Source organism: Nicotiana sylvestris, chromosome 7 (assembly GCF_000393655.2).
Source record: "Nicotiana sylvestris chromosome 7, ASM39365v2, whole genome shotgun sequence".
NCBI classification, from domain to species: domain Eukaryota; kingdom Viridiplantae; phylum Streptophyta; class Magnoliopsida; order Solanales; family Solanaceae; genus Nicotiana; species Nicotiana sylvestris.
In genome coordinates this window covers 168,164,038-168,236,126 of record NC_091063.1, presented here as the reverse complement: position 1 = coordinate 168,236,126, position 72,089 = coordinate 168,164,038, and the positions used below count along the sequence as shown (strand labels likewise).

Genomic DNA, 72,089 nt, shown 5'->3' with positions numbered 1-72,089 from the left:
GAACTAAACGAAAATGACTAGAAATCACAGAAAACAGAAAATGGCATTAGACAGATGGTGAAAGGGTTTAGACAACAAAACAAACAAACTAAACTGGGGTTACAAACCTAGACAACACTAAACGGGCTATTATGACTAAACAAACTACGCAAAATAAAAGGATAGAAGGGTTTGAGTCACAAGACAATATCCGGATTACGACCCTAAAATAACCCGGATAGAAGAAATGACAACAAAATAAACCACCAAACTCCTCCCTGGCTAACCAAGAAAGGAGCGTCTTTCCAATCATCAAAACTCAACATCTTAGCCACTGACTTCTGCATCAACGATACTAGGACCTTCACAAGTCTCCACCACATTGTTCTTAACAGATTGCCTTTGGGTTCCCTTTGCCTGCTCGTTCTTAGGATCAACCTACGATAGCACTGAAAGCTTCATAGCACGTGGACCTCCTAGGATCCCAGAAGAATTCTCACATTCCTTTTCAAAATAAATCATCCCCACCATATGCGTCTCATTATGCATAGGTGACAGGTTTTGGCTAGTGTCTGCTGCGTCTGAATTTTGCACGACAATGTCGCCTACATCAATAAGCTTCTGAATCGCGTTCTTCATATTCCAACACTTCTCTATGTCATGCCCCGAGGCATCTGAATAATATGCGCACCTTTGAGAAAAATCAAACTTCTTTGGAAGAGGGTTTGGCATTTTTATCTGGATCGGCTTCAACATGTCCAATTTCCTTAGCCTCTGGAATAGACTGGCATATGACTCTCCCAATGGAGTGAAGGTTTTCTTCTTCCGCAACCTCTCGTTCTTAAATGCTTGATTGGGCTGGAAACCTGATCCAGGGGGTTTCGGTAGACTCGTAGGGGTAGATAGGCATTTTGTGGAGCTGGGTACTGGGAGAGTGACGTATGACTTTGGGGGTTCTATGAAGAGAAGTAGCATTGGGAAGGGTCGTCTAATGCACAAGGATATCCATGGGGACGATGTCGAGGCTGGAAGTGTTGATCAGGAAAGTCCATCGGATCATCTTTTCTGTTTCTCTTTCTTCTACCCAAGCTTACTGGGATGTTCTGAATGTCTTTCGAACAACTCATGATTTTGCGTGACTTGATTCCCTCTTCTACTAGCTCCCCCATTTTTAACACATCATTGAAAGGTTTCCCCAGGGTCGGGATCAAATGACTAAAGTAGATGGGTCCCTGGGATTGTATGAAAATCTCAACCATTTCTTCTTTACCAATCGGGGTATTGACTCGAGCAGCCTGCTTCCTCCATCTGAACCCAAACTCTCTAAAGCTTTCCTCCGGCTTCTTTCCCATTCTAGATATGGAGGAGCAGTCTGGGGTAATGCCTGATTTGTATTGAAAGTATTGAACAAAATCTTGATCCATGTCACCCAATGTAGGCCACTTACTAACATCTTGACGAGCATGCGAGTCCAAAGCTGCCCCCAGTCAGGCTCTCACTGAAATATGCCATCATTAAGTCATCTTTCTCTCCAACACCTCTTATTTCACTGCAATAAACCTTCAGGTGGGCTACCGGATCCCCACACCCATCATACAAGTTAAATTTTGGCACTTTAAACCCCGTGGGCAGGCGAACGTCAGGGGACACAGACAGTTCCTTGTAAGCCATGCTTCCCTGATCTCCCGTTCCTTGCTTGTTCTTTAAGGATTGTTCTATGCCTTTCAGTCTCCTGGGTGCCCCATCTTTCCCTTTTCTTCTGTAAACCTTTCATTTTCAACATGAGGCTCATCCCTGGGGCCCTGTTTGTATGAGTAGGGAACCTTGTGGGCAATCTCTGAGGGGTAATATTGGGCATCATGAGCTTGGAGATAAGCGGGTGGATCTGGAGGGTATGGAGGATCATCTGGCATTATGTCCAGAGTTTGGGTAAGTGCAGCATCTAGGGAGCTAGGTGGTGGCAGGGGTGGCTCCTTCCTAGTCATCCAAGCCTGATGCATGTCATCATGTGTTGTTTTAACATCTTTACCTCTTCAATCAACCTATTGTCCTGTTCCACCTTTCGAGCGCCGGTGTCAACCAACTCAATTCTGTTGTTGCCTACCATTGCCTTTTGACTTTATGTTGTAGGAAAGAGTTACCACTTTAAAACCATAAACCAACCACTCTTCTGCTATGAATATAACAAAATGAAGCCATCACGTTAGCGTTAGGGAATTTAACATAAGATAATCTCACTTTATGTGCGATGCACCTAGCCACAGTTATCGGTTCTAAAATGACTTCGAGGGTACAAAGGTCAGTTGACATCATCCCAATTTGTTCATTTTAACCTCTCTTTTCTTTGCTTTTCTAGCACTTGCTGGCTTGCCCATTTTCCTTCATTTCTCTTTTTTTAATCATCACTCTTTCTTTCTCTCATATCTCACATCCCACAATTTCACCTTTTTTCTTCTTTTTTTTCTTTTAATAATAAAAAAATAATTCGATCGAACCCTATGTAGGTTGTCTACGTATCATGACGCCGCATGAATTAGATCTTTGCGTAGTTCTGGAAGATCGAGAGTAAAGCACATAAACTAACATTTCCTTTTTCCTTTTCTTCTTTTTTTCTCTTTTTATCTTAGTGACTATTCCGAAGAGAAAAGGGAAATAAAAGAAGCAAATCTCTTTTTGAATTTTCTAGACTCAATGTTCTATAACCTATTTTAAACTCATTCTTAACGTTCATATATATTTTTTCAAGACAAATACTCCGTGGGAAATTATTAAAGAAAACCCTAGAAGAGAAAAATTATATTTTTTGATTCGTTTTTTAAGGAGGAAATCTAAACAATAAACCACAGAAACATATTTTGAATTTTTCATTTGATATCCTGACGCGATTTTTTGAAACGAGCAATGAAAAAGATATAACAAAATGCTTTTGGATTTCAATTTTGATTACCTACAAAAATTCTAATTATAAACAAAAGCTAAAATATTTTTTCTATGTACAATATCCTAATGTTCTAATGAAAATAAAAGAATTGTTTTCTCATTTTTCACTAATTTCCCAGAGAGACACCTCAAACGAATTTTTTTTTGGATTTTGGAATTAACACCCTAAAGAAAGCTTTTAAAGAAGTATTAAAAGAAAATTCTCTTTTTTTGAATTTTGGTCCTAATATACTAAAGGAAACATAAAAACAATTCATTTTAAGTCCTAGATATTAATTGCCTAAAGGAAAAACAACCTCAAAATTTTCTCATTTCTAGAATTAGTATTCTAAAGAAAAATTATAACGAAATATAAAATGCAATATCTCTTTTTTTGGATTTTTGAGTTACAACATATTTTCCAAATATAAAGCAGAAAATACAATAACAAAAGGCTTGACATTACTGTACAAAACTAGAAAGTAAAAGACGGCATAAAATGAAGAACAGACTCAAAACTTAAAAGTAAAACAAATCTCCTCAAGCAACTCCTGACTGAGCGATCCTGACCGGATGGTCACGGGATGTCTGTCATGCTCAAACTTCGGTAAATAAATCTACACCTGTGTGAGAAAACTTTAAATCAACACTATGTGAGACAATAACACTCCCTACTAGACACATGGAAGACATGGTTGAGGTAGAAGTGCAAAATTTGGCTATGACCCCGCAAAGCCAAGAACCTATGATTTACTAGGAAGACCGGACCCTATGTGGGTTGCTTACGTATCACGCCTCGAAAGACGAGAATCAGGTATGCGTAGTTCGGGCATATTGGATACGGGCGAGAATAATAAAAAAACAACAGACATATAGAAAACACATTTTTTTTCTTTTTTTTTTCGAAAAATGACGAAACATATAAAATCTTTTTGGTTTTTCTTTTTTTTTTCGATTTTTTTTTATTTTTGAAAAATGATAAAAAGTGCAAAATCTTTTTGAAGTTTCCATGCTCTTTTTGTTTCTTAATTAAATGTAACAAAAATATAAATGGGCCCTACTCGCTTCATCCTCACACTTCAGCCTCTCTTTTTTCTCTTTTTTTTCATTCGCCCTCAATTATCATTGGTCCGCCAAATGACTCTTTTACCCTTGAAAAAATATAACATGTAGCACATAGGATGCATCAAGATGGTCGATTATTTTGGGTACACCTGTCCTAGATGGACCCAACCCCTGTGTTGAGTCCCCAAAGTCAAATGTACGTGATGCAAGCAAACGTTCCTACTAGGGATCCGGCATGAGGTCTTGTTATACTAGGTTTAAAACATAGGTTTATGGTTCTAGACCTGGCTTACCCGAGCGGACACCTCGAGCCGAGGGGGGCAGCGTACCGGGAATATAGAAGCTTCACCGGCTTTGCGACTTGTCCGAACCTCGTTCTAAATTTGGGATATGACTCTAACTGAAAAGAAGTCACACGAAGTGCACACTTCTTCATGATTTAGAAGACTCAGAGAGAAGAGGGATTTTCCAACAGTTTATATACAATTCACGGAATATCAAAGCGATAAAAGCAATCAATTAGCACATTAGGCCCAAATCATGTAACAAATTCAGATAATGGATAAAGCCAACTATAGCAATTATTCTAAGCTCGAATTCTTGAACCCTGAACCAGAGATTCTGGGTTCGATCCCCAGCAGAGTCGCCAGAGTTGTCACACCTCCTTTTTACCTACACCCCGGAGGGGAGTAGATGAGGGAGTTTTTTCAATTAAAGGACAATCGAAACGGGATTTATTTATTTATAAATTCAGAGTCGCCACTTGGGAGATTTATGGTGTCCCAAGTCACCGGTTGAATTCCGAATCGAGGAAAAAGCTTGACTCTGTTTAACAGTCCGTAAACACAGAAATTCGGGTAAGGAATTTTGTTAACCCAGGAGAAGGTGTTAGGCACTCCCGAGTTCCGTGGTTCTAGCACGGTCGCTCAAACTGTTATATTCGGCTTAACTCTCTGATTCTAGAAACACATTTTAACCTATGATGCCATTTTAAACTTTTGACCGCTTTTAATTAATATTTTGAAGAAGATTGAGCGTCATTTAAAATGCGCCTTTGGATCGCGCCACATGAAATGCACCCGCAATCCTAAACACATTTTAGTCAACGTTTTAAGATTTTGATTTGGGTCACATGAAATGCACACCCGAGTTTAGGAAGGTAATATTATTAAGTTACGCGCCTAAAGCAACCACACGTATTGGCGGACTATTTAATCTCTTGCAAATCCGATTTATCAAATACCAAAACCATTATTAGGAGGCCAATTACTGAAATGGACGGCTGAACAAATTCATATCGATACTTTAGTAATTAAAACCAAAAATAACGTGCCAATGTAAGAACCCATATTCAATTTGGATTTTGAGGAAATTTACGAAGCCTGCAATGGGAATACTAGGCAGTGTTACATTGTTTAACTAAAATCTATTAAGCAAAGCCATTTTGTCTAAAATATAAACCTATCCTTAAAACCTTTTTCCTCTTCTCATTCAATTTAATTTCTAATGGGAAAAATACAGCTAATATAGGCACATAACACGTCTGAAACTAAAATTTTGTAATTAAAAAAATGCCAAGAATTTTGGAATCAAGAACAGACAACCAATAAGAAATTACGCTTTGAAAATTTTCTAACTAACTAATATCAACTAAAAACATAAAACAAATCATATGACAAAATGCCTCCCTCATACATATTTCACAAAAAAAAACAAAAACATGTGTTTAATAACATAGTAACAAAATAAAATACAATGAACGGAACAAATCGGAAACTAAACCTTCATAGAAAACGGAACGAGCTACTACTGACCTTTATGCTAATGATTCGACGTCAAATAATGATGAACTTCCGATGAAACACGGCTTCATTCACAACACTGTTTCTACGCTCGACTAATAGACACGGACTCGACGGAGAATGTAGCAGCACCGGAACCTCGAACAACCATTCAGATCACACCCATATCAGTTTCTGCTCAAAGTTTCTACCGAGTTTGATGTGTAGAAGAAGGTGAAAATGGCTGTGTGTATCTAAGTTCAAAAAGAAGGAAAGGCTGAAAGGTTGTTGGCCAACAAGGTGGATAAGCAGCCGCTGGTGGTCCTTTTCAGCTCGTTTTTCGGCGGGTTCGCTGATGAGGGAGCGGCTGGTGTCGGGGTTTGTGCTCGTTGGGTCGCTGGTTTGATGAGAGACGGAGTTGAAGGGTGGTCTGGTTCGTCGGTTGTTGAAGAGAGCAGGCGTCGATGGAGGTTTCGAAACTGAATAAGAAGGGTGGGGGGATAGGCGCTGCTACATGAAGAAGACGACCTGGGGGAATTTCAGATCTTGTCTCTCATCTTCAGTCCAAACGGCGCTCTTCAGTGTATCCCCCTTCAGATTTTTTTAGGCCTTACCTATATGTAAAGTCTAGGTTTAGGTGTATTTTTTGTATATTTGGCCAATTAGTCCCTAGGTCTTTTTGTGTTAAGTTCTTAAGGTTTTCTTTATTTGTTTTTGTTCCAAAGAAGAGTCTAGAAGGGTCCATAGGCTTAATGGACTAATCCAAATTGGGCCAAGAATTGGGCTCTAAAACTCTTAAAATTGTGATCCAACACCTTAATTGACTCCTTTTAAAATAAGATAAAAATACTGCACAATCCAAAGCTAATCCTAATTAATTAAACTAAACATGAAACTATTTTTGTGTATTATAAAGATAAAAATAAGGTATCATTTTTATATATATTTTTGCAAAATACATAAAATAAAATATATATTTTTTATTTTTATTTTTCTTGTAATAAAATAAAGTAAAGAGTCAAAATGAGTTGAAATAGCTATATTAGGCCTAAACTAAATATTTACATGCTAAAATATAAAAAATCTTGGGGAGGATCGAAAATCACATGTCTACACATGGCAGAGGCTAAGGCAGCAGAGTATGGAGGAAAATGGTGTAATCAAAATGGAGACACTAATTTCTCTCTCGAATTGGATTCAAAGGTCATTGTAGATATGCTGGCGGAAGGAGATACAAACAATGTGAAGATAAAAAAGGTGATAGACAGAACTTCCTTCATAGTTAAATAGACTAGAGCTACTGTCAGACTTTGCTTCAGAGAAGGTAACCAAGTAGCGAATTGTCTTGCTAATTGGCTATCACCACAAATCATAGAAGGATATTTCATTCATTCCAACAATTACCCAACAATGTAAAAGGACCTTTCCTACTTGATAAATGACAACTTCCTAGTATAAGAACAAAGTATGAAAAGTCGAATTTCTTTGTTAGTTATTTTGTTTTTAGTTTCAGGAAGGAGGGTGTGTATATATATGAACCTCCTGGCATTCTCTTGGGGTGATTGCATCACCATTGTTGTATTTTCTGAGGTAAGGTCTAGCCCTCCTCTTGCACATTTTTGAATACAATACAACCTAGACAGCTGTCTGGGCAACTTTATAAAAAAAAGCTCTTTCCGTGTTTATGAGATGGAAGAACTAACAAGCTTGTTATCATATTTCCTTTTATTGAACAATTTATAATGTAACTTAAACTTCTCGTATTATACTTGATGACAATCGTTTATAACAAAAAAATATTACGATTTTACATTCCACTTTCAAGTCTTTTTGTTATAAAATGTAGCAAAATACGACTAAATATATTTGAAAGAATTACAAAAAAATACACATGACTTCACACCAAAACAAAAAAATGGCTCATGTTTTTAAGTTTGATCACACCCAACTATGCCTTATAAAAGGACAATGCGGACGTTGCAAATATAACCTAAGTATTTATGTCCAGAGTCGAATCCACAGAGAATTAACCAATCAATTACATTCGTTGGACTTACTAAATTCTTTAGAATCAATTTCCCCAAACGTTGTGAATAACAGTTGATGGTATATTTAATAACTAAGATTGAAATTCAATAAACAGTTGTAAACTAAATATGCTTAAGTTGTGACCAATAATGAGAAGGTTCTAAGGTTGTGATTTCTCCTATTGATGGAATCCCTTCTGCTCATGTTTCATATAGATTTACCAACACATCTCTATCAATCATGAACACTCTTTTTACCGTGAATATCTCCCGAGTAATTACGATAATTTACTAGACGCACTCTCCTGAGATACGCTAGCTGGCTTTGTTTATTACAGTTCACTTTAGATTGCAACCAAGACTTCATTATCCCTAATCCCACATTTAAACCCGCAGTTATAGATACCTCTTATACTTTGGGAGTGGTGTTGTTCAACAATCACCTAAATATGCACTCTGTCCCGAGTTATGCACACTAATTAGGCACAACTAATTGAGGATCCTGTCAATTAACTACAACAAACACGTAGTTGAACAAATAGAGATTAAACTGGCAAACTATATTAACATAATCAAGAAGTTCATCCTTCGATAGGTTCCATCAAAACCTTAGACAAAGGATTTTGCTACTCATGACAATGGGTAAATAAACTATGAAAATATTCATGATTAAAATTGCAAAAAAAGTAAAGAGAAGAAGAAAATATGATGTTTTAGGTGATCTCTCACACTTTTTTTTCTTGCCAAAGTACTCTCTAAAACATTACATTCCTCCCTTGGGCGAGTTCTATTGTTTAATATAGGGTTTTGGGCTAAATATCCTGTGTTTTTGCACTTCAGTCCCTCAATTTTCTGCTTCCTATCGCGGTCCTACCGCGGTTACGCCAGGACCGCGGTTAACTAGCCTCTCAATATCCGCAACAGCCTTCTGCCGCGGTCCGACCGCGGTTACGCCGGGACTGCGGCAGTCCATCTCCAGTTCTGGTTTTGCTGCCTTCGCGTGGTGCACTTAGCGGATATTGTACGATTGGCCTCTTTTTCTCTGTAATTGATCCCAAAAGTACTTCACAGACTTCTTTTATTGTATATAGCCTGCAACGCATGAAAAACACTAATAAGAGCATTTTGTTATCACTTTTTACCATAAAAACTATACAAGAAGGTGGTTCTTTAGGGCCTAATTATAATCCAATTCACCTATTATCAACACCCCATACTTAAATCTTTGCTCGTCCTCGAGCAAGTTGAACCACACTTCTAGGCCTAATCGTTCGATGCATTACCCAGTTTATGTCACACCCGCCATTATGAAAGAACAATCTAAGCAGTGCAACAACCACACCTCAGATGAAGACTCTAATGCCATGCCACACTCGTGCTTACTCTAGTTACTCTAAACAGAGGTGAAAACTTGCTTTTTCTTCCTGAGTCACATGCCCTCACATCACATTTCTGAGAGAAGTTCCACACACATAAAATCAAGCAACAAGGAACTATAGATAGAACGAAACCACTCACTCTCAGCAAAGAACATTCACATGCCACACAGATACACCATAAGCTTGCCCTTAGTGTAATACTCTACTAATCGAGTTGTTCAGTCCAAGATCAAGAGGTCTTTATTTGGTTATAATGTAGGCTAAGGGATGGGTGGGATATATTTGGATATAGTGACTAACCTCCCTAAGCACTTTTAATACAATCGTTCCCTTTATTCCAATTTCCATGTTCAACCCAATCATTCTTCCACACTTGTTTCACAGGCTACCCCCACTTTTCTTTAGGTGCAACTGGCCTCTTTTTTATTTTTTATTTTTTTTATTTTTATTTTTTTCTTTTAACAGCCATTGCACCATTCAAGTATTTTCCTGATTTTTCTTTTCCCACTCCATTACTACCCCACACTTTGACTTTTATATGCTCTTTAACGATTCAAGTGCTTCTAGGAGATACATGTTCAAACAGTCAAACTATTCAAACACAAGGATGTAGGTTATTGTAAGGTTATCAAAGAACAGACTTCAGGCTCGAAGGGGTTAATTATAGCAATATGTACGAGTGGATTCATAATTATACAGGCTACATAAGGAAATGTCTCAATCATCTCTAAGGCCAAACAACTTCTATTTCGCTTTGCAAACACACAGGGCAAGTTCTAGGTATCGCATGCAAGCACAGAATACAAGTATTATCTCACACATACTTGGCATGTAACTCATTCCGAATTAGTTTGTCAACACACTCACGTGAGCGTTCAAGAAAGACAAGGTGTGCAGAATTAAGGCATAAAATTACGAGTCTACAAACGAGCCTAGACGTCGCACCCTTAAGTTCGTTTTAGTTATTTGCAGGTGTGTACATTACGAGTTGCATTCTTGACCTCACCCATCTTAGTCCAATAGAGTCCTAAGGGTCCTAAAAATATTAAAGAAAAATCTACCTAACCCGGTTCAAGAAAAACCCTTAGAAAAGAACCGTGGTCAAAAGAAAAACCAAGGAGGAATTACTACACTACCTAAAAAGAAAAATAAAATAAAAAAATCTAAATGGACTACTTCCCTCAAGAGTACTGTCCAAGTGGTCCGTTCTCAGGAAGAGTCTCCTATATTTATTTATTTATTTTAAACCCGACTTTGACCCTCAAGAGACCCGTCGACAATTGTCCATCGTTGGTCCAAGTCAGTTACTTCTAAGGTGAGTACAACCAATTATACACAACAACAAAGATACAGAACTACAACATATTCAATGTATATGTACACTAACAATACACCACTAAAGCAAGTCTCCCACCCCGCATAAAAAGAATATGGCATGTCCCTATGTCATAACACAAATAAAGTGCAGAAGGGTAAGAAGACTTCCCTAAGCATCACTCAGAGTCGGAGACGGTGCTGGGATCCACATGACAAGCCCTCCCCAAAGCACGGAACCAAGCTATCATCCAGCTCTCAGACCTGGCCTGCCGCTGAGACATGGCATCCATACGCACATGTAGGCTATCCACCGAGGAGCGAAGATCTGCCACCTCTTCCTCCAAAGAATACAACATGGGTCGACTGGACTGTGATCTAGAGAACCCTACCCCAGTATGGGGTCACCGAGAGGATCCGGCTCCATCATAGGATCTCTTGGATGGTGCCATGGGTACTGGGGCGTCATTCTCATCATCAAGATCAATGGTTGTGGGTGCATCTCTACCCACTGTGATCTTTGAAGCTCTGAATGCCGCTTTTACGGGCAAAGCTCCATCTGTAGGATAGGTGGGGACACAATCCAGTAGACACAACCTCATCACAAGTGAGGGGAAGTAAAACCCCTTAGATAGCAGAGGTGACCGAAGGATCATTTCATCTCCAATAATTCTCGCCACATCAAAGTCTTTCTTGGTGATGATGCACCATACGAATAGAGCCCGTAGGTGGTTCACATCTATCGTGTTGCCCGTGGGCAATAACCGGCTGCAAATAATGGTGAACCAGCACTTAGCCTCATGTGTGAATGACTTGGAGTGAAGGGTAATGTTTTTATGTAGCCAGATTGGTCGACCCCCTGTGCAGATTGTCTCAATCATAGTGTCCCAAGTGACGCCTTGGTCGTCGTGGTAATGATCAATGTCACCAGTGAACTGGGGCAGCTGCAAGACCTGGAGAATCTTCAGAATTGAGGCATCTACCACCCTTCCCCGCACAATCACAGACCGACACAAATGTTCCGGGCAGTTCGCGTAGAACTCCCGGACTAATATTGGGTTTGCCGTCTCAGGTTCATCAAACAAGAGCTCCATCTCCCTCCATCTGATTTCCTCATACATTTCTGCTTTTTCCATATGGAGGGCAGCCCTGTCAACATGAATCTCAGGGACAAAGCTTTTGGTGGCCTTTGCATGAAATGCATCCTCTGCCTCCTGTGACGGGAACCTGGTGGCATCATATATTGGCATTTGGGAAGTGCTTGCCGAGATCTATATTTCGCCTTTTTCGGGCAATATTACCTGCAAACAATTCAGGGTAACAATCAGATGCATTCTATCATGTGCCAGTCTGATGGGTACTCAGACTTTGCCACCCGATGGCACCAAACTGTTTCCTTTTGTCAATCAATGCCAGTATACCCAATTAGTAAGGTGCCCAAAGTTGACAACCTCCACTATTTCCCTCACACCACTATTAATTCTACAATTCCTCCATATAATACCCCACACAATCTCCCACAAGCGAATCATGTCAAATGCGACCACCACCACAAACTAAGAAGGGCACAAAGTGCTCCAAAATTTGACAACACACCCCAATTTTCGGCCATTTAGACCCCTCCACCAAGCTTCACCCTAAAAAATTTGTTTAGGCCTCCAAACATTATAAAAATCGCCCCCAAGTTAAGCACAATGAAAACCCAACCATTTAAACATCAATCATGGCCAAAAGAAGCAAATAATGGAGAAAAGGAAAGAAAAGAAAGAAAAATAAAAAAATTACACTAAAACACTACCTAGGGTTTAATTGAAACTAATTTAGACTACTCATTACACTAAGTTATGTAATAGAAAGAGAAAAGAATAGAGAAGCTTACCTTGAGGATGAATGGAAGGGACAGGTTGTGGAGAGAGATGGAGAAGAAAGGGGGGGCAACAATGGGGGTTTGAGGGATAGGAGATGGTGTGAAAGAGAGAAGAGAAGAAAGAAGGGGATGGGGGAATAGTGGGGGGTAAGGTTTATTAAAAATAAGGAGGGAAGGAAGAAAAAAAAATCTGCAACTTACCTGGCCCGAGCTGGTCTACCGCAGTCCTACCGCGGTTACGCTGGGACCGCGGTAGACCTCTTTCAAAGGGGGTATTTGACCGCGGTCCTACCGCGGTTACGCTGGGACCATGGTAGACTTCTTTCAGAGGAGATCTTTGACCACGGTCCGACCGCAGTTACGCTGGGACCGCGGTCTGGGCGTGTTTCTGCTACTTCTTTTTTTCGTGAAGTTATGCATTACACTTACAACACATTCGTGGGTTGCCTCCCATACAGCGCCTGATTTAACGTCGCAGCACGACGCAGATGAGCGCATTTAAGGCTCGCTCGACCTTTGTGGTTCAGTCAACTGTAGCTCAGACACTTCCTTTGGTTCCCTCATGCCCACATATAGTTTCAATCTCTGCCCATTGACTCTTAATGTACGAGTGTCTTTCTCTGTGGCAATCGCGATAGCACCTGAAGGGAAAACTTTGACCACTTTAAATGGTCCAGATCATCGTGACCTGAGTTTACCCGAAAATAGCCTTAATCGTGAGTTATAAAGCAACAACATATCTCCAAGATTGAAATTTCTCTCCACAATGTTTTTGTCGTGCAACTTCTTCATTCTTTCCTTATACAACCTTGTGCTCTCAAAAGCAAGATGTCTGAACTCGTCGAGCTCATGCAATTCTGTGATTCTCGTTGTGCCCGTAGCCTCGATGTCTAGATTCAGCTGTTTTAGTGCCCACCACGCTTTATGTTCAAGTTCCACTGGCAAATGACAGGCCTTCCCGAACACCAGCTTATATGGTGACATACCAATCGTTGTTTTAAAAGCAGTTATATAGGCCCAGAGTGCATCATCTAACTTTTTCGCCCAATCAGTTCTTGTGGCGTTCCGTCTTGGTTAGCACGCTCTTTATCTCTCTGTTGGACACTTCAACCTGCCCACTAGTTTGCGGGTGATAAAGGGTAGCCACCTTGTGGCGTACATCATACTTTGCAAGCAACTTCTCGAAAGCTCTATTACAGAAGTGAGTACCTCCATCACTGATAATCGCTCTTGGTGTCCCAAATCTGGTGAATATGTTCTTCTTCAAAAACCTCACCACCACTCTTGCATCATTAGTGGGCAACACTGCAGCTTCTACCTATTTGGACACATAATCCACAGTAACAAGTATGTACTTATTGCCATAGAAGCTGACGAAGGGACCCATGAAGTCAATCCCCCAGACATCAAACACTTCCACCTCTTGATTTGGGTTCATGGGCATATCATGGCGACGGGAAATGTTCCCGGTCCGCTGACATTCATTGCAGCCCTTCACCCATTAGTGCACATCTTTAAACACTATTGGCCAAAAGATCCGGCCTCAAGCACTTTCGCAGCTGTCCCCACCCCTCCAAAATGTCCTCCATAAGCCGATGTGTGACAAGCCTACAAAACAGAAGATTGTTCTATCTCGGGGACACACCTCCGGATAATATTGTCAACACAAATTCTAAACAGGTAAGGCTCATCCCAATAATGCGACAGTCATGATAAAATGTTTTCTTTTGTACAAATGAAAGGTCATAGGGAACTATACCGCAGGCCAGGTAATTTGCAAAGTCTGCATACCATGGCTCTTCCTCAAGATTAGTAGTGAGCAGCTGCTCGTCTGGAAAGGTTTCCAGAATATCTTCAACCTCAACTGCATTTTCAGCTCCCTCAAGTCGTGATAGATGATCAGCGACTTGGTTCTCTATGCCCTTACGGTTACGAATTTCAAGGTCGAATTCTTGTAGCAGCAACACCCAAAAAATCAGGCGCGACTTAGACTCCTTCTTCTCAATCAAGTACCTGAGAGCTGCATGATCAGTGCATACAATTACCTTAGAACCAATCAGATATGATCTGAACTTGTCGAAAGCAAACACCACAGCCAACATCTCCTTATCAGTCACAGTATAGTTCAGCTGGCTACACTCAGTGTTCTACTAGCATAGTAGATTGGAGGCATCAACTTGTCCTTCTACTATCCCAGCATGCTCCCACTGCGTAGTCACTGGCATCACACATGAGTTCGAATAGTTGCTCCCAGTTGGGGGCAACAATGATAGGTGTTGTGACCAGTCTCTTTTTCAGCTCCTCGAATGCTACCCTACAATCATTAGAAAACAAGAAACGGTAATCTTTTTCTAACAAATTACAGAGAGGGTTGGTAATTTTTGAGAAGTCTTTTATGAATCTCCGGTAGAAACCGGCATGCCCAAGGAAGCTTCTGATTGCATTGACTGAAGTTGGAGGAGGTACCTTTGCTATTACATCCGCTTTAGCACGATCCACCTCAATTACTTTGCTTGACACCCGGTGCCCCAAGACTATGCCTTCTTGTATCATGAAGTGGCACTTCTCCCAGTTCAGAACCAAGTTAGTCTCGATACACCGTTTCAGCACACACGTAAGATTTATCAGGCACTCATCAAATGAATTCCCCGCCACTGAGAAGTCATCCATGAACACCTCCATTATGTCCTCTACCATTTCAGTGAATATGGCCATCATGCACCGTTGGAATGTGGCGGGTGTGTTGCATAGGCCAAAAATCATCCTCCGAAAGGCATAAATGCCATAAGGGTAAGTGAAAGAGGTCTTCTCTCTGTCCTCCAGTGCAATGGAGATCTGGTTGTATCCTGAGTACCCATCCATAAAACAGAAGTGTGACTTCCCTGCCAGTCTGTCTAACATCTGATCAATGAAGGGAAGTGGGAAGTGGTCTTTCCGGGTGGCTAGATTTAGCTTTCTATAATCCATGCAAATTCTCTAGCCCGTGACTATTCTTGTAGAGATCAATTCATTGTTATCATTCTTAACTACCGTTATGCCACCATTTTTAGGTACACATTGAACTGGGCTAACCCAGCTGTTGTCAGAGATTGGGAAGATAATTCCCGCGTCTAACCACTTTATTACTTCCTTCTTCACCACTTCCTTCATGTTAGGGTTCAGCCTTCTTTGGTGTTCCCTGGAAGGTTTGTGTCCCTCTTCCAGTAGAATTTTGTGCATACAGTAGGCGGGGCTGATCCACTTTATGTCTACCATGGTCCACCCAATGGCATTCTTGCACTCCTTAAGTACCTGTAAGAGTTGTTGCGCCTGCACATCTAACAAACTAGATGAGATAATAACAGGTAATGTGGAGTTAGGTCCAAGGAATTCATACCTGAGATGGTTGGGCAATGGCTTTAACTCCAGCTTTGGTGGTTCTTCGATAGATGGCTTGGCTGGAGGAGTCTCTCGATTTTCCAAGTGCAAGGGCTCAAATTCTAGAGTTCTATCCCAGAACCCTCTACCCTCTAATGCCAACACCCATTCCGCCAGTTCCTCTCCATTCACCTCATCCAAATTCATTAAACATGCAGCAAGGGGGTCCTCAATGGTTAGCACCTCATCATCAGTCTCTACAATTACATCCACGACATCAATAAGAGAACAATTGGTGAATTTACTTGGTCGCCTCATATATTTTTGTACGTTGAATGTTATCTCCTCATCGTTCAATCTCATCTTGAGCTCCCCGGTTTCACAATCAATGAGAGCTCTCCCTGTGGCCAATAATGGTCTTCCCAAAATTATGGGAATCTCTTCATCCACTCTGCAGTCTAAGATCACAAAATCTGCAGGGAACACAAATTTCCCTACCTGAATTAGCACATCATCCAGTATTCCAGAGGGTCGTTTCACTGTCCTGTCAGCTAGCTGCAATAACATAGAGGTGGGTCTAGCTCTTCCAATGCCTAGACTCTTGTAAATCGCCAGGGGCATAAGATTGATGCTGACCCCTAGATCACACAGTGCTTTAGCAAAAGCAAAATTAGCAATAGTGCATGGAATTGTAAAGCTCCCTGGGTCAGACAGCTTTTCTACAATTGGTCTAGTCACCGCTGCACTACATGTCTGAGTAAGAGTAACTGTGGCCAAGTCCTGGAAATCAAACTTTCGGGACATCAAGTCCTTCATCATTTTTGCATACCCATGCATCTCCTTCAAAGCTTCAATCAATGGTATGTTTACCTGGATTTGTTTCAGCATTCGAAGAACTTCTTGTATTGTTCCTCCTTTTGGTACTTAGCCAGCCTCTAAGGGAAAGGTGCAGGAGGTCTCTTCTTCCCAATCAACTGCTACATCAACTACTGGTTCCTGGATTGTCTCAGCTTCTTTCTCGATTGCATTCTGAATGCTATTTTCTTCCTGGGCAGGCTGGACCGGCACCTCCGTCAGTTTCGTTGACTTATCCAACAAAATCGACACTGGTATAAGTGTCTCAACTTGTCTAGTTTCTCGAGCCCTCTCTTTATCTACATCCAGATCTCTGTCATTATGTAGACTTACCGCCGTCAACTACTTTGGGCCTTGATCTTTTGGATTTATCTGGGTGTCTGCAGGTAGTGTCCTATGAGGATGATTGTTCAGAGACATAGAAATTTGGCCCACCTGCACTTTAATATTCTTGATTGCTGCATCATGTGCATCCACTCTCTCATTAATCTTTGCATTAGACCCAATAACCTGCTGCATCATTGCCTCAAGTCTAGCAAACCCATCTTCCTGCCTTCCACCATGCTGCTACTGAGGAGGGTGATACCCCTGCTGCTGATTCTGATTATTATATCCCTGTGGCCTGGGGTAAGGTGCCATATTGTTAGGGGGTCTCATACCTCCCATGTTTCCATTGTTTAACTATGGATGGACTGGCCTATATTGCTGATTTTGCTGGCCCTAATTCTGACCACCCTGTCTCTGGACTCCATAATTAGACACATAATTCATGTCTTCAAGGTAGTGGTAATGATCATGTTCTGCATTCCATTGGTTACCGATTGGCTGACTAATGCAAGATGCGCACAAGCCCCCATTGGTAGTATCTACGATGTGTACCTACTGCTTCTGCCCTAACTCTTCCACCTTTTTGGTGAGTATACTCATCTGTGTCAATAAGGTGGCCATATTTTCAGCCATAGAGTTGGATGGATCTAAGGGCACTAAGTGAACCACTGGAGTGATAGGTGCATTCCTGATTGTCCATCCCGAATTTTGTGCCATCTTGTCAAGCAGACTCTGGCCTTCTCTCCATGTTTTGCTCAAAAATGCTCCACCAGCTGAAGCATCAACAATCCCATTTAAAACCACTACCCCAACATCAGATCTGGAATACCATGGTGCGGGCATATAACCAGCATCCCTTTAAAGTGCTCCCATGTTTCATGCAGTGTCTCCATTGGTCTCTGTTTAAAACTCAAAATTTCATCAATTTGTTGAGCAGTCTTATTGGGTGGGTGGAACTTATTATGGAATTGCCTGACTAACTCATCCCAAGTTGTTATAGAATTTACGGAAAGTGAGTTTAGCCAAGTCTGGGCAGCTCCTGTCACTGAGAATGGAAACAATAACAACTTGATTGCTTCAGGAGTTACGTTGGGCTACCTTTGGGTTTTGCAGATAGAGAGGAAGTTCTTCAAGTGCTGTTGAGGATCTTCGACTTGCGACCCCGAAAATAGTCCCTTGTTGTGCAACAAGTGCAACATATTATTCGTAATTTGGAATGACTCACCCTGTATCTGCGAAACTACAATGGTTGTGGACAGATTTTCAGTTGTGGGTTGTGCCCAGTCATAGAGAGCAGCCTCTAGCACTATTGGTACCGCTGGGTTTTCCTCGTGATCCCCCATGACTGTTTCAAATTGTGTAGTTGTTGGTTGTTGTTTGTTTTTCCGATTTGCCCGATTCAAGGCCTTGAAAATTTTCTCGGGATCTGATAATGCTTCAAATACTTCACCAGATCTCGATGAGTTTCTAGGCATGCACATGTGCAACCAAGTCAACAAACGTTAAAATTTCAATGTAAAAATTGGGTATAGAGAAAAAATGACTACAATAAGAATTTTTGTACTTCTTTCAATTGTAATTGATAACACCATTAATTCCCCGGCAACGGCGCTAAAATTTGATCACGCCCAACTATGCCTTATAAAAGGATAATGCGGACGTTGCAAATATAACCTGAGTATTTATGCCTAGAGTCGAATCCACAGAGAATTAACCTATCAATTACTTTCGTTGGACTTACTAAATTCTTTAGAATCAACTTCCCCAAACGTTGTGAATAACAGTTGATGGTATATTTAATAACTAAGATTGAAAGTCAATAAACAGTTGTAAACTAAATATGCTTAAGTTGTGAACAATAATGAGAAGGTTCTAAGGTAGTGATTTCCCCTATTGATGGAATCCCTTCTGTTTATGTTTCATATAGATTTACCAACACATCTCTATCAATCATGAACACTCTTTTTACCGTGAATCTCTCCCGAGTAATCACGATAATTTACTAGACGCACTCTCCCGAGATACACTAGCAGGCTTTGTTTATTACAGTTCACTTTAGATTGCACCCAAGACTTCGTTATCCCTAATCCCATCTTTAAACTCACAGTTATAGATCCCTGTTATACTTTGGGAGTGGTGTTGTTCAACAATCACCTAAATATGCACTCTCTCCCGAGTTATGCACACTAATTAGGCACAACTAATTGAGGATCCTGTCAATTAACTACAACAAACACGTAGTTGAACAAATAGAGATTAAACTGGCAAACTATATTAACATAATCAAGAAGTTCATCCTTCGATAGGTTCCATCAAAACCCTAGACAAAGGATTTAGCTACTCATGACAATGAGTAAATAAACTATGAAAATATTCATGATCAAAATTGCAAGAAAAATAAAGAGAAGAAGAAAATATGATATTTTAGGTGATCTCTCACACTTGTTTTTCTTGCCAAAGTACTCTCTAAAATATTACATTCCTCCCTTGGGCGAGTTCTATTGTTTAATATAGGGTTTTGGGCTAAAAATCCCGTATTTTTGCACTTCAGTCCCTCAATTTTCCGCTTCCTATCGCCCGCGGTTACCCCAGGACTGCGGCCAACTAGCCTCTCAGAATCTGCAACAGCCTTCTGCCGTGGTCCGGCCACGGTTACGCCGGGACCGCGGCAGTCCATCTCCAGTTCTGGTTTTGCTGCCTTCGCGTGGTGCACTTAGCGGATATTGTACGATTGGCCTCTTTTTCTCCGTAATTGATCCCAAAAGTACTGCATAGACTTTTTTTTATTGTATATAGCCTGCAACGCATGAAAAACACTAATCAGAGCATTTTGTTATCACTTTTTACCATAAAAACTATACAAGAAGGTGGTTCTTTAGGGCCTAATTATAGTCCAATTCACCTATTATCAAAGTTTTACACCACCTAGCTCACATTATACATATTTTGAAAGCACTAGCAAATTAAAAATTTGTGTTCTTACAACCATTGCTCTCTCTTCTTCTCACATCTTCTACATATGCTTCAAGGGACCATGTATTTTCTACTTCTCCTCTTGTGTCACCTGCTTGAAATGTAAGAAAATTGAAGATTAGAAGTCCACCATTGAAGACCATTCAAAGCTTTGCTTTTGATAATGGATTTTTTAAAATTTGTTAGTTGTTTGGATTGGGTGTTATTCCAATTGATTGAAAATATCAAAATGAGTTTATATTTTAAATGTGAAGTGATTTGGAGTAGATTTGAGTTAAATTTCAGAAAAGACGCAAGGAAGAGGACGAAGTCAGTTTTTTGTATAATTATGTATAATCTTGTATAGTAGTGTATATGAGTGTAGAAACACACCTTACACACTATAATACACCTTTATACAAGCGTCTGTAGACGAACTTATTCTACGATTTTCAGTCGCAATTCTTGTTCAAAACCAGTCCAATCTCCATTAAATAACTTTAAATTTTATATACAATCTTCTTATACTATTTTAACATGTCTAAATAACACCCACTCCAAATTTCTCACAAAATCAAATTCGGAATTTAAACCCACATATTTAAGCTTGTTAAAAATCTAATTTTCACCACCCAAATGAATTTAGTTTGTTGGATTAATATTTGAGTCACATTTACTGATTCGAAAATTAATTTAAAAGTTTGAGGAATCTTTTTTAAAAATTAAATAGTAATTTTGAGAACCTATTGGAGTTGGATGTTGAATCTTAGCCTATTATTTTTGGGCTAGTTGGTAATTTTGAGGAATCTATATACTCAATGTAATTTTCTAATGAAGACTGTTCAATTGAACAACCCTCACTCTAAGTAGCTACGCCATTGGATATCGTAACCTGTAGTGCATTGCTTGTTCAATAATGTTGGAAAAATTACATTGTATAACTGCTCTAAAAAATAATAGTCAAAAATACATATATTTTATATATTAATGCATAATATAAATTGTATAATTTATACTAATCGATGTATATTTTGTGTATATTGACTAGCAAATGTAATAATTTTTGGGGGAAGTGCACGATTAGCCACTAATAATACATGTATTTACTTTTAAGCCATTGTTTAAAATGTCTTTAGTCTTTAGCCACTACTTTAATAAACTTTACCTGTCCGGACGAAAACACTCTTCTGCTCATAAAGTTCAGGACCAAGTGTCCTTAACTTTTGAACATACAACTCTAAGTTCAGGACTTCAGGACTACATGTCCTTTACTTTTGAACTTACAACTCTAAGTTCAGGACTTCAGGACTACATGTCCTTAACTTTTGAACTTGGAACTCGAAGTTCAGGACCACCTGTCCTTAAGTTCTGTGCTTGTAACTCTAAGTTAAGGACTACTTGTCCTTAACTTTTAAACTTGTAACTGTAAGTTCAGGACCTATTGTGTAATACTCCAATATTTTAAGTGAGGACATATTAGACGTTTACAAAATAATTTAAATCCAAAAAAAAGGGGAACTAACAAATAAAATAAAACAAACAAGAAAAAGGGAAAAAGGGATGCAAGCACAAAAGAGCCGAAGCCCATTCTCTAAACTAAAATGAAAAAAAAAAAGTAACAAAACAAGGGTTATGGAAGGGGAAGAAGCAAAGGCTTCAGTAGAAACAAAAAACAAAAAAAAAGAAAATGAGCAGAGTAGAAAGAAGGAAAAGAGAAAAAGAAGGAGGAAGAAGTGGGTGCAGTGCGTTGGAGTCATAGCTATAATTATTGAGGAATCTTAAGCATTAATTGTCTCTTACGGGTATTACTTGAACTTCTTCTTCTAGTAGATTTTAATTTCGATTCTCTTGATTGGAAGATTCTGCAGAGTAATCGAAATTACACTAGTTCATTCACACAATTGAGAATTTTCTTCCTAAAGAATCAATAGAACTTTATGAAATTTGGAGTACTAAATTATATGAATAGGTTGGAGTTGATAAATTAGTAATTACTCATATGTGGGTAAATATAAATTCATAAATTAAGACCCAAACATGAACCCCGATGATTGGGTATTCTAAAATAGCTATGAATTAGCCTAAATAAGGAAACTAACATGAGATCAGTATTATGTAGTTTTAGATTGATTGGAGGAATTTGTACGAGTTGCTTGAGGTGAAGAAGTTGGTATTTCGACACGAGTTCGATGAGTAGTAATCTTACCGCAATTTGTGTTTTCATTACTTGCATGATTTATGCATGATTTTTAAGATGAATATGTTACCGATTATTTTGAGTTGCATGTGGGACAAGTCTTTTACTCGATATGATACCGAAATAGTTATTTGAGATGGTTACCGTGGTTTTAAATATTTCTGTTGTCACTAGATTTGTTTTATTGTTACTTGAATTTACTGTTATCGAAATGAAATTATATAATTTGATAAGAACCGAAATGCCCTGTATTGTTTTAAAATATTTTCTACGAGTATATATACGGATTACAGAGATAAGTATAAATGGGAGTAGATATTGAAGGATCTCGTAGCTAACGACGAGTTCGTTAGACCTGGTGCACCTTGTACCGACTATCATTATATCCCTCGCTAGTGGGAAGGTAGAACTAGCATACCGTTATCGATTTCCCTCGAGTAGGGACTACCGTTATATTCAACTTCTTACAAAGAAGTCCACAGTTATACCGATTACATGATCCGTTCATTGAAACTTCCCAGAATATGAATATTGATATTATACAGTGGTTAGCGAGTTTATTACAGAATGTCAATAGTATTATACTACAAGAAAAACATGATGAGACTGAAAATTGTTTATTGTTTCTGAAAGGGCATTTTGATGTTATTTTCTTTTTGAGATACTAGCATATTTTTTGACTTGTCGCCAATGAAAACGATTATGGTTAAGTGTAATTATTCACTGAGCTAGCGACTCATTCCCCGTTAATTTTTTTTACAGATACATCAGTTGACGCGGGCGGGGATTTTGTTAATTAAAGCGCACAGGTTGATAGTTCTTGGTGAGCCTCACACTTATTCACGTGGGCGGAGATTTTATTTATTGTTATTTCCTTTTCTTTGAACTCTTAGAAGTCGCTCCATAGTCATTATTTTAGTTTCATGAGTATTCGTTTGTTATTATAGTCGTATGTTGAGTATCGTTCTCATTTATCAAAGTTGCAGATAAATTCGTATTTCTAGTGGTTAGTTGGTGGTTTAGTTATGGTTGAGACTTGTTTTGGTTAACTGACAAGTTGTCAATTATTTGATATGGTATTAGGATATTTCGTTGTTGATTTGAGATAGGAAAGTTTTTTGGGATAGTCCAAAATAGGGAAAACTCTGCCCGATTTTCTATAAAATATCGATGAGGCTTACTTGGGGGCACTTGCTCCTAAGCGCCGGTCACGATCCTAAATTGGGTCGTGACAAAGTTGGTATCAGAGCTTAGGCTTTAAGTCCCGAGTTATAGAGCAATGTTTAGTAGAGTCTTATTTCATGGGTATGTAGGCGCCCATACTTATGATCTTAAGGCTACTGAACAACTAGGACTGTTTTCCCTTCTTTCATTCTTTGATTGTGCGTTGAGATAACTTGAGATTGTTTTTGGAGTATTTCTTTTGCAGATGGATAGGACACGCACACCTTCATCTGCTGGACGTGGTATTACCCGGGGTGGCGGTCAAGTTGGGGTTCATTAAACTAGAAGACAGACTGCTCCTCAACCTGAAGTTGGGAACATGGGTCAACCCCAAGCTGCTATGCAAGATCAAGTGCAAGGGCAGGGAGTTAAAGACGTTCCACCACCAGTGCCAACTGTTGTACCTACTATTTCCTTACTTTTAGACGCAGTGGCAATGTTATTGAATGTGTTAGAGGCATTAGTGCCTACTCATGGTGGAAGTGCAGCTCCTCAAGCTACTTTACAGACACAAGCACCTGCACAGACTCATACTTTCGGGAATAAGGAAGTATCACTACAAGAGTTCCTGAAATTGAAATCACCAAAATTCACAGGTTCTGATGTTTCAGCAGATCCTCAAAGTTTCTTGGATGGGACACTCAAGGCATTATGTGCTCTTGGATGTTCTAGTGAGAGAGCCGTGGATCTCGCAGCATACAAACTAGAGGATATGGCCAACACATGGAATGAAACTGTATTGCTAGGAAGGCCAGCAGGAGCAACACCACTGACATGGGGACGGGTTCACTAAGTTGTTCAAGAATCATTTTCTTCCAGGCAGCCTGATGCAAAAATATGCTAGAGACTTTGAGAGATTGGTTCAGACTCTAGATATGGATGTGTCAACATATAACACTAAGTTTTATAAGTTGGTTATATATGCTCCTTACTTAGTGCCTACCAAAGAAGCTCAAGTTCAGAGGTTTGTGGATGGATTAGTTGGTCATATATACACTACAGTAGCCCTACAGATGAATACTTTATCCTACTCTGATGTAGTCGACCTTGCTAGAAAGATTGAAAATAAGGGACGTGATGAGCGTGTAGCTAGTGATTTACGTAAAAAGGCCAAGATATGAGGGGCTTTCAGTGGCGGTTTTAGTGAAAATAAAAGAGCAGGAAATCAGGGACAACAAGAACAGGGTTCTCAGACAGGGACACATATGTCTTCATAGTCCACATACAGACCACATCACATACAAGGTAATAGAGGACCATCATCTTTTGGACATCATAATTCTAGGTAGATATATGCCATTATGCTAGACCTGTGGTAGATTACATTTGGGCCAATGTTGTGTTCTAACTGGAGAGTGCTATCAATATGGCCAATTAGGACATCATTTGAGGGATTTCCCTCAGCCTCCGAGAAATTTCAACCAGGCTTCTATTCAGTCAGCTGCACCGACTTAGACTACTCGTAATACTTCAGGTGCTACAGGTACAGGAAATAGAGGTCGAGGTGCTGGAGACCGTGCTACCGTGAATCAAGGATAAGGGAATGCTGGTAAAGGTCAAGCGAGAATTTTTGCATTTACTAGACAGGATGCTCAGGCCTCGAATGATGTGGTTATAGGTATTCTTTCTGTCTGTTAATTTGATGCACTTGCATTAATTGATCTGGGATCTACTCACTCCTATGTGTCCTCGTACTTTGCTTTGAGTTTTAGTAGACCGCATGAGCTATTGAATAATCCTTTTCTAGTTGCTACTCCTGTTGGAGAGTCTTTATTATCCGAATAGTGTATCGTGCTTGTCAGATTCGGGTTGAGGGTAGAGATACTCTAGATGACCTTATTGTACTTGATATGATTGACTTTGACATGCTGATGGGAATGGATTGGTTATCTTCTTGCTATGTTATAGTCGATTGTCATGCAAAGATAGTAAAGTTTGAGATACAAAATGAACCCAGTTTTATTCTAAAAGGGAGTAAGGTTCCAGAGACTTGCAAAATTGTATCTTTTATGAAGGCTCAATGACTTCTAAAGAAAGGTTGCTTGGGTATCTTAGCTATTGTAAATGACACAAGAAAGGAAACAGTTAGTATAGAAAATATACCAGTAGTGAGAGAATTTTCTGATGTATTTCCTAAGGATTTACCAGGATTGCCTCCAGTACGAGAAATAGACTTTGGTATTGATTTGCTACCTGACACACAGCCCATATCGATACCCCTATATCGAATGGCACCAGCAGAGTTGAGGGAGCTAAAGCAACAGTTACACGATTTGTTAGATAAAGGTTTTATTAGACCTAGTGTATCACCATGGGGTGTATCAGTACTGTTCGTAAAGAATAAAGATGGACCCCTGAGAATGTGCATTGACTACAAGTAGTTGAACAAGATAACAATACGTAATAAATATCCTTTGCCTCGTATAGATGACATGTTTGATCAGTTACAAGGAGCTGCCCACTTTTTAAAGATTGACCTTCGTTCTAGTTACCATCAGCTTAGAATCAAAGATGAAGATATTTCTAAGATTGCTTTCAGAACTCGATACAGGCACTATAAGTTTCTTGTGATGCCTTTCGTACTGACTAATGCTCCAGCGGCATTTATGTTTTTAATGAATAGGGTGTTCAAGCCGTTTCTAGATAGATTTGTAATAGTATTTATTGATGATATCCTGATATATTTTCGTAGCCAAGGAGAACACGAGGACCATCTCATGATTGTGTTGCAAATATTGCGAGAACATCAGCTTTATGCTAAGTTCTCGAAGCATGAATTTTGGCTAGACTCGGTATCATTTCTGTGGCATGTTGTTTCCAAAGATGGAATTATGGTAGATCCTAAGAAGACAGAAGCTGTGCAGAAATGGCCCAGGCCTACTTCTCCTACAGAGATTTGTAGCTTTTTAGGATTAACAGGCTATTACATGCGATTTGTGTAGGATTTATCCAAAATAGCAGTGCCGCTGACCAAGCTAACATAGAAAAATGCAAAGGTTCAGTGGACGGAGGAATCTGAGCAGAGCTTTCAAAAACTCAAAACATGTTTGACAACTGCACCAATATTAGCCTTACCATCAGGTTCTAGAAGATTTACAGTATTCTATGACACCTTGAGGGTGGGATTAGGATGTGTTCTCATGCAAAATGGTTGTGTTATAGCTTATGCTTCGAGACAATTGAAAAAATACGAGCAAAACTATCCTACACATGATTTGGAGATGGCTGCAGTGGTATTTGCTCTAAAATTTTGGAGACATTATCTACACAACAAAACTTGTGAGATCTATACTGACCATAAAAGTTTGAAGTATATCTTTCAGTAGAGAGATCTGAATCTTCGGCAACGTCGTTGGATGGAACTAATCAAAGACTATGATTGTTCTATTTTGTATCATCCTGGAAAAGCCAATGTGGTGGCTGATGCATTGAGTAGAAAATCTATGGGGAGTATGGCACATATAGCTCCTGCAAAGAGACTTTTGGCCAAAGATACTCAGAGACTAGAAGATACGGGTATTGGATTTAGTGTTGGAAATTCAGAGGCATTGTTGGCTTATGCTCAAGCCAAGTCTTCATTAGTTGAGCGCATGAAGGCCACCTAATATGAGGATGAACGATTATACAAATACAGAGATGAGGCCTTAGCTGGTAAAAGCAAGGATATGATTGTTGAAAGTGATGGTGTTCTTCAAATGGGTGACAGGCTATGTGTAGCAAACGTAGATAGGTTGAGACATGTTTTTCTTGAAGAAGCCCAAAACTCTAAATCCACCATACATCCTGGATCCACAAAAATGTACCATGACTTGAAGCAATTTTATTGGTGGGAAGGTATGAAGAAAGATGTTTCTAACTTTGTTTCTAGTTGTTTGACTTGTCAGCAGGTCAAGGCTAAGCATCAGCGACCCGTAGGACTACTACAACAAATTGAGATTCCATAGTGAAAATGGGAAAGAATTACTATGAATTTTGTCACCGGTCTACCACGAACCCTTAGAGGTTATGATTCAGTGTGGGTAATTGCAGATCGACTGACAAAATCAACACACTTTTTGCCAGTGAAGACTACATACGGTGGAGTGAGGTATGCACAAATATTTATGAATGAAATTGTCCAGCTTCATGGAGTTCCAGCGAGTCTCCCCTATGTAAGGTGTGATGCGGTTTGGAAAAAGAGGCAAGTTGAGCCCCAGGTTTATAGGACCGTATGAGATACTAGACCGAGTAGGAGTTGTGGCTTATCGTTTGGCACTTCCTCCTGAGTTGTCCTTTATTCGTCCAGTGTTTCATATCTCAATGCTAAGAAAATGTATATAAGACTCATCTCAGGTGCTTGAAGCACCAACTATACCGCTTGATGAGAAGTTATCTTCAAGGAGGAGGCGATGGCAATTGTTTATATACAAGTAAGAAAGCTATGGTCAAAATAAATTGTGTTCGTTAAAGTTATATGGGGAAATCATAACATTAAAGAAGCTACTTGGGAAGTAGAAAAAGATATGCAAGCGAAGTTTCCCCATTTATTTCAGTCTACAGGTACGTACTTAAGTTAAATTTGGGGACCGAATTTCATAAGGTGAGAAAGATGTAATACCCCAATAATTTAAATCCAAATAAAGGGAACTAACAAATAAAACAAAACAAAATAAAAGGAAAAAAGGGATGCAAGCACAAAAGGGCCGAAGCCCATTCTCTAAACTAAAAGGAAAAAAAAAACAAGGGTTACGGAAGGGGAAGAAGCAAAGGCTTCAGCAGAAACGAAAACAAAAAGGAAACGAGCAGAGAAGAAAGAAGGAAAAGAGAAAAGGAGGAAGAAGTGGGTGCAATGCGTTGGAGCCATAACTATAACTATTAAGGAATATTAAGCACATTGTCTCTTACAGGTATTACTTGAACTTTTTCTTCTGGTAGATTTTAATTTCGATTCTCTTGATTGGATGATTCTACAGAGTAATAGATATTACACTAGTTCATTCACACAATTGAGAATTTTCTTCCTAAAGAATCAATAGAACTTTATGAAATTTGGAGTAATAAATTATATGAATAGGTTGGAGTTGATAAATTTGTAATTACTCATATGTGGGTAAATATAAATTCACAAATTAAGACTCAAACATGAACCCCGATGATTGGGTATTCTAAAATAGCTATGAATTAGCCTAAATAAGGAAATTAACACGAGATCGATATTATGCAATTTTAGATTGATTGGAGGAATTTGTACGAGTTGCTTGAGGTGAAGAAGTTGGTATTTTGGCACGAGTTCGGTGAGCAGTAATCTTACCGCAATTTGTGTTTTCATAACTTGCATGATTTACACATGATTTTTAAGATGAATATGTTACCGATTATTTTGAGTTGCATGTGGGACAAGTCTTTTACTCGATATGATACCGAAATAGTTATTTGAGATGGTTACCGTGGTTTTAAATATTTCTATTTTCACTAGATTTATTTTACTGTTACTTGAATTTACTGTTATCGAAATGAAATTATATGACTTGATAAGAACCGAAAGCCCTGTATTGTTTTTAAATATTTTCTACGAGTATATATATATATATATATATATATATATATATATATATATATATATATATATATACGAATTACATAGACAAGTATAAATGGGAGTAGACATTGAAGGATCCCGTTGCTGACGGTGGGTTCGTTAGACCTGGTGCACTTTGTAATTACCGATTACCGTTATAGCCCTCGCTAGTGGGAAGGTAGAACTAGCATACCATTACCGATTTCCCTCGAATAGGGACTACCATTATATTCGACTTCTTGCAAAGAAGTCCACAGTTATACCGATTACATGATCCGTTTATTGAAACCTCCGAGAATATGAATATTGATATTATACAGTGGTTACCGAGCTTATTACGAAATTGTCAATAGTATTATACTACAAGAAAAACATGATGAGACTGAAAATTGTTTATTGTTTCTGAAAGGGCATTTTGATGTTATTTTCTGTTTGAGATACTAGCATGTTTTTTTGACTTGTCCCCAATAAAAAAGATTGTAGTTAAGTGTTATTACTCACTGAGCTAGCGACTCATTCCCCACTAAATTTTTTTTACAGAGACAGCAGTTGATGCGGGCGAGAATTTCGTTAATTAAAGCGCATAGGTTGATAGTTCTTGGTGAACCTCGCACTTGTTCGCGTGGGCGGAGATTTTATTTATTGTTATGGCCTTTTCTTTGAATTCTTAGAGTCACTCCATAGTCGTTATTTTAGTTTCATGAGTATTCTTTTGTTATTATAGTCGTATGTTGAGTATCGTTCTCATTTATCAAAGTTGGAGATAAATTCGTATTTCTAGTGGTTAGTTGGTAGTTTAGTTATGGTGTAGACTTGTTTTAGTTAACTGACAAGTTGTCAATTATTTCGTATAGTATTAGGATGTTTCGTTGTTGATTTGAGACAGGAAATTTTTTTGGGATAGTCCAAAAACAGGAGAAACTCTGCCCGATTTTCTGTAAAATATCGATGAGGCTTTCTTGGGGGTACTTGCTCCTAAGCGCCGATCACGATCCTAAATTGGGTCGTGACATATTGTCCTTAACTTTTGAGCTTGTTAGTATAAATTCAGGACTTCAGGACCTATTGTCCTTAACTTTTGAGCTTGTTAGTCTAAGTTCAGGACCAAGTGTCCTTAACTTTTGAACTTATAATTTTAAGTTCACGGGTGTTGGTTATGTCTATGGCGGTTATCTCCAATTCCTTCACTAGCTGAAATGGACTACAAAAGGTTTTCCTTTATTGTTTCTATTTAATTTCGTTTTATTTTTTAGTGAACGTATATTGATGTGGAGAATAGTAGTTTACAAATATGTTTGTAGTTCTGACTGAGTATTTTGATGTGGGGTTCACTTTTCTGGAAAAAGAAAATGCAAGTGTTGTTGTTTGTATTGCGTTTCTTCTAAAAACAATAAACTTATCACACACGGCGGTACGGTTCTTCTCCCTAACATGAAAGAGATAGAAGAAAAGATAACATCGTCTTTTCATATTAATTTTAATAGACTAGTGGCTACTATTGCTAAGCATTGAAAATACTGGATAAAAAGTAAATACCACTTTAAAAAGTGGCTACTCCACACAATTTTTACTAATTTTTGATTGATGGGCCAAACGCGCAACTTGCTCGTAAATTTTCATAAGTCCATAAGCAAGATAAGAAGCCCAACGGGGATTGGGCCGGAGGAGAGTCGAACACTGAAATTAGACGAGAAATATTCGGATAAAATTCACAAATAGTCATTTCGAATTATTTTGAAATTTTACATGTGGAATGTGAAACTCCACCACAGTAATTATTTTTCAAATACAAAATTGAGAAGGGGCTAGCCCGTAATTACCACGAAATATCCCCCCTGAGGTATAAAGAGGTTATAACAATAATGATATTATATATTTAAACTCTATTTATAAAAAGAAGTATGATAAGTTATTGAATCTTAATATAGAACAACTACGCATTTTTATATATTTCATCAAAGAATCAAAAGAAATATTATATTAAGAAAAGTTTTGGCATTTATGAGATAGACAATTTAAGGAGAAAATTATGAACACTGCATTATTGTAACGTATGAGACAAATTAAATAATTCAAAGAATATAAGGGACATAAAATTAAACAATCCACCTAGGTGAACTATAGACTATCTTGCCTTAGGAAGAGACTGAAGTAACACAGCAGACTAAGGGAAATTCCCACAAACGGTCCAAGCCATTGAAAGGTTATTTGATTAAATTAAATAGGCATTCATTAAGATATATCATATTACTATTTCTAAATTCTTAAAAGTGCATTTGGTGTAAAGAAAAATGTTTTACATAGAAAATGTCTCGATAGAAAATACTTTAACATGGTAAGCATTTTTTGGATCATTTTCTAGAGTTTAATTTGTCATAATATTAAATACATATGGCAAATATCGTACAAGTGATTACGCATATGGTTTATCGGACGCCGATAAATTTTTACATTAACGCCTGCTAATAAGTGATTAATGGAATGGATTTTCTTTCATTTTTCCGCCAATAAAATGCTGGAAAATAATTTTGTCATAGAAAGCATATATATATATATATATATATGAACTCCCAATTAGGAGTCCCAATGCTTTTCTCATATCCTTGGACAAAAACAAAATATTAATAAGTGTTATTTTCAGATTCTACACATTTCTATTGAAGTGTGAATCTAAAAGATTAAGCTGTTAGAGAGAATATACTTTTATTTACTTAATTATATTTTTAACAATTCCTGCAAACACATAGGAATAAACACACGAATAAGCCAATAGAATTTAACGTATAGTGTATATACATTTTTAAAAATAATTTTATACATTATATTTTTCAGGCGAAGCGGTGTCAATTGAGACCCTTTGATCTAAGTTCAAGCTCAAAAACCTCTTTATCATTAGCGGTTTGGAATATATATCTGATACTTTTAGCAGCAGATTAATTCACTTGAAGAAAAAGTTTTCTTGTTCAATTGTTTTGAAATCTTCTGGAAGTCTTGTTCATTCAATGGATTGACGTAAAGCTTATCAGTAATTAGCATCTTCAGCCTAATAATGAAAGTCTCTACTTCGACTAAAAACATTTAATAGCATATAGAAGAACTATATTGAATTCTGTCATTACCTCGCCGCCAGGAACTAATTACTATTAAAATTTATCTGATTGGTATTTATATCAAATCAATAAATGCAAGATACATATCTTTGATACACATATTTATCACTTAATCATGATCAAGCGATATGTATTTTCACTTTATTTGCTTGGTTTGTTGTAATTACAGGTGTGAGTGAGTATTTACCTTAATTAAACTCTTAGACATATGTATATAATGTCTTATATTAAGTATATAAGGACATTAAAAAGAATTTATAAAAGGCCTTGAATTACACCATCCTTAATCCATTACCTTATTCTTATTGAATTTAGTTCAAATTCTTTAAATGAATCATACTTTCCCTTAACGTGATTTTCTAGAACAAGCACTACTTTTGCGCCAAATATTAGATAAACCTTTTTTTTCTCTCATTAGATTAGACTATAAGAGTGTAAATGTAATTTGGTATGAGTTTAGCTGCTACATTAATTGACATGTTATTCAGTGGCGGATCCAGTATTTTTAATAAGGGATAAAAAACTAAACACATACAAAAGTTAAGGATATTTAACATATTGTGTGTATATATAAAATAAAAATAATTATCTAACAATATAATACATTATAATTTTCCGACGAAAGAGTGTCAGATATAGACGCCGTCATGTTTACATGACAATAGTGTCCACTTAAACTGATAAAGAACATCGATTATGACCAGCAGTTAGTGAATGACTCATGATTTGACCACGAAAAACTTTGAATTATAAGAAATTCTGAACATCAGTTCACTTGTGTCCATGATTTGGTTTGTAAACTCAAGCTTAGTAATTAAGCTTAAACAGTTGAATTACGTATTAAACAGAAAACACCAGCCGCCTAGAGATTTGACTATTTTAACTGTCACTCTTTTATTGGTAATCCAAAATTTATTTGATTTACACTAAATCAATAAATGTTAACACAAGTGTTTTGTATATTAATTTTGTACTCCTTTTTCAATTTATATTACATAGTTTGACTCGTCACGAAATTTAAGAATTTTTTTGTTGTTTGAAACTTATGGTTTTAAAAGCTTAAAAAGTAAAAGCTCTGTGAATACTATAAAAACTTCTTATTAGGAGTAAAATGGATAAAATAAAGAATTTAAAATTAAATTACTTCAAACATAAAAATGCGTCATTATTTCCGCAGAAGACTAGTAAAAAAAGTGTGTCACATTAATATAGTATATATTTCAATTTTTATTTGTACTTTTTACTTTTAAAAGTTTGATTTGGCGTGACATCGAATGTATAGTCCCTCCATTAGCATTGGGTAGGAGCAATAAATCAAAAATATTAAACAATAAAAAATGTAACAGATGTATTTAAAGTGTTAAACTTCTAAATTTATTACGTGGGTGCTTACATATTTTCAAATAAAATAATATGTAGCAAGATCTTTGGAGGATTTCAGCTTACGAACAGTCACTAATCTAATTGCTCATTGTTTGAATAACGATAATCAAGTCTGAATATTTGAAGACTTGGTCTCATTTGCAATATATAACTATATTTAAAATTTAGAAGTCTTAGAAGCATAGACTTAAGATCATTTACTACTTTCTAACTAGAAACTTATAACAACTATTTTGTACGTCACATAATTTAATGCAGGGGCGGATCTAGAGTATACAATATGGGTTCTCGGGAACCCAGTAACTTTTGCATAAACTCTATATTTATATTAAGAAATTCACTAAATATTTGTAAATATCTAAATGTAAACACAGTTATTATTGCATATTAATCTAAATTACGGTAGGAACCTATAAGCCTCAAATCCTGGATTCGCCTCTGATTTAATGCAATAACTTATAACAAGATCATAAACGGATAAGCCTCGCATATTGGCGACAAATAATAATTCAAAAAAGGAAGCCAGTCCCGTGCACAAAGTATTCAACGCTCATGCAAAATTCGGGGAAGGGCTGCATCCCAAGGGACGTAATGTAGGCAGCCTATTTTGCTGAGAGTTTAGTAGTTGATTTCACTGCTCGAACTCGTGACCTATAGGTCACACTGAAACACCAGAAATAATAATTCAAGAAAATGAAGGCCCATCCGATGCACGAAATATCCAACGTTCATGCAGGGTCCGGGGGAAGGGTCGCACAAGGGGTGTGATGTAGGCAACCTACTTTGATACAAGCATCAGTGACTAACTTCATGACTCGAACCCGTACCCTATAGGTCACATAGAGACAACTTTATCATTGCTCCAATTTTCCCTTCAAATAATAATACAAGAATGACAGTTAAATATTTTCTCAAAAAGAATGATAAGATTTAGAGTACTATATGAAGATTGAAATGTCTAATCTTTTGCGTGAGTATGAATATACGGACATTAGTTATAGAATTTTATGAGATAAAGTTTAGCATATTCACATCCTACAGAAAAGTTACTGCACATTATTTTTAAGTTAGAATATTTGGCATATTCCTAAACATCGTAATCAATATGAAAAAAATGTTTCTTTCGCAAATAATATTAATAGTGAAATTATTTTTAAAATGGCAACTGGCCACACGAACAATAATGTAGGCCTTCTCTTCAGTCTCTGTCATTTAAAATAATTGTGTTTGATCTAGTCAACAGGTTGAATCTTTACATTGGTTGTTTCCAATTTTGAACTATAGAGTGTAGGCATAAGTACAAGCAATTATCCAAATAAGTTCATTTTAATAAAAATTTTGACTGTTCGTTGTACCTTATTATCAAATTCAAATTATATACAGATAACGTCCACAAACTGAACTGTCCCTCTCTAGACATTTAATCGACTACATACATTGAATCTATTGTTTTCTTAACCATTAAAAATGTCAGGTTTCTTTTCTTGTTTAGACAAAGAGTAGATAGCTAGGCAAGTTAGACTGCACAGTTACATTGTCGAAAGATAGGGTACTAACTCACAGAGATGTTACGATCCGGATTTTCCATCTTTGAGAGTCGTGATCATACCTACTAAAGAAAGCTAGGCAAGCCAACTAATCCAATTAATTTGCCCTTTTCATTTTTTTTAAATCTCTTAACAATTTCAAGTTAACATATGATAAACAACGAAAATAATAATGTGGAAGAACGAAATTTGACAATTTAGCTAATACCAATACAAATTCATAAACATAAACCACCCAAAACTGGTGTTACAATCTCACGGACTATCTAAGAAATAGGGTCTGAACAAAATAAATACATGTATGTCTCTGAAATAAAAAAGAACAGAAGAAAACAAGATAGGAAAGGGACGCCAAGGCCTGCGGACGCCTGCAGGACTACCTTGGGTCTCCGATGGACTGAAGACAACAACCTCTAGCTAAGGTCCATATGCTCCAGTACCGAGATCTGCACAAAAGAGTGCAGAGTGTAGTATCAGTATAACCGACCCCATGTACTAAGTAAGTGTCGAGCCTAACCTTGGTGAAATAATGACGAGGCTAGGACACAACAAATAAATAACCTGCAATTAAACAGTATCTAGCAGAATAACAGTAATAGAAGTAATTCAAAAGTAACGGGGGAGGGATAACATGCCATTGGGAAAAATACCAACATAAAGAATCACAGTAATAGTGGAATAAGACAATTAAGGCACTTGAACCGATAACAGCAAGAAGTCATAACAAATAGGCAATAAGTGCACGACATCACCCTTCGTGCTTTTACTCTCAATCCTCACCAATGCAATCAAATAATGAAAATGTGCACGACATCACCCTTTGTGCTTTATCTCTCTTCCTCACCATATGCATCAATATCAATGTAAATGTACAAGGGCATCATCTTTCGTGCTTTATCACTCTTTCCTCACCATATGCATAAGTATGAATGTGTACGACATTATTCTTCGTGCTTTATGTCTCTTTCCTCACCCAAACAATAGCAACAACAATATCCCAGCAAGGGAATCAACAACAAGAATAAACACATCTCGGTAAGGAATCAACAATAAGAATTAAATACGTCCCAGCAAGAGAATAAGCTATAACCAAACTTGTACCAACAGTTAACTTCACAAATGAACCTCAACTGGAGCCAATTCTCAATAATAAACCAATACCAAGAAAATAATCATAAGTTTTACTCAACATGGATAATCAACAATTTAGGCAATTGTAGTACTTATTAAGAAACACAATGATCATAATTTAAGACTCACGGGCATGCTTGACACCAACTTATAGATACTCGTCACCATACCTATACGTCGTACAATAAACTAGCACATAGCAAATAAAGCACAATACCTATTCACTCAAGCTAAGGTTAGACCAAACACTTACCTCAAACTTCCACGACCAACTCAAGCCTCAAACGCCGCTTTTCCTTTAGAATTCGCCTCCAATTTACTTGTATCTAACCCAAATTAATTTAACAACATCAGTTAATGCTAAAGAATTCATACTCAATGCTTAATTATAGGTTTTTCATCATTTTCCCCCAAAAAGTCAAAAATCGACCTAGGGCCCGCTTGGTCAAAACTCGAGGTTTGGACCAAAACTCGATTACTCATTCACCTGTGAGCCCGAATATGCAATTGATTTCGAAATCCGACCCTAAAATGAGATCTAAATTCCAATTATTCAAAAATCCCTAACTCTACCCAAATTCCCAGTTTCTACTATAAAAACTCTAGATTTTTGGATGAAGATTGATGAAATGCAAAGGGAAATAAAAAAAAAGGTTTAAAATCATATACCAATACTTTGGGGAAGAACTTGCTTCTTGAAAATCGCCTCAATGCTCTCTAGTTTTGAAAATATGAAGTTGTGGGCTAATTCCCGATTTTGCTACTGTTTTAAATGATGGGCGACAGTGTTCATCGCGTTCGCTTGAGCACTTTCGCGTTCGCGAAGAGTTGTCAATTGAGGACTTACGCGATCGTGGGAGAAGCTTCGTGTTCGCGAAGGCTTAGCCCAGCCCTGCCTTCGCGTTCGCGATAAAGGGGTCGCATTCGCATAGTTCTCCCTAGATTCCCTCACCAGCCCATCTTAAAGCTACACGTTCGCGATTGACCGGTCGCGTTCGCGTAGAGCAAACCCCCCAATGCTCCGCGTTCGCAACCTAGGTCTTGCATTCGCATAGGGTAAAATCCTCCCCAGCTCTGTTTCCCTTTCGCGATCGGGTGAATGACTTCGCGACCGCGAAGCACAAAACGTCTGTGCACCAGAAGCAGCAAACTCTGCAACTTTTCTAAGTGTAAAAATATCCCGAACCCTATCCGAAACTCACCCGAGCCCTCGGGGATCCAAACCAAACATGCACACTAACCTAAAAATATCATACAGACTTACTCGTGTGATCAAATCACCAAAATAACACCTATAACTTCAAGTTTAGCATCAAAATCAAAGAAAAATCTCAAGAACTCTTAAGTTTTAAATTTCACAACCGATGGTCCGATTCACGTCATATGAATTCCATTTCTTACCATATTTTACAGGCACAACTTAGATACCATATAAGACCTGTACCGAATTTCGGAACAAAAATATGGGCTTGATACCATCAAATTCAAACACATTTAAATTTCCAAAAACTCTTATAATTTCAGTTAAACAATTTTCTTCAAAAAATTTATTTCTCGGGCTTGGGACCTCGAAATTCAATTTCGGCCATATGCCCAAATCCCATATTTTTCTACGGACCCTCTAAGACAGTCAAATCATGGGTCCAGGTTTGTTTACCCAAAATGTTGACCGAAGTCAACTTAAATTCAATTTTAAAGGCAAAATTAGCAATTTTATCAAATTTTCACATAAAAGCGTTCCGGATATACGCCCGTAACGCACACAAAAATTGAGGTGAGATAAAATTAGGGTTTTAAGGCCTCGGAACACAGAATTGACTTGTAAATCAAGTAATGACCTTTTGGGTCATCACAGAGAGAGATAGCCAACCAAGGTTTGTGGTTGAGTAAAAAGTATTTCTTCATCCTTAGCCAAAACCCGGAAGTCTTGAGTTCGACCCTTGGGTATGGAGTCGCTTTTGTTATGCAGCGCTTCACTCCACCAATGTGGGACTTCCTCGCATAAATCCAGATTTACTAATTCGTACACAGTGACAAAGCCAGAATTTTCATCAAGAGGTATTAAAATATAAATAATTAGATACATCGAAAAGTCAAGGGAAATCAACGTATAGTGAACATACATAAAAAAAATTATCTAGTAATATAGTGTAATTTTCCTGTAGAGTGTCAAACGATACCCATTTTGTTCAATGTGGTTCTACCACTTGTCACACCTCCTTTTTCGCCCACGCCGCCGCAAAGGGACGCGGAAGGGAGTTTTTTCAATCAAAGGACAATCGAAACGAGATTTATTTATTTATTTTAGAGTCGCCACTTGGGAGATTTATGGTGTCCCAAGTCACCGGTTGAATCCCGAATCAAGAAAAAGAATGACTCTGTTTAACAGTCTGCGCACCAGAAATCCGGATAAGGAATTCTATTAACCCGGGAGAAGGTGTTAGGCATTCCCGAGTTCCGTGGTTCTAGCACGGTCGCTCAACTGTCGTATTTAGCTTAATTATCTGATTTGATACAATTATGAACTTATGTGCAAACTTTAAACTCTTTACCTCTTTTATTATTATTATTATTATTATTTTAACAGAGAATTACAACATTGTGAAAAACGTATCTCGAACCACGTCACATCAATGTACCCGTGGTTATCGACACATTTCGACTCTGTTGAGATTTGGATTTGGGTCACATAAATGTGCACCTGAGTTTAAGAAAGTAAATTATTAAAGGCGCGCCTAAAGCGACTAGCATATCATTATTTTGGGTAAGGCCGTGAGATTTGCTAAACGACCGATCCCGAAGTCTATACAATTATTAACCAATTATTGAGGGCCACACAACTTGTGCGTTTTATTGGGCGAGGCTCATCTCGTTTATTTTAAAAGGATAATCCTAAAGTGCCTACATTTTTTCTATTAAATTTGTCTCTAAAAATAAAGGAGAAAAGGTCCTAATTTATTTACATGCTTACGAGTTGTTATAGTCGGATTCCGAACGCAATTTGTTAAATCAGAATGTAAACATAATATGGACAGCCCGTTGGCCAACGTGGGCCCAGGTTCACCGCATGTAGTATTAAACGTGACTTGGGCCGTCTTATTCCAATATTGGGCCTAGTTAATTATTTCTACACATGTTCACAATTTTTGCACTTACAGAGATATAAGATGATAGTATCTAACTAAGCAAGTTACATGCAAGTTTTAGAAAGAGCAATTAATTGGAATGAAGTAACTTAAGGGTCTAGTTTTAATCCTAAATTCAAACAATTGATTGTTGGAGCTAGATTGCCATGATATCAAAACAGTCTACTGGCCTGGTTTTATTTAACATGCATTTGAACCTATACTACCTAATAACCAAACTAAAACAACGGGACATTATTGACTACATTACTATAACACTGTCCGGTTATACAGAAATGGCAGAATTTTTTTTACAAAATAGTAGTGTATAGAATGTCCTAAGTACAATCAGTAACAAAACTAAATCAAATTAAAACTTCAACTCTTTATTTGTATTCATGCTTCATGTTTCAGCTTACAGTAACCAGCGTATCAGTTGTGTACCTGATATTGGAAGCAAAAGAAGAGGAAGATCAGCAGAAATGCAGTAGCATACAACAACAACAACAATAACCAGCAACAACCAGCAAACGAGACACCCAGTGACAGATTTGAAAACCAACACAATTCCAGCACACTCAATGAAACAATATCAACGCAAACCAATGCAGACCAGGAATAACAACTCAAGAAACCACTTAAAAAAAACCTCAATTAAACGGTAACAAACTGATTCTGATTTTCAATAGTAAAGAAGACCTCACTTTTCAGTATTTAGCTCTCACCCTATTGAACTCTTTTGGGTAAAAACTCAGCTTGTATTTCACTCTTAAACTTTGAATTTTTAATGTCCAAAATCCGTCCCCCTTTTTTTCCTTTTCGATTTTTTTTTCTTTCAAAATGAATTCTCCCTCTGTATATCCAGTGTATGCAGAGTATATATCGGGTGTATACTACTCTCTCTTTAGATTTCTAGAATGTTTTTTCTGTTCCGAAAAATCCTCAAATCTCTCTTAATGTTCAGAAAATCCCCCCTTAGAATGTCCTCCCTTAATGTTAAGAAAATTCCCTCTTAGAATGTCCTCCCTTAGTGTTCAGAAAATCTCCCCTTTAACTTGTGTCCACCTCCTCTTATTTATAGCCAAACTTGAAGCATTTAAATTAAATCCCACCATCTTCTCCCCATCCCCCTTTTGAATCCCACTACTTAATGTTTTGTCCCCCACTATATTAAACAAATATATTAGTTTCCACTACCACATATCTTTTCTTTATTTAATTCCCTTATTCCCCACTACCGCATGTTTTGTCCCCCACTATATTAAATAATGTATTAATTCCCACTACCACTTGTCTTGTCCCCCCACCATGTATTAAACAATGTATTATTTTAATATTATTAGTACTTAGTGGACAGAACACTCAAATTAATCATTTTTTTAAAACTTAAAATCCCGAAAATGCCCCTGAAAATACTGCAATTTACCATTCTACCTCCATCCCTTTCAATCTGTACCAAAACCATATCAGCTATAACTAATTCACCTAATCAATTAATCAAACTACAACAGCTATAACCAAATCAAGCCTGACAATTGACAACTAATAATCAAACTCTGCATAATAAACTCGCCAAACAAACTCCTAATCTACAACGTTCATGAATTAACAACAAAGTCAGATTCATATCCGAACAAACTCATCAGAACAAACAAGTAAATCCAAATCACTAAACTCGATCATCAGTTGACATCAAACTAAATCAAAAAACATCTTAACCAAGATGAATGATTCATACTAAATCAAAAACTAAAGACCAACACATAAACACTCGACATTAAATCACTTGATGAAAAACTAACGAACTTCAAACAAAAAATGAACACGAATTAAATCCAACATAAACAAATATGAATGATTCAAACTAAATCACTCGACATTCGACATTAAATCACTTTATGAAAAACTAACGAACTTCAAACAAAAATGAACACGAATTATCTATAACACAAACAAAGACCTGGGTTCGAATTCAAACCAACCTATCGGAACACGAACATAATCATAGAAAGAAGAAAAGGAGTGGAAGATGAATTTACTGAATGAAAACTAAATGAAAAGAGAACGAAACCTACTAGTTTGAATTCCGAGTTCGAACGGAAACTCGACGCGCCTGAACAAACATCACTGTTTTCAACCCATTTTTGTTTTTGACGCAGTGATGATCGAGTTCATTGCTGGATGTAGCAGAAGCGATGGTGGTCGCTCATGTGGAGTGGTCGTTGCTGGTTTTTCCGGCGACTGTAGCATACGGTATTGTAGCATACGGTATTGTAGCATACAGTACTATAGCTTAATGTTACTGTAGCAATCCGATTCCCACACTTGATCATGTGATGTCCCCTTGATATTCCCACACTATTGAGGGGGCCAAGGTCCTTGGCATTTGCACCCAAAGTAATGCACATGCCTACAATGTGCTTGTCTGCATTATCAACTTCATTGTTTGGTATTTGAACCCATGCTTCACATGCTTTTTCTCCTTTTGATACATGAGTTTGTATTTCCAAAAAATAACCAGCATCATGCTAATGTCTTGATGTCCTTTCAATGTGCTGCAAACCTTTCCATTGCATTTCCAAAAGAATGAACTACAGCGTGAACAATTCATTGTCCATCTTTCGTTACACTGCCAACGAGCAAATGCATGTCCCATTTTTTTTTTGTTTTCGAATCCCCATGCGCATGCCTTCTTTCCCATGTGTATGCCAGTGTGCAAATCCTTTTGAAAACAGACGTGCATCCCTGTTAGAATTTACACTGTCCTCCCAATTGTTGTAGCTCGTCGACCGAGTAATCTCCAGGACCCAAACATCTTGAAGCATTCATTCATATAGTAATGCTAGAAGCATACGTGTATTCCATGTCTTTGATTACATCCAGTTTTGTTATCCCAATGCGCATGCCTTCATATTCTCTGAAGCTGCTGGGCGCGTGCTTACAAAAAAAACGAATTTTGCTTCCAACGATGACTCCTTGATCCCATGCATTTGTTCCAGGCGTGCCTGCCTTTGTCGTTCCTTTTGTCTTGATGGAAAACAAGACATTCCCAAGTCATTGCGCATTGGCTTTCTGAAAGCATAGGATAATATACTCGTAATGGCACTTGTACGAGAGAAAAGATAGTTAGAAATACCAACCATTATATCCTCCTCCCTTAGGATTTGAATATATTGGTTGATTAAGTTAACATGGCTCCTGCTCTTCCTTTTATCTTTGCTTCTTATCTCCTGTCCACTTTCACCCTTAGACTTGGATATTGCAACTTATCTTCATTAACTAACCTCCTTCCATGTGCATCTAGATGCCAGAATTGTTGGTATTCTATTTCTCCATGATCTAAAGCATAATTAGCCAAGTGATCTGCCAGCTTGTTGCCCTCCCTATGAATATGAGTAACAGTGTAATTGCCCCCATTCATTAGTTGCAACATTTCCTCTACCTTCTTAGATATGATCCATGGTGGTTTCCAGATCCCATCCATTATCTTTTTTAATAACATTGAGTCAGTTTGAAGCCATACATGAGAGTATTGATGAAATCTGCAGAACCTTAGTACTTCTACCATGGCCTTCGCTTCAGCTACTGTGTTTGTTGTCTCCTCAATCTCCTTCCCTGTTGACTTGACTATGTCACCATTTTCATTTCTTATACAAAAACCTATTGAGCTCCTGCCTGGATTTCCCCTCGATGCACCATCTGTATTAACTTTTAGCCATTCTGCACTTGGAAATTCCCACATGACTTTGGTAACCTTAAGTTTAGGAGTGAAATTTTCCATCATAGCTAATAGATCTTGCCATTTGTGAGGTACCATGTCCATCCCAGGCTTTCTCACTTTCACCAATGCCTGGAGATTTGATGAAACTTGATAAATCACACTTCTAGTTGTCACAACATCACCATACTTCATACTATTTCTTCTTTTCCAGAGTTCCCAGACTACACATGAGGGGAGTTCTTACATTACTGGTTTGAGCCTTAAGCACACATTTGCAGTCCAACATTTTGTGATTGCTTGGTGCAATGATAATCCCTCCACAGCTATTCCTTCCCTCGATAGAAAATACTTCCAAGTTGTCCTTGCAGTTTCTGATCTAAAAAACAAGTGCTGAAGAGATTCCTCATAAGGCTGTACCCAACACCAACATTTTGATGGCATGCAGTAGCCTACTCTTTTCAAGAAATCATCTAAAGGCAGCTTTGCTTTCCACACTTTCCACATGAAAAATGCTATTTTAAAAGGCAGTCCCTTTACCCAAATCATCGTATAAGCTGTTCTTGGTTCGTCTCTTCTTCTCATATACTCCCATGCTGACTTAACACTGAAATATCCTCTTGTTTCCAGCATCCAACAAGGCATGTCAAGAACCTGCTGAGGTGAAGGTGGTTTGATTTTCTCCAGAATGTGTATTGCTAAATCTTCAGGAAGCTTTTCAAATAGCCTGTCCACATCCCACTCACCATCTAAGGTAACATCATGTACATTATGTACAGTTTCATCAATGGTAAAGTCCCGAGGAACTAAAAAATATAGTGCCCCAAGACCTGTCCAGTTTTCAAACCAAAATAGTGAGGATCCCCTTTTTGTTTGCCAAAAGATTTGATGTTCAATCAGATCTCTGCATTCCAACATTTTTCTCCAAATGTAAGACCCCGTTTTCCATGGAACAATTACAGAATTCAATTTTTTACAGTATTTCTGACATACGAAAGAGCTCCATAGGCTTGGTTTTGTTCTGAAATTCCACCACAACTTGCTGAATAATGCCTTTGCTACATCATGCAGTGACCTGAAACCTATTCCTCCTTCCTCAACTGGCATGCATAAGGTATTCCATGAAGCCCAATGCCTACTAGTTCCTCCTACAGAGCTGCTCCAGAAAAACTGAGCAAACAATTTGTGCAACCTATTTATCACATAATTTGGAGGGTTTACAGCTGATAATAGATGCATAGGCATGCTTTGCAGTACATGGGATATGAGAACTGCCCTGCCCCCTACTGATAATAACTTACCCTTCCATGATTGCAGTTTGTCCATTACCTTAGTAATTAGGGGCTGATAGTATTCCAGCTTTCTCCTTGCATAAAATATAGGACAACCTAGATATATGATAGGAAAATCATTCCTATGAATGCATGTGATCCTTTCCACCTTGCTGACCACTTCCATGTCTATTAAATGATGCAGGTACACAACTGATTTGGTCTTGTTAATAAACTGCCTAGATGAAACTTCATATGCATTCAACACTTGCATAATCAGCATCAGAGATGTTTCATCTGAGAATGGGAAAATAATCATGTCATCTGCATAAGCCAAATGATTGATCTTTGGACTCCACTTTGGCATCCCAAATTCACAAAAATACAGGTTAATATGTAGTGCATGAGACCCCTAGATAATGCTTCTGCTGCCAAGATAAACAAAGTTGAAGATACAGGATCACCTTGTTTTACTCCCCTTGAGGACTTAAAGAACCCATGAGCTTGACCATTGATTAGAATAGAATACCAATTGTTTGAAACTAATCCAAAGACAGTCCCTATCAACCTTTATGTGAATCCCATCTTTCTCAGTACCTTGGTTAGGAATAGCCAAGATAATCTATCATAAGCTTTGTTCATATCTAGCTTCAGGATGACATTAGGTCCAGCCTTAGTTCTAAGCCTAATGTCAGTTACTATCTCCTGAGTTATAAGGATGTTTTCTACAATATTCATGCCCTTAACAAAACCTGACCGTTCCTCCGATATCAGACTTGGGAGAAATTTCACTAGCCTTTCATGTACCACCCTCGATATAACCTTATTTGAAAAGTCACTGAGGCTTATTGGTCTTAAATCAGAAAAAGTGGTAACTTCTTTTTTCTTTGGTAGCAGAACTAGGTTGGTGTGTGTTACACACTTGGGTAGCTCATGACCATTGAAAAAATCCCTCACCATGTCATACAGGTCATCCCCTATTATGTCCCAACAAGAATGATAGAATTTGCCTGTCATACCATCTGGCCCCCAGCACTATCACCATTAAGTCCGAGTACTGCCACTTTAACCTCCTCTTTTGTTGGCTGCTTAATCAATTCTGTATTCTGCTCAGTGTTAATCAGATTAGGAACATGCTCTACGATATCAAATGATGAAATAGTAGCTGCTTCTGTGAACTGTTCCTCGTAGAATTTGATAGCCTCTTCTGCAATTTTTTGTTCTTCTTCAATCCAGGTTCCTCCACTATTTTGAAGTGTGTTAAGCTGAAGTCTTTTCCTCCTACCTCTCACTTGTGCATGGAAGAACATAGTGTTCATATCCCCTTCCTTGAACCAAGTCATGCCTGCCTTTTGTTGCCAATATTTCTCCTCTAGTGCAAGACATTTGATCAATTCTGCCTGAACCTTTTGTAGCCTTTCCCTGTTCATCCTTGTAGGATTTGATTCAAATTCTGCTTCATGAACCATCACTACCTCCTCCATGCTTGCTATCTTTTGGAAAATATCTCCAAATATAGCCTTACTCCACAATGAAAGGGCCTTCTTTAATTTTTTTTAAGTTGTGATTAAAAAGAATATAAGGATTTGCACTGAAATCAGCTGTCCAATTCTCTTTCACCACATCTTTAAAAGTTGCATGTTCCACCCAAAAATTCAAGAACTTAAAAGGCTTTTTTTATTGGTGGAGTCTCAATACCACACTTCAGATACATTGGACTATGATTGGAACCAGTCTTTGACAAATGTTGCACCTCTATTCCTGGAAATGTTTGTTGGAATTGAAGATTCGCCAAGCATCTGTCTAGCCTTTTGAATATATAGTCTTCCTCTGCTCTCCCATTCCACCATGTAAATATGCTACCTTTAAATCGAAGGTCAAAGAGATTGCAAGTGTTGACGCAGTGTCGAAAATCATCAATTTCATTCAATGACACATGTAATCCACCAAACTTCTCTTCTTCGTCCCATATTACATTAAAATCTCCTCCTACAAGCCATGGTGCATCCATATCCCTTGCCATTGCATATAATGAATCCCATAATTCTATCCTATCAATTGCATCACATTTAGCATATATCAATGTTAGGACAAACTCCACATGCGATTCAGTATGAAACAATCGTAGTGTTAATTATTGCACCATATTGTACATAATAGTTACCTTGAATACCTCATCTATGAAATCCAAGATCTTGTTGGAAACATTTGAAATTGCTTGTGCAAGTCCTATCTTGTTTCTATATCTTTCCATTTTTTTTGCTTGTTGCTTTGGCTCCATTAATCCTACAAATTCATAGTGATTTTGCCTGTGCATTTTTGTCAACCTTTCAAAGGCCTGCTGTGTGTTGACTGGCCTTATATTCCAAATGAGAGCATTCATCACTGATTGTTTGATTTAGTTAGTGTTCTCCTTGTGTGCACCCCAGGTTTTGGGGCTGCAAAATTATCTTTTTGTTGCTTCTTCTTACCTTTTGCTGCTGATTTTGCCTTTTCCACTTGCGTAGGTGATAAGTCACCTTGCCTTGCAGCATTCATAAGGTGTTGGGTAGTTGATTCGTGATCCATGCCGTATCCTGATCTACTAGGCTCTTTTCCTTCTTCATTGTCTTCCTTCCCTCCTGATGTAGCTCCAAATGCATTCTTTTTAGGGACCAAGGCCTTCTCTTATCCTCGTTTTAACAGCTACAACTGCTTTTTCTCCAATGTAACAGTAACATTTACTATTTGTGTTTTTTGTTTTGGTTGTTTCTCCTTCTCTATTGTGTTGTGTCCTTATGGGTCTTCTTGTGATTTCTGAAGTTTATCGTCTTCTGTTCCTCCAGGATCTCTTACCTTTAGGCCTCTTCCTTCATAGTTTCTAATTTCTGTGACTTCTACTATCTGATAATTATTGTTGTGCTCAACAATTTCTGATCTTCCCATTATTAAAAAATTACCAGTTGTATTGTTGTCATTGTCATGGAGCTCTCCATTTACACTTTGCTCATTTACACTTTGCTCATCTTCTTCTTTGTCCTTCTTATTTGGTTCCTCATCAGCTGTGCTCCTAGTGGTACTTCGTTCTCCTCTGAATCGTATTCCCTTTGTGCATCCCATAGCCTGCCTCCACAGCGTTGCACTCTTTCTTTAAATGTAGATGATTTTGACCCTTCTACTTGAGAATTTGGAGTTTTATTAAGTTCCTTGTTCACTAATGTATCTTGTGATGGGATTTCCTGGCATGATGTATTGATCTTCACTATTCCATCTCCTGTTTTATCCTTGAAACTTCTTTCTACCCATTGTGCAATATCGTTTTTTGCTTTTGATGCCTCATTTCTATTGACTAGACCATTAGTCGAACCAATCCCCGATGAGTTAAGATAAAAAGCTTGTGCTGCTGGATTTAGCTTTCCCTCATTATTGACCATATGTTTTGGTTTTTGCTTTGTAGATGCTTGGTTATGAACTGCTAGACTGTTTGTTGCTGCATTAGCTGCCACCATTGCCAATTGATTAACAGGTTCTTCCTCTTCATCCATCCCTTGTAATATTGCAAACTTGTTAGCTACTTGAACATGATCATTATCTTCATTGTCTACTGCCACCAATTCCTTGCCACTGTTGCTTTGTGCTTCTGCTTGTCTATCTACAGTGTTTGTACCCTCCTTGTTCTTATTGTTTTCAAGCTGCTTAGCTGGTTCCATCTCCATTCCATTATTATTGAGACTAGTATTTTGATTTACTACATTTCTAACTCTGTTGTCCTTCACTTCCTTCCATTGCTCTTTTGCTGTAACATTCACATTACCCACGACATTTCCACTAGATAAAATCATTATAGGCTGTGAGTCCACTTCTTAGATGTATCTGATTGGTTAGCATTCTCCTTCTCCACATATAGTTCAGGGTGTATCCTCCAACATTCAAATTGATCATGCCCTTGAAGTTTACAATGTCTGCAGTATTTAGGCAGCATGTCATATTGAATTCTCACCCATTCAGTTCTTGTTGTTCCATTAGCTTTATTGAATATGTCCATCCTCACCTTTTTAGGCAAATCTGCAAGTAGATCAACTAGTACCTTCACCCTAGCACAACTAGGTCTAGTTTTATTAATTGTTGCCATGTCTAGATGCATAGTTTTACCTACTGCTGTAGCTAGAGAAAATAGACATTCCTTCACAAAAAAGGTTGGCAATAGACCTGGGAATGAAATCCAAGTCATTGCCTTGGGTGTTTCTTCATCTGCTCTAAACTTTGAGTCGTAAATCAATGGCCTAAGCTGATATTGATAGCCATCCCTGTCCTTTATGTAATGAGTTTTAGATGAGAAATGAAGATAGTCCTGCCTTAACGCCATTCTAATCAAAATGTGCCTATCCCTTAGAAATCCAATATTACACTCACCTTTAATTCCGCATTGAATTGGTATTAACTTACGCAGTTGTTGAATTTCTGGGCTGCCATTAGAACATTTACCAACTATTGCATATTGTAATCCTTCGATGATATCCATCCTTTCTACTTCTGCTTCTGTGAACTGAATAACATGCTCTCCATTCAATATTGTAGATGGACGAATGGGAATTGGCTCAACTTCATGTTGCTCATGCATTGCAGCATTTAAAGTGCAAGGTTTCAGAATTTTGGAGTAATACATCGGTTGTTTGTTGTTATTTGTGTTCCCTGATGTTTGTGCAATGTTTGGAGGAGGTTGGGTAGGCAGCGCAGCCACAAAAGGTGGCTGGCCACCTTCCTGTGTGTTCATTACAGTTGTAATTCTTTAGCACTTTAATTACATGACAAAGGTGCAGCAGCTTTGCAAGAAAACGATGCTACTGTAATTCGAATTAGCTTCACGTTACTTACTGCTTATGGCTGTGAATCCAATTTCACAGTCCAAATTGTAAAAAACAGTAATTTTGATTTAATTCAAACCAATCTTAGAAGAGAAGAGAACACTTTCACGTTATCAAAACAAGCTGTTGTGCTGAAAAGTAGCGCTGGAATTAGTTGAATCGCTAAAATTGAATGAAGAACAATGTCTGCTACAGTAACTCGTGAAAATAAAATTAAGATCTACAAAAATTGACTATATATCTGAAGTTTAAACCAATTGGGTATTATTCGTAAGGAAATTATGTATCTTTTAACACCAAGTTTGGTTAATTCCACCACCGGATGCCAGAGTTATGATCGGAAAATGATGACGAAATTACTATTCCTTCTCTTCCTAGAGAGAAGACAGAACTCTTCGCCTTTGGAAAGGGGGTTCAGGGGCTGGTGTTTTTTTAGGTTTTTAGGTTAGTTTTTTTTTTTCTTTTTTTTTTCAAAAATGAAAAATGGAAGAAGGGGGGGAGTTTGTTTGGGGTTATGGGGCGGACCGGGCCGGGTCGACCCGATGTTTTTTTTTTTGGGTTGGATAAGGGGTTATTTGATTTGGGCTTGGTTGATTTAATTTAAAAGGTGGCCCAGTCCGATTTTCTTCTTCTTTTATTTTTTCTTAAACTAAAACTAAATTCTAAAATCCTAAATTATCCTATAGAACTAAATTAATTTATAAAAGTTCAAATTAACTCGTAATAACAATTAACACACAATTAAATAGCAATTACGATAAAATCACACAATTTGGATATTAAATGCCAAAAATGTGACGTACATTATTTTTATGATTTTTTGTTCTTGTAAAACAAACTTAATTGCTCCTAATTGTAGAATTAAATCCTAAATGCAAATGCGACATATTTTTGTATTTTTTATTAATTTAACAAATAAATATTCACGGGCAAATACAAATAATTATCCAAAAATGCCACGAAAATTCTCAAAATTGCACACAAAAAAAAATTGTTTTATTTTGAATTTTTGGGAGTAATTCTCACATAGGGCAAAAATCTCGTGCTTACAACTGCCCCTCTTTGTCCGAAAACACGAAGAGTTTTCGTGCAAAGATAAAGTAAGCAGATACGAGCGATTTTTGCCCATCCGAGTACTCCGTATGAAGCAATTTTTTGAAAGATTTAACTGAACCTTTGCTTCAGAGGTTTCCTACATATCCCTGGCTAAAAGGGAATCATGTTAATGTAGTTCGGGATGTTTTGGTAGCTGAGACTACCATGGGACTGCAATGTTACTGCTGTTGCATGCTGTTATTACTGCTTGCCGACCTCCTCATTACACCATGCTGAAAGAAAACAAGAAGCTAGACTAAACTATAGTCTATGAATTACAAAATCTTATCTAGATCTTCAGTCATGCTCTTGTGTCTCTTGTTGCTTTGATGTCTCGGTGACTCCTCTGGCATTTCTTTACTTCTGATTTGTCTTGTATTCTCCCTTGACTGCCGATCTCGAACTGCTTATGCCCTTCTCGGGAGCTTCGCATTATTTTTCCATCGAATCTTGAACTTCCTTCATCTGCTGGGAATTTTTGTTGTTTCCCGCTGGGGATTTCGGTTGTATTCCTCTGCTTTACTGACTTCAAACTTCCATGTATTCCTCTGTTATATAGGCGGGCTCCCAACTTCCAGACTTGAAATGTAACGACTGAAATGTATTCCTCTGTTATATGGGCGGGCTCCCAACTTCTTCAACTTAAAATGTAAAGACTGAAATGTATTCCTCTGTTATATGGGCGGGCTCCCAACCTCAACAACAACTTTGAAAATAAATCGTCATTCTGTTCTTCAGGGGGGGCTCCTGACCTCAACAACAACTTTGAAAAATACATCGCCATTCCTTTTTTCAGGAGGGCGAGATTTCAACAACTTCGAAAAATAAATTGCCATTCTGTTCTTCAGGGGGGCTCCTGACCTCAACAACAACTTCGAAAAATAAATCGTCATTCTGTTCTTCAGGGGGGGCTCCTGACCTCAACAACAACTTTGAAAAATAAATCGCCATTCCTTTCTTCAGGCGGGCGAGATTTCAACAACTTCGAAAAATAAATCGTCATTCTGTTCTTCAGGGGGGATCCTGACCTCAACAACAACTTTGAAAAATAAATCGTCATTCCTTTCTTCAGGCGGGCGAGATTTCAACAACTTCGAAAAATAAATCACCATTCTATTCTTCAGAGGGGGCTCCTGACCTCAACAACAACTTCGAAAAATAAATTGCCATTCCTTTCTTCAGGCGGGGGAGATTTCAACAACAACTTTGAAAAATAAATCGCCATTCTGTTCTTCAGGGGGGGCTCCTGACCTCAACAACAAATTCGAAAAATAAATCGTCATTCTATTCTTCAGGGGGGGCTCCTGACCTCAACAACAAATTCGAAAAATAAATCGCCATTCTGTTCTTCAGGGGGGCTCCTGACTTCAACAACAACTTCGAAAAATAAATCACCATTTTGTTCTTCAGGGGGGGCTCCTGACCTCAACAACAACTTTGAAAAATAAATTGTCATTCCATTCTTCAGGTGGGGGGGGGGGCTCCTGACCTCAACAACAACTTTAAAAATAAAGCGTCATTCCTTTCTTCAGGCGGGCGAGACTTCAACAACTTTCGAAAAATAAATCGTCATTCTGTTCTTCAGGGGGGGATCTTGACTTCAACAACTTTCTTAAATTTTAACACCTCCATTCTCCAGGCGGGCTCCTGATTTCAATAACTTCTTAAAATTTTCAACACCTCCATTCTCCAGGCGGGCTCCTGATTTTAGGAGAACTAAACATTGATAATCTTAAGAAAATTAAAAAATGACTCTTTTTTTTTTCAAATTCAAACTTCCTTTTTTTTTTCTTTTCAAATTATCCTAGGAGAAAATTCGTCAGACTAGGTTTTATATCTTAGGAGAAAGATTCATCAGACTAAGAATTTGATCCTAGGAGAAGATTCATCTGACTAAGACGTTTATCCTAGGAGAAAATTTATCAGACTAAGATTTTGAACCTAGGAGAAGATTCATCCGACTAAGACGTTTATCCTAGGAGAAAATTCATCAGACTAAGATTTTGATCCTAGGAGAAAGTTCATCAAACTAAGATTTTGATCCTAGGAGAAAGTTCATCAGACTAAGATTTTGATCCTAGGAGAAGATTCATCAGACTAAGATTTTGATCCTAGGAGAAGATTCATCCGACTAAGACGTTTATCTTACGAGAAAATTCGTCAGACTAGGTCTTCTATCCTAGGAGAAAGTTCATCAGACTAAGATTTCTATCCTAGGAGGAAATTCATCAGACTAAGATTTATATTGAAAGGAAAATCCATCAGACTAGGACTTTTATCCTAGGAGGAAAAATGTGAAGATCAATGGCATGATTTTATGCACAATAGCAAGACAAATAAAGACAAAATATTTGAGAAACTTCCCTTTGTCGGCTCTTTTCTTCTTTTCTTTTTCTCTTTTTTTTTGAACCATTTTCCTTGCCCTGCTTTGTTCCTGTTTCACACAAAGAAAAATTTGTCAGTTTTGAAAATGGTAGTCGGTTTGTGGCCTTTGGTCTTGAGCAGCTTGGATTTTGCTCGATCAACTTGAGTCGGCTTCAATAGCCTTTTGCTCTGCATCAACCCTAATTGTTTCACACCGGGTACTATTGTATTTCTAGCTCAATTAGCCTTATCCCAACCGGAGATCTTTTCTTAGGTGACCTTTTCCGATATCTTGAATGACTTCCTGCTTTTTGAGCAATTTGTCTATCAGAGAGAATCACCAGTTATCTTTTCTTGCGCCAAGTAAGCTGACAAGAGTCTTGGAGGGGGGAGATTTTGCGTGAATCCTCAAGGCATGTTGACATTAACAACTGAGTTTGCTGGCCAAATTTACTTTGTACAACTGAAAAGTTGGTAGCAGATTTTGACATCTTTTCTTGCTTGTTTTGAGAAGGACTGACTCAGGGTGAAGGACACAATGACTCAAAGAAACAAAATATTAACAAGAAATGCCCCTGTCGGAAGGACAGAAGGAAGAATTTTTTTATTTTTTTTCAATAACTAACCTTAATATTCATAACATGCATTTGGACTTAACAACCGATCTGTCAAACTGACCAAATCTTCCCTTTTACCATTCTTATGATCTTTAGAGTCGGGCCTATCCGTGCCAAACCTTTGCATCAACTTTACGACTCACTTTCGACTAATGGTGCCCCGAGGAGTTTTCACCAACAAGTCTCTCTCATCTATTCATCTCTGCTTACCGTTGCCTTACAGTGCCCGTGAGGGTTTTCACTAGTAAGACTCTCTCTTTTTTCTTCTCTATTTTTCTTTTTCTTTTGCTTTCTTGTGCAAACATCCTGACAGTGTTATATGTTGCGTGACAACCATTGCTCATTGCATGCTTCTCTTAGCATTCTTGAAGGCATATCAGGAGGTCTTTATTTGGAAGGTTTTGGATAGGGTTGGAAAGAAGGGCCGACATGAAGGCTCAAAGTAGACTCAAAATGAGGGGTTGTAGACTTACAACTCTTGGAATCGACTCTTTCAAAAGTGAAATAAAATTTTTGCCCCAGTTTCAGATGCTGGGGATTTTTGGATTTTTCTATTTTTTCTTTTCTTTTCTTCTAAATTCTTATTTGGTTGGACCGAACTGTGAGGCTGCCTACGTATCCTTATTTTTTAAGGAATCAGGTCGAACATAGTTCAAACATCTGATATAACTATAATTTTCATCATTCTTTCTGTTTTTTTTTTCTTCTTTTTCTTTTTCTTTTTTTTTTCAAAACAAATTGCCCCAGCTTTTATTTTTGGAGGCAGACAATCCTTTTTTTTTTTTGGAACTTTCGAAGAATTGCCCCAGTTTGTACTTTTGGGACATGGACTCTTTTTATTTATTTATTTTTTCATTTTTTTACTCTAAACTTGATTCCAAAAGAGGGTGGTCAAAGAAAATAACACATGCTCAAAGGGGTGGCAAAGGATATAAAGTGTTTGGTTAGCGGAAAAAGGGCCTCCTAGCCTCGAGAATGCCAATCATGCTATCTTTTCGCGATCCCAGCATTGACGAACATGTCTGTCTTCTTGGTGTGTCGTGGTCACAAGACACTTTCCATCCCTTAATGTCAAACTTTCCAACAAACTTCAATTGATTCTTCCTCAAACCCGATCTTCACAATGATTTGAAGGTGAATTTTACTCGAACTTTGTTCCAAAGTACTTCAACTTTTTTTTTATCCAATTCCAGATTAAATCAGTTTCTAAGATCTGGCCAAAATTTTCGCATGCATGTCATGTCATTAGAACTAGCGAGAAAAGAACTAGAAATAGAATGACACAAAAGGACAAACTGTATTTTATTGAGTAAGGATGGAAGGGTTTGACAACTAAACAAGCAACCTAAAATCCGAGTACAACCCTAAAATAACCCGGCTAATAGCAACAGAACAGACAGACAAGACTCATACAAACAGAATGGAGGGATAGAAGGGTTTGACTCAATAAAACAAATAAAATCTGGATCACCACCCTGAAATAACTCAGATAATAGAAAAAATATCAAAACAAGCTACCAAGATTCCTTCCTAGTGAGGAGGGAATGACTTTTCAATTGCTAGACTTGACATTTAGCCACAAATTTGCTCATCAGAATTAGCAAAGCCTTCTCCAATTTCAACATCATTAACTTCAGTCAGCAAGCTCCCGAGAGGATTCTCAAACTCCATGTCACCAGGCATCTTCCCCACAAAGTGTTCATCAAGATGTGCAGGTAAAGGATTCTGCGCGATATTCTGGGTGTCATTATCTTGGATCACAATCAGATTTTCCTGGATCATCCTTTCTATTTCTCTTTTCAAATCCCGACAGCTTTCAACATTGTGCCCCTGAGCATTGGAATGGTATTCACACCTTTTAGAAGGGTCAAAGCTTCTTGCATGGGGGTCCACATGATTTGGATGAATAGGTGCAATCATGTCGTGATACTTTAACTTCTAAAATAAGCTTTCATAGGACTCTCCTATTGGTGTAAAGTTATCTTTCAACCTTTGTTCCCCTTTATACCTCTGGCTTGGATGTGGGTTATAGGGCACCTAAAAATTTTGTGGAGGCTTTTGGAGATTTTGTGATGCTCGTGCTCGCCTTCTAGGGTGTTTTGGTGGATGGGCAACATACTGAGGCGGAACAACAGAGTATTGAGGGTTCTGAGGTGGATAATACTACTCAGGGGAGTCATGGAAAACTTGAGGAGGCTGCTCATACCTTCGAGATGTTCTCATGGGACCTCTTCTCGACCCTGATGTCATCATGATTTCTTCAATCTTCTCATTTGTGTCGCTAAAATTATCAGACTCAACCCGGACAGCCTGAGTTGCGGCTTTAAAAACTGCTTGACTTATAATTTTGCCTGTCTTAAGACCATTCTCTACCATTTCTCCCATTTTGATTGCTTCCGAGAAGGATTTGCCAACTGCGGACATCATGTTTTGAAAGTAATCTGGCTCTTGCGCTTGAAGGAAGACAGTTATTAGCTCGTGGTCATCCATGGGTGGCTTAACTCGAGCTGCTTGCTCTCTCCATTTAATGGCATATTCCCTGAAACTTTCACTTAGTTTCTTCTTCAGGTTTGAAAGGGAAATGTTGTCTGGGGCAATGTCGATGCTGTATTGGAACTGTTTGACAAAGGCTTGTGCCATGTTATCCCAGACATACCAGCGATAGGTGTCTTGATCCATAAACCATTCGGAGGCTACTCCAGTAAGGCTTTCCACAAAATAAGCCATCAACAATTCTTCATTTCTTCCCGCACCTCTCAGTTGATTGCAATACCTTTTTAGGTGGGCTATGGGATCTCCATGTCCATCGTACTTATCAAATTTGGGAGTCTTGAAACCAGGCGACAAGTGGACATCGGGGAACATACATAGATCTTTGAAAGTAACACTCTTTTGACCTGCCAACCCTTGCCTATTTTCAACCATTGTTCTAAGCTTTTCACTCTTTGGGTCATTTCTTCCTGTACCATCTTTCGGGCAGGCTCTTCAATCTTTGCAGGAAGATCAAACGAGTACGAGTGGTACTCAGGAGAGTGGTACTTCTATTGTTGTATTGCAAATTGTGACTCATGACGAGGTTGTCCTTGACCACTGGCCCATGCTTGACACACTTCGGTCATTTGCTGTTTCAGTATTCTATTTTTCTCCGGCACAGTAGACTCTTATTGAACCCTCTGACCCTGAGTCTCTTGAGCACTTGTAACAACTTCGATGTCAGTTATCATTTTCCTTGGATCTTGTGTTTCCATCTTACCACAAACCGACTACCTCAACTTTCTTCACAATTCAAAACAAAATATGTTAGAATGGACTCAGTCGGTCCTTATTACTATCAATATTTTTTATTTGTGCATTTTTTCTTTCACTTTTTTTTAATGGTGATCAAACCTGATGTGGGTTGCCTACGTATCATGTGGGAACATGAATCAAATCTTGCGTAGTTCGGAAAGATCTGGAATAAAGTAAATAAACCAACTTTTTTTTTGGATTTTGAACTTTTCAAAAGAAAGACATATAAAGAAGAAAGAAAATATTTTTTTGGATTTTGATTTTTCTTCAGCATTTTTGCAAAGAAATACTTCTAAAGAAGAAAGATTTTTTTTTTCTTGAATTTTCTTTTCCTGGAATTTTGAAAGAAAAACTTTTAAAGAAGAAAGAAAATATTTTTGGAATTTTATTTTGAATTTATGAAAGAAATGCTTCTAAAAATATTTCCGAATTTTGAATTTTCTTTTCAATTTTCGAAAGAAGAATGAAAATATTTTTGTATTTTTTGATTGTGAGAAGCAACTAAAAGAATATATATATATATTTTTTTTGTATTTTTAAAAGTTGGGGTTGCAAAGAAAAACTTTTCTAAAGAAGGAAGTAAAAGATTTTTTTTTTTTGAAAATTGGGGGCCGGAACCGATGAGGTTTGCCTACGTATCTCACATCCGTGAGAATCAGACCTGCGTAGTTCGCCCAACATGAACTAAACTTGTAAACAAGACTCCTTTCTTTTGCTTTTCAAATAAATCAAACTAAAAAAGACAATTGTTTTTTCATTTTTCAAAATTTCGACAGGGTTTTGACACTACTTGGACATTGGTTTTATTTTTCTAAAAATAAGTAGTTATCTCCCTACACTGCTATTTTTTTTTCTCTTTTTCACAATTTTTCAAAAATTCCCGATTTCAAAAGCCGGTCAGCATGCAGATCTGAAGCAAATAAATGTGCAAAACAAATAAAATGCAGCATGATGGTCTTTTTTCATTTCAGGTTGCTTGTCCTACACGGACCCAACCCCTGTGTTGAGTCCCCTAAGTCAAATGCAACATGAAGCAAAACGTTCCTACTAGGGATCAGGCATGAAGTCAAGTTATTCTAGGTTCAACCTGGGTATATGTTCTAGACAGTGTACCCGAGCGGACAACTCGAGTTGAGGAAGGAGCTCCTTTCCGGGAACCAAAAGGCCAGCCGGCTTAGAAACTTTCCGAGCCTCTTTTATTTCAGGGTATGACACTAACAGAATAGGGAGTCTCAACCAGTAAGCACATCCCCAGAGGTGAGAAGAGAAGGTTTCGGCACAGTTTATATGTACAGTTCAAATAATATCAAAGCGGTAAAAAGCATCATTTTGCACATTTAGGCCAAAACATGTAATAAGATCAAATAATAAATAAAGCCAAATATAACAATTTATCTAAGCTCGAATTCTGAACCCTGAACCAGAGATTCAGGGTTCGTCCCCAGCAGAGTCGCCAGAGCTGTCACACCTCCTTTTTCGCTTGCACCGCCGCAAATGGACGCGGAAGGGAGTTTTTTCAATTAAAGGACAATCGAAACGGAATTTATTTATTTATTTCAGAGTCGCCACTTGGGAGATTTATGGTGCCCCAAGTCACCGGTTGAATCCCGAATCGAGGAAAAGAATGACTCTGTTTAACAGTCTGCGCACCAGAAATCCGGATAAGGAATTCTGTTAACCCGGGAGAAGGTGTTGGGCATTCCCGAGTTCCGTGGTTCTAGCACGGTCGCTCAACTGTCGTATTTAGCTTAATTATCTGATTTTATACAATTATGAACTTATGTGCAAACTTTAAACTCTTTACCACTTTTATTATTATTATTATTATTTTAACAGAGAATTACAACATTGTGAAAAATGTATCTCGAACCACGTCACATCAATATACCCGTGGTTATCGACACATTTCGACTCTGTTGAGATTTTGATTTGGGTCACATAAATGTGCACCCGAGTTTAAGAAAGTAAATTATTAAAGGCGTGCCTAAAGCGACTAGCGTATCATTATTTTGGGTAAGGCCGTGAAATTTGCTAAACAGCCGATCCCGAAGTCTACACAATTATTAACCAATTATTGAGGGCCCCGCAACTTGTGCGTTTTTTTAAACCCCTCCCAAATTAGGAGGATCTATAGTGTTTCCACACTTCCCCTCCATGGTGACTCGAACCCAAGACCTAACGGTCGTAGGTGGAGGTGCTTTTACCAACTGAGCAAACCTCACTTGTCTGTGCATTTTATTGGGCGAGGCTCATCTCGTTTATTTTAAAAGGATAATCCTAAAGTGCCTACATTTTTTCTATTAAATTTGTCTCTAAAAATGAAGGAGAAAAGGTCCTAATTTATTTACATGCTTACGAATTGTTATAGTCTGATTCGGAACGCAATTTGTTAAATCAGAATGCAAACATAATATGGACAGCCCGTTGGCCAATGTGGGCCCAGGTTCATCGCATGTAGTATTAAACGTGACTTGGGCCGTCTTATTTCTATATTGGGCCTAGTTAATTATTTCTACACATGTTCACAATTTTTGCACTTACAAAGATATAAGATGATAATATCTAACTAAGCAAGTTACATGCAAGTTTTAGAAAGAGCAATTAATTGGAATGAAGTAACTTAAGGGTCTAGTTTTAATCCTAAATTCAAACAATTGATTGTTGGAGCTAGATTGTCAAGATATCAAAACAGTCTCCTGGCCTGGTTTTATTTAACATGCATTTGAACCTATACTACCTAATAACCAAACTAAAACAACGGGACATTATTGACTACATTACTATAACACTGTCCGGTTATACAGAAATGGCAGAATTTTTTTATCAAACAGTAGTGTATAGAATGTCCTAAGTACAATCAGTAACAAAACTAAATCAAATTAAAACTTCAACTCTTTATTTGTATTCATGCTTCATGTTTCAGCTTACAGTAACCAGCGTATCAGTTGTGTACATGATATTGGAAGCAAAAGAAGAGGAAGATCAGCAGAAATGCAGTAGCATACAACAACAGCAACAATAACCAACAACAACTAGCAAACGGGACACCCAATGACAGATTTGAAAACCAACACGATTCCAGCACACTCAATGAAACAATATCAACGCAAACCAATGCAGACCAGGAATAACAACTCAAGAAATCACTTAAAAAAACTGCAATTAAACGGTAACAAACTGATTCTGATTTTCAGTAGTAAAGAAGACCTCACTTTTCAGTATTTAGCTCTCACCTTATTGAACTCTTTTGGGTAAAAACTCAGCTTGTATTTCACTCTTAAACTTTGAATTTTTGATGTCCAAAATCAGTCCCCCTTTTTTTCCTTTTCGATTTTTTTTCTTTCAAAATGAATTCTCCCTATGTATATCCAGTGTATGGAGAGTGTATATCGGGTGTATACTACTCTCTCTTTAGATTTCCAGAATGTTTTTTCTGTTCCGAAAAATCCTCAAATCTCTCTTAATGTTCAGAAAGTACCCCCTTAGAATGTCCTCCCTTAATGTTCAGAAATTCCCCCTTAGAATGTCCTCCCTTAATGTTCAGAAAATCCCCCCTTTAACTTGTGTCCACCTCCTCTTATTTATAGCCAAACTTGAAGCATTTAAATTAAATCCCACCATCTTCTCCCCATCCCCCTTTTGAATCTCACTACTTAATGTTTTGTCCTCCACTATATTAAACAAATATATTAGTTCTCACTACCACATATCTTTTCTTTATTTAATTCCCTTATACCCCACTACCGCATGCTTTGTCCCCCACTATATTAAATAATGTATTAATTCCCACTACCACTTGTCTTGTCCCCCACCATGTATTAAACAATGTATTATTTTAATATTATTAGTACTTAGTGGACAGAGCACTCAAATTAATCATTTTTTTAAAACTTAAAATCTCGAAAATGCCCCTGAAAATACTGCAATTTACCATTTTACCCCTATCCCTTTCAATCTGTACCAAAATCATATCAGCTATAACCAATTCACCTAGTCAATTAATCAAACTACAACAGCTATAACCAAATCAAGCCTGCCAATTGACAACTAATAATCAAACTCTGCATAATAAACTCGCCAAACAAACTCCTAATCTACAACGTTCATGAATTAACAACAAAGTCAGATTCATATCCGAACAAACTCATCAGAACAAACAAGTAAATCCAAATCACTAAACTCGATCATCAGTTGACCTCAAACTAAATCAAACAACATCACAACCAAGATGAATGATTCATACTAAATCAAAAACTAAAAACCAACACATAAACACTCGACATTAAATCACTTGATGAAAAACTAACGAACTTCAAACAAAAAATGAATACGAATTAAATCCAACATAAACAAAGATGAATGATTCAAACTAAATCACTCGACATTCGACATTAAATCACTTGATGAAAAACTAACGAACTTCAAATAAAAATGAACACGAATTATCTCTAACACAAACAAAGACCTGGGTTCGAATTCAAACCAACATATCGGAACACGAACATAATCATAGAAAGAAGAAAAAGAGCGGAAGATGAATTTACTGAACGATAACTAAAAGAAAAGAGAACGGAAACCTACTAGTTTGAATTCCGGGTTCGAATGGAAACTCGACGCGCCTGAACAAACATCACTGTTTTCAACCCATTTTTGTTTTTGACGCAATGACGATCGAGTTCATGGCTGGACGTAGCAGAAGCGATGGTGGTCGCTCATGTGGAGTGGTCGTTGCTGGTTTTTCCGGCGACTAGAGGAAATGACGAAGGAGATGAAGTTGGTTGTTTGGACGAGCTGCTGGTCGACGAGGGGGAAGGCAGTTGAAGACGAAGCAGCAGCCATGGTAGTTCGTCCATGGCTGGAGTTGAAGACGAAGAAGGTGAAACAGAAAGTGAAGCTGCATGAAGCAACAACTCACATCGCGGAATGGGGAGGAGCACGGACGACTGGTCGCGTCGATGGTTTGGTGGTTCGTCGATGGAAATGGATATGGCAGTTGCTCGAGCAAAAGAGGAGAAGGGTCGTTCATGGTGGTTCGATGCTTGGCTGGAGTTGAAGACGAAGAAGGTGAAGGGAGAGGGGGCTGGCAGTCATGTACATGGTGGACGTGAGGAGACTGTTGTTGGTCACCTGGAGGATGATGAAGAAGGGGGTGGTTCGCTGGTTGAATATGAAGGGAGAGGGGGCGGGCAGCCATGGGAGGTCGTTTGGAGCTGATGCAGGAGGGTTTGTTTGGGGAAGGAGAAGAAGAGGGGGGTGTTTTTTTAGGTTTTTAGGTTAGTTTTTTTTTTCAAAAATGAAAAATGGAAGAAGGGGGGGGGTGTTTGTTTGGGGTTATGGGGCGGGCCGGGGTTTTTTTTTGGGTTAGATAAGGGGTTATTTGGTTTGGGCCTGGTTGATTTAATTTAAAAGGTGGCCCAGTCCGATTTCTTCTTCTTTTATTGCTTTTTTTTCTTTTATTTTTTCTTAAACTAAAACTAAATTCTAAAATCCTAAATTATCCTATAGAACTAAATTAATTTATAAAAGTGCAAATTAACTCTTAATAACAATTAACACACAATTAAATAGCAATTACGATAAAATCACACAATTTGGATATTAAATGCCAAAAATGCGACGTACATTATTTTTATGATTTTTTGTTCTTGTAAAACAAACTTAATTGCTGCTAATTGTAGAATTATATCCTAAATGCAAATGCGATATATTTTTGTATTTTTTATTAATTTAACAAATAAACATGCACAGACAAATACAATTATCCAAAAATACCACGAAAATTCTCAAAATTGCACACAAAGAAAAATTATTTTATTTTGAATTTTTGGGAGTAATTCTCACATAGGGCAAAAATCTCGTGGTTACACCACTGTTCGTACATCAAAATCTCTACATTTCACAATTGTCGTGATTATGCTTTCCTTGAGTCAAACGTCTATTGGAAACAAACTCTCTACCTTCACAATGTATGAATAAGATTTTCATACACACTAATCTCCTCAGAATCAATTTATAAAATTATACTAGGTATATTGTTGTTATACAAGTCTACATTATTAGTTACTGCATAACTTATAGTCAAATCAAACGACTCCTTACGATTTAACTTATCTACATTGATACGTATATTTTAACATGTCCTAGTAGGTATTCTACCTTAGTTTTCATGTCACTTATAGCTCTTTATATTGAACAGTCATATACAATTACTTCCTCCGTTTCAATTTATGTGAACCTATTTCTTTTTTGATTCGTGCCAAAAAGAATGACCTCTTTCCTTATTTGGAAACAATTTACATTTATCAATAATTTATAGTCAAACAAAATATATGTGCCTCATTTTACATCACAAGTTCAAAAGTCTTCTCTCTTTTCTTAAACGTCGTGCTCAATCAAATGGGTTCACATAAATTAAAACGGAGGGAGTATTTTTTAAGTAAGCTGATAATATGTATATACTCGTATAAAGAAGTTAAACTTGGCTGCAGCTTTATTCACAGAGGATAGAGAAGACATGGAGAGCAGAGATCAGGTTGAGGCCCGAGGGCCTGGCGGCTAAGCAGTCAGCTTACAACCATGAGTGAATTTCAAAATTTAAATTTTATGGGTTCGATCAAATACGCAATTTTATCATATCCCATTTAACTTAATGAGTTCAAAATTTATTATTTAGAGTAATATTTTTAGCAAAAATATAAGGTAGAAACGAAAGCTAAATACGCGTACCGCCTACGTAGTAAACAAATCCCAGATAATTGCAAAAAAATAGTGCATATAAAAACTTAGATGTTGAATCAACACTTTGTGACTTAGTACTATAAGATAGCACAGATCGGTTCAAAGGGACTATATGTGTAAGAAAAAAACAATAATGGAGGCAATTTTATAATAGAGGTCAAATAAGAACAGTACTAATTAACAGACAGACACGTCAAGTTGTAATGTTACATCGTATTCAGCCATATTTAGCCGACACTAAAGACAAACTTGTTTCCTTCAAATAAACTTGGCTTGATTTATATCTCCCTTCTTCTTCTTCTTCTTTTCCTTCTTTTTATTATTTTAATCTTAGCTTCTATCTATAACGTACTACTATTATTTTAAGACAAGTTGCTCAGGTTTGTCACCTTCTGTGTCTATATATATATAAGCAAAAGCAATAGCCGCAAAATGTATTCTTAGTAAAGTTTCTTGTCAAGACAAACTTGCAACATAATTTTGAACATAAAAATGGATTCTTATTCATATGCAGCTATTTCTTCTTCTTCTAATTCTTGTTCCTCTAGTTCTGTTCCATATTCCAAATATCCACAAGAAGTAAAGAAAAACAAACCATTACCTTCATATCATTCCTCACTTCATGGAGTTCGTAGGCTCCCATTAAAACCTATGACAAAACAGCCAATTGCACCATTGCCACCAACACCTCCTAAAATCTACAGAGTGGAACCTGTTAATTTCAAGGAAGTTGTCCAAATGCTCACTGCTGCACCTGAGTTTCAATCCGTCTTCAGTAATTCGAACTCTGATTCTAGTTCTGGTTCTGATTCTAGTGCTAACAATTCCAATTCGAGGCGGTTGCAGGATGTGGCTCCTCCTCCACTTGATCTCTCACCAGTTTCATTACCAAGAAACAGCATCGCTGCAGAATGGCGAGAGTTCCTTCGTCCTTCTTCCTCCTCAAACAACCAAGTTGAATCAATTAGCACGGCCTGTAATGACTCAACAAATGAAGCACAAGAAAGATCACATGGAACGCCAAAAAATCCATCAGATAATATTTTTGGATCATGCAGTCCGCTGGCTAATTTCCCTCTATCGCCTGCTTCTTTTGCATGGTGCTCTTCTATTCTTCTGAGTCCTGCCACGCTTGCTTCACCAAGCACCGTTCTCTAGCTCCTTTGTCCTCACCTCAAGTCATTTGAGAGTTGTACCTTGTTATTCCGTATTGTATATACTACTATATTTACTTTTGGGAGGATCAAGAATTTGAATTGGAACTAAAAGAGATCACAATTCAAATACTTGAATTTACTTTCTTTTCTTTTTTTGTTCTTCATTAATTCTCACATTTGCTTGTAATTCCAAAGTATCATTTGTATTATATTTCCAAATTTTCATTGCAAAGGCATGCTTTGTAACTTGTGTCTCTTTGCGGATGTCGAAGCCAGCGACGAAGTCAGGAATTTTATTTAGGGTGTTCAAATTTGGAAAATAAGTAAAAGAAATCCCCGATAAAGGGTGTTCAGTATATGTTATTCTAATATTTTATCTATATATAGATTGTAATTTTTCGACAAAGGGTTGTGCTAATGTACCTTCGCCCCGGAAGAAGCACGCTGTAATTCTACTCATTATTGCCTTTATAAATGATCAAACTAGTAAAATAACTCTTATAATTAATAAGAATTTTATTATCTTACATTAACTCGATTTACTGTTCCAATATAGTAAAATCAATTTCCTGTTATCCATGACTATTCCTTTGAAGAACACAAATTTTCCGTCCTTGTATTATAGAGTTAGTGACGCGTTTACTCCTGAGTTCTACCAAATAACACATACCTAAAAAACAAAGGTGGCTTAAATACAAAACTTAATGACAGACCTTAAATTTATTTGACAACTAGTCACTTAGTACTTCATAAGAAAAGATAATATTATTACCTATTCAAAGTTAGTGAAAATTTGGTCAGATACTTTTGATCTAGCGACGTATAAAATAAAAATTCAAGTAAGCAAAAAGTTAAGAGTCGTAATTCTTAATTTCGTATGCAATTGTCGTTTATAGCTATAGTATTCTTCCAAGACATGATAATGTCCCTATGATCTTCACAATGAACATGATCTGGTAGTAATATTTATTTATTCTGGTAAGGGTTATTTTAATGTTAACCAGATGCTACACACACTTGGAAATTAGGAAATTGAAATAAAAAATTAGTAACTTGGAAATTAGATATATTTGGATCTTTTTTAATTGTTTAGGGCTATATATGAATCTTTTTAATTGTTCAAGGGCAAGTGTCAAATCATGAAGAGGATATAATATTTAGCTTTTTGCCTGCGTGGCTTCATTGTGGCAAATGTCAATGAAGTTGGACAACCATCAGACAGAGCGACAAATATGGAAAAACAGAATTAAAGACAATCCTATATTGACAAGAACGAACTTTTTCACTAACAAAACTTCAATTCGATTCTCCTACGGCCAAATTTTAATTTGTGGAAAGCCTTCGATGGCCTTTGGCGCCAGAAAGGTGAGGATCAAAATTCGGAGAGTGAAAAGGAAGGAAACCTCTTTTTAAGTCCTACTGCTCTTCTCTCAATCGCTCTTTGGTATATGAAACTAACAACGTGCTGAAAATCGCTTTTTTTAAGAAAAACATATGAAACTAACAACGCGCTCTCCTGTATGAAAAGTAAATAGATGAAAAATTATACGACAAATCAAATACTACAAGGCCAAATTTGGACATTTTTCCTTTATGTTAAACAAAATTAAAAGAGTAAATAAATAATTCATAAAAGATAGTATGTCAAATTGGGAACATGTTCTTTCACATTAATTGTTAAGATCGATTAGTAGTCTCTTGAGCACTAGGGTAGTTGTAGTACCATGGATAGAATCCTCTATTCTTTATTATAACTTTCTAGTTTGAGCCTTATGAATAAAGAAAATTTTGACAGAAATCTTTTCTCCTTTAATAAACCATACACGACATATTCTGATCATACTCAGGTTATAAAATTTTAAATATCGAAGGATTATACAAAAGAGAGCGCACTAGAATTCCATGTGTATAGAGGACAATGTTACCTTATGTTATATGAGAATTTGTACATTTTTTCCAACACTGCATGAGTTAAACTCACTATAACTTTACTAATTGTATCAACGTTATAAAATTAATTTTTTTCCCGTTAAACTCACTGAACTTTATATATTTTATATCAGTAACTTACCTATGTGTTTATTGGCTAGGAAATGTAACTCACCAGAAAGTCAGATTTTCAGCACCAGAAATGAAACATCAATTAACTTTTACAAAAATAAAAATAAAAAAAATGAACAAAGAACTAAGTGATGGAAAACCACAACTTATCAGATAGCTAGTTGACAAAAAGAAATAGGAGGGTGCAAATTCTACATAAAGTAGAGGTTTTACCCAGACGCTATGCACTTTTAAAATTATGAGTTCATAACTGTTATTTTTTAAAATTTTACTGAATTTAATATATAAATTTATACTTTGCGTTGAAGGTTCAGTTAAATTAACCCGACACTCTTATGTTGGATCCGCCACTTCTACCCGGGCCTATGTTTGGCGCCGCAGGGTATCAGCGGGAGAGAATCAGATTCAATTACTTCCTTTGATGAATGATATACTTCTGGCTGTTTCTAGGATCTTCTAGAAGTCTTGTTCCTTCAAAGAATTGTAGTAAGTGTCCTGAGCTTAATAGTGGAAGTCTTTTGCTTTGACCAAAATCATTTTATATAGCATACATGCACCAAACTGATATATATATATATATATATATATATGTCATAAAATTGAGGATCGATGTAACGGTTTGTTTCTTGATAATTAAATTTGAGACGAAGACGTTACATCAAGTTATATAATGTCTCATTGAGGCATCCAAATGTGACTAACTTTTTATTTTATTTTTGTCAAAAAGGTACTCCCTGCGGTCCTAAATAAGTGATTTTTTGGTTGTTTTCACACATATTAAGAAATTCACATTTTAATATTAATTAACAATGAATTGACCATATTAATTTTTACTATCTCTTCACATAACACTCCTAACACATACTCCAACATTAATTACTCCAAGGGCAATGTAGGAAAAATATAATTAATTCATTTTTGAAATCTGGAAAAATTACTTATTTTGGACCGGAGGGAGTAACTCGCAGCCGTTATTTTTTGGGTGTGCACATGGTAAATCTCCTCTTATATAATAGCCCGCAAACTATAAAGGAGGGTAAACCGCACTAAGTAAATCCAGTTTGACCGAGGAGGTATGCAAGTGGGTTTCGAACCCTAGATCTTCCATTTGAAAAATCTCATGTTCAACCAACTCGGTCACCTCCAAGGGTAAATATAAAACAACAACAAAAAAAAATCAGTGTATTCTCACAAGTGAATTCTAGGGAGAGTAGGATGTACACAACCTTACCCCTAATTTAAATGGGCAGTGAGGTTATTTCCGATAACGTATCTATGTCAGTATTATTAATTTAGCTTGAAAATAGCTTGAATTACGTAATAACACGACAAGATCCCAGCCGCCTAGAGATTTATTTAAGTCTTTTACCTCACTCCATTAGCACTTAGCAGTGTTCATAATTAAGCAAAAGACGGCCAAAACGATTAAACTTCTAAATAATTTATTACATAAAATAGTGTTTCATAAGATCTTAAAAAGATTTGAGGATTTCAGCTTATTACAAAAAGTCACTAATTGCTATTTGTTTGAATAACTGTAATCAAAGTTTGAATATTGCCAGACTTGGTCCCATTGCTACCTTCAAGATTTAGAAGTCATACAAACATAGACTTGAAGATCATTAACTCTGCTTCTACAACTAAAAACTTACAACAACATTTAATGCATGCGTTGAAGGTAACTAATATATTTGATTCGGGGCGGAGCTAATTTTGTGGTTGCAGGTTTGGCTGAACCCAATAATTAGGGTTCAAATTATATATTTATTTTAAAAATATTCATTGAATATATACAAATTATTGATTTAATACTCAATATCAAAATTTTAAACGCATAAACTTTAAATTCTGACTTCGCTTCTGTATTTGATTGCAGAAGCGATGTGAATGATTGGAGAAATGTTTGTGAATGATTGGAGAAATGTTTAGCCGCCGGGTAGACATATAGTATTTCGAGAACGCATTTAATATGTAATAGTACCAACTTTGTCTCAAGAAAAACGATAAGATGTACCACCCACCAAGGGTGCATATCGTTGAGACCGGATTTTTTGTTTGTATTTAGCATCAAATATATCTTGATCGCAGGGGCAAATTTGACTAGTTTTCTTTTTAAGCCCATTTTGCGTGCGTGAGCGGAAGAATTTTTCTCAAAAATCTCAATTCAAATTAGAAGAACAAGAAACACTTTTTTTGTAATAGTATTTTTTTCTTGCCTTTTTGTATTCTCACTTTCACAAAGTAATTTTTTTCCTAAGAATTAATAATGCAGCAAATTTTCTCCATCACCCTTTCTACAACATCACCTACAAACCCTTTTCCTATTTGATTGAGATAATAATTTACTTAGGGTAAAAGCTTATACCAAAAATAAACCTTACTCTGAAATCTTATGGAAAATTAGAATCTCGTCTCGATGGGAAGATGCCGACACGTTCTTATGGACATTCTCGTTAAATCCAATTCCCAATTGGATTACTTTGCCCACAAGTCCTTTCATGGACTCTAAGCGTAAAGATCCAATTCTAAATTGGATATGATTTAAAAGTCTTTCATTAATATTTTACATGCATATTGTTACAATCCGAATTTTCCATCTTCAGAAGTCGTGATGACGTCTACTAATGTGAGCTAGGCAAGCCAATCATTTAACTACTTATTTCATTACTCAATTATTTCTTTAAAACAAATATAAGACGATAACATGAAAACAGCGGAACCTTAAATAATTACGTGGAAGATAACAACTAAATATCTAAAATCTGTATCTATTACAACTCTTAAAACCTAAAGCACCCAAAACCTGGTGTCACAGACGGTCTAAGATTTACTACATACAAAGTTTGAAGAAAATGACAATACATTATTTTTGAATAAAAGGAAAATGAAACAGGAAATAAGAATAGAGGAGACGCCAGGGCCCGGATGCCTGCAGGTCTACCTTGGATCTCCGCGTGGACTGAAGGTAGCCTCCACACTACGGTCCAAAAGCTGCTCTGGGATCTGCACATAGTGCAGAGTATAATATCAGCACAACCGACCCCATGTGCTGGTAAGTGTCTAGCCTAACCTCGGCAAAGTAGTGACGAGGCTAGGACCAGACTACCAAATAACCTGTGCAGTTCAAATAAATATACAGCAGAAAGAAATACAGAAATAACCAGTCAATATGGGAGGGGGAGCATGCTGTGGGGGAGATAACAATTCTGAATAGTAAGACATCAAGTAATGAAAGAAACAATATAACTCGGATATCAACAAAGAATCAAAAATTAACAAATGCACGGTATCACCCTTCGTGCTTTTACTCTCGTCCTCACCAAAACAATCATATAATAAAAATGTGCACGACATCACCCTTCGTGCTTTTACTCTCTTTCCTCACCATATAATCAATAAAATTAGCACGAAATGATACATTGTGCGGCACGACATCACCCTTCGTGCTTTACACTATTTCCTCACAATAATACACGGTATCACCCTTCGTGTTTTACACTCCTTCCTCACAAAACAAACAATGCACGACATCATCCTTCGTGCTTTAACTCTCTTCCTCACCCAAACAACAATCACAAACAATGGGGGAAGGGAATAAATGAAATTGCAATAAAGATCCCGGCAAGGGAACAACAATTCAACAAATAAATCCAAGCAATGGAACATCATCAATAACCTCAACATCCCGGAAAGGTAGATAACGAATAAAATAATAGCCCGGCAAGGGCGACAACATAATGATCTCTTCTCTTTCTCACTTTTACTTCACAATTCACTTCACAACTCGAGCCAATGCTCTAGAGGTTCAATTATCACTTATACTTTCACAATTCATTATACAACTTGAGCCAATGCTCCTCAGTGTTCATATGTCACAATTCCTTCCACAAACTTTACACAACAAGTAGAAACCATTACCAAGGCATGAAAGATACAATGAAGTCATGATAATCACATTATAAGACTCACGGGCATGCTAGACACCAACGTATAGATACGCGTCACCATGACTATACGTCGTACTCCACAATTAACACATATCAAATAGGGCTCGACTCCTAATCCCTCAAGCTAAGGTTAGACCAAACACTCACCTCAATGCCACGAATACAATTTACGATTCAATTATAGCTTTACCCGTTGATTCCACCACCAATTCGCTCGTATCTAGTCACAAGTTACTTAATTACATCAATAAACGCTAAATGAATCAATTTGAATGCATGAAAATGAGTTTTCTAAAGTTTTACCCAAAAAGTTAAAAATCGCCCCCGGGCCCACATGGTCAAAACCTGAGGTTCGAACCAAAACCCGATTACCCATTCCCTCACGAACTCAAATATATAATTTATTTTGAAATCGGACCTCAAATCGAGGTCTGAATCCCTAATTTTTGAAAAAACCTAGATTCTACCCAAAACACCCAATTTCCTCCATGAAAATCATTGATTTTGAGTTGAAATCATGTTAAAAGATGTTAAGGAGTGAAGAAAATGAGTTAGAAATCACTTACCAACGTTTTGGAGAAGAAATGTTGTTTGAAAAATCGACTCTTATGTTTTTGGGGTTTTGAAAAATGAAAAATAACTGAAAATCTCGTCTAAATATACCCCTCTCAGACCCCCTATGTGAACCGCACAAAATCGACTACGGCCGTATAGCCCTTCATGTGGACTGCAGTGACATGCTTTAGTATTTTAGTTATAACTTTCTCTGCAAATGTCCAAATTATTATTTCTTTACCTTTATGAAAACTAGACACGAAGGGCTACAACTTTCGGTTTTGAATCATTTCAAAATTTCTTGTAGATCAAAAGATATTGGCTTCCGAAGTCGGACCAGTAAAATATTCTTCACCGCGGACCACACAGAATCTAGTGCGGCCGCACAGGCCCTCACCGCGGTCCGCACAAAATCCAGTGCGGCCGCACAAGCCCCTCCGCGGCAGCATTCCTTTTTGTGCGGACCGCACTAGTCTGTTCAGAGGCCTTCCATCTCTCTAAACCTGCAACACCTATGTTTTTAAGCCTAAGACATCCCGGAACCTACCCGAAACTCACTCGAGCCCTCGGAACTCCAAACCAAGTGTGTATACTAACTCAAAAACATCATATGGACCTACTCGTGCGATCACATCATCAAAATAACATGTAAAATCATGAATTAAACCTAAAAACTCAATATTTTCATCAAGAACTCTCAAAGTTCATAACTCTTCAACCGGAAATCCAACTCACGTCAAATAAACTCCGTTTTCACCAAATTTCATAGTTATCTTTTAAATACTATAACAAGTTTGTACCGGGCTCCAGAACCAAAATACGGGCCCGATAACAATGGTTTCAAACATTAATTCTTTTCTTTATTTCTTAGATAATTCAGTAAAACAATTTCTTTCAAAAATTGATTTCTAAGGCTTGGGACCTCGGAATTCATTTCCGGGCATACGCCCAAGTACCATATTTTACTGCGGACCTCCCGGAATCGTCGGAATACGGATCGGGGTCTGTTTGCTAAAAATGATGACCAAAGTTAACCATCAAAATTTTAACTCTAAAATTTCTATTTCTCATATTTTCACATAGAAGGCTTCCCGGATATAGGTCCGGACCACGCACGTAAATCAAGGTAGGGTAAAAGGGAGATTTTTAGGCCTAGGAATACTCAATGCACTTACAACACAAGTGAAGTGATGACCTTTTGGGTCATCACACATACCTTATATAAGTAAATATTAATTATATGTATCATATTTATATTTCAATAAGAGATATATTTTAATTTCTATTCCAAATAGAAAACTTCAATTTGTTCACAATATTAATTATACCATCTGTGCT

At 37.4% G+C, this 72,089-nt stretch overlaps 3 protein-coding genes and 1 non-coding gene across 4 annotated transcripts; all 4 read left to right on the top strand.

Moving 5' to 3' along the window:
• Positions 1-17,695: 17,695 nt before the first annotated feature.
• LOC138874221 (small nucleolar RNA R71) lies at positions 17,696-17,802 on the top strand. Its single transcript, XR_011401265.1, has one exon. It is a non-coding gene; the product is annotated as a small nucleolar RNA R71 (small nucleolar RNA).
• Positions 17,803-24,118: 6,316 nt separating this feature from the next.
• On the top strand, positions 24,119-25,624 carry LOC138874108 (uncharacterized). Its single transcript, XM_070152611.1, has 3 exons — positions 24,119-24,344; positions 25,029-25,171; positions 25,277-25,624. The coding sequence occupies exons 1-3, from the start codon at positions 24,119-24,121 to the stop codon at positions 25,622-25,624; spliced, it is 717 nt and encodes a 238-aa protein (XP_070008712.1).
• An 840-nt stretch (positions 25,625-26,464) lies between these two features.
• On the top strand, positions 26,465-42,180 carry LOC104226926 (uncharacterized). The gene is made up of 5 exons (XM_009779030.2): positions 26,465-26,476; positions 26,570-26,814; positions 26,878-27,077; positions 41,256-41,349; positions 42,096-42,180. The coding sequence occupies exons 1-5, from the start codon at positions 26,465-26,467 to the stop codon at positions 42,178-42,180; spliced, it is 636 nt and encodes a 211-aa protein (XP_009777332.2).
• Positions 42,181-63,488: 21,308 nt separating this feature from the next.
• Positions 63,489-64,498, top strand: LOC104225822 (uncharacterized). Its single transcript, XM_009777688.2, has one exon. The coding sequence runs from the start codon at positions 63,524-63,526 to the stop codon at positions 64,187-64,189; it is 666 nt and encodes a 221-aa protein (XP_009775990.1). The 5' UTR covers positions 63,489-63,523; the 3' UTR covers positions 64,190-64,498.
• Positions 64,499-72,089: the final 7,591 nt, after the last annotated feature.

Excerpts from the sequence above, each read along its gene's own strand:
- LOC104226926 (XM_009779030.2), top strand. Across the intron at positions 27,078-41,255 it reads GCAATTTTATTGGTGGGAAG|TGATGATCGAGTTCATTGCT; the intron begins GTATGAAGAAAG and ends TTTTTGACGCAG. Across the intron at positions 41,350-42,095 it reads TCCGGCGACTGTAGCATACG|GCGTGCCTGCCTTTGTCGTT; the intron begins GTATTGTAGCAT and ends CATTTGTTCCAG.
- LOC104225822 (XM_009777688.2), top strand. The coding sequence starts at position 63,524 with ATGGATTCTTATTCATATGCAGCTATTTCTTCTTCTTCTAATTCTTGT.
- LOC138874108 (XM_070152611.1), top strand. The coding sequence starts at position 24,119 with ATGGATGTGTCAACATATAACACTAAGTTTTATAAGTTGGTTATATAT. Across the intron at positions 24,345-25,028 it reads GCGTGTAGCTAGTGATTTAC|TGTATCGTGCTTGTCAGATT; the intron begins GTAAAAAGGCCA and ends TTATCCGAATAG. Across the intron at positions 25,172-25,276 it reads TCGATTGTCATGCAAAGATA|AAAGGTTGCTTGGGTATCTT; the intron begins GTAAAGTTTGAG and ends TGACTTCTAAAG.